Source organism: Apteryx mantelli, chromosome 6, assembly GCF_036417845.1.
Source record: "Apteryx mantelli isolate bAptMan1 chromosome 6, bAptMan1.hap1, whole genome shotgun sequence".
Taxonomy (NCBI): Eukaryota; Metazoa; Chordata; class Aves; order Apterygiformes; family Apterygidae; genus Apteryx; species Apteryx mantelli.
Window position 1 is genome coordinate 32,375,793 of NC_089983.1, and position 68,203 is coordinate 32,443,995.

Consider the following 68,203-nt stretch of genomic DNA (forward strand, 5'->3'; position numbering starts at 1 on the left):
AAACCCTGCTCCGTGTCCTCCTGTGGGTCCTTCTTGGCCTCACGTCGTCATCAGCGGGAGATCTCACCTGGCTCCTGGCTGGAGCGGGGTGCTGGGGCTGGCGCTCCCGTCCCCTTGCCTGCACCGTGCTGTTTGGAGGAGGTGGGAGCCTACGGCAGGTGCCAACCTCCAGGCACAAGCTGGGAAGTAGGGAAATGAAAGGACCTGAGCTATGACTGCAGCAGATGAAAATAACTTTACTTAAAATCTTTGATAGGTCACACAGAAAGAGCTATTTCAGGGTTCTGGCAAATCGCCCTGTTCGTAGCATGGGGCACATCCTGAGGGCCTCAGTGGCCCCACTTTGTCCTGAAGCCCTGGGAACCCTGGACAAGCCATCTCTGAGGCCTTTCTTTCTGCAGTTCTTCACTCCTGCTCCTCTAAAATCCTGTTTATTTTCTCACAGAATTCATCAATGATGTTGAACTCTCTCTCTAACGTAGCAGCTGCTGCGCGGATGCTCTTTGCCAGCTCTGACCGTGCCCCGTGGTGGAAGTGAACTGAGTCCTTGGTGACGAAGAACAGGTCTAGGGCCAGGGACAGGCCCACGAGAATGTGGGTAGCTGTCCCTGCAAACCTGACGGCGTGGCTGGTCCCGGCCAGTACCGTGCTGGCCTTCGCCATGCTGGTGACATTGAGGACGCTGCGGCCGAGCCCTCCCACCACCCGAAACACCCCCAGGATGACCTCTGTACTCTCATCCTGCCCAAGGAACTCCAGAAGCCCCCTCGCCGTCTTGAAGGGCTCCAGGCTGCCCGTGAAAATTTCTACTTGCCTCTGAAACTCCTCCACGAGTGTTTCCACCTCACCCTTCTTGACCAGGCTGTTCACGCTGTCGCTGATGGTAGCGGTGGCGCTGGTGAGTCCCCCGACTGTTGAAATGCCAAATCCCACCGCAGACAGGACCAGCGAAGTGCCCAGCATGGTGGGGGCCAGCAGCAGCCCGGCCAAAGCTGCTACCCCCCCTGCCATGCTCACCGCCCCGCCAGTGACGTTCGCTACCATCGCTCCTCTGTGACACTTGTCCACGGCCTCCACCACTTTCCAGATGTCGGATAAGCATTTCTTCATGGCGTCCCTGGCTGGCAACAGGGACAGCCTCACCGTGTCCCCAATGGTGCTCCTCCTCACTGCCGAGCTAGGACGGAACATCCAGGGGCTGTTACAGCACTTAAGGTTTGGGGACTACCTCATCTGGGCTCCTCCAGGGCATGAGGTGCCCAGGGAACATGGCCCTTTGGACATGTGAGGACCACTGCACAAGGACCTCCTTGCCCCACCACATCTGCACTGCCTATGGGGCAGGGGTGGCTCTGGGCTCTGTCTGCAGCCACTGGAGATCTAGCCAAGACATGGGGCAGCAAAGCAGGGGTCAGAGCACAGTTATCTGGCGGGCTGCGATAGCTGCTTTGGAGGAGGAGAGCTGAGAGCTGCTCTCGAAGCTCCACTTGTGCATTGACCAGGTCTCCCCGACCACTGTGGGATACCGAGCCCAGGGACTGTGCAGGAGCCCGAGGAACCCTTTCCTGCAGCACTGCTCTGGTGCTGCCACCTGCCTCCCGTACTCATTCCCACTCTCCCCTCAGCTGCCATCCCTCTTCCCACTGGTGGCTGTGCCCCAGGCATTGAGAGATCCTGGGAGGGAGCATCCACAGAGCCTCTCTGAGCCACCGGCGATGCGAGAGCTCACCTCTCTGTAGGTCCACAGGAGAGGCCGCTCCATGGCACGGCGTTCTCACAGATGGAGTTCCTCGCCGTCTCCCCACAGCAGGCGTAGCGGTCACCCCGGTAGGGCTCGCGGTGCTTCAGCACGATCTCAAACTCGTACTCGATGCTGTTGGCATTCAGCAGCGCTTTCCGGAGGGACTCAAACGCAGGTGTGTGCGAGTCCGTCCATATGATGGCACCTCCGGTGCCCACCTGGAAGCTGGCCGTCGTGTAGGTGATGTCGTGCAAGCCCAGGAAGTGAGAGGCTTCGTGGATGAGCGTCCCTGGCTGCGAGTCTTTCTCAAGCTCCCTGGGGGCCTGCCAGAAGAGTGGGCACAGGTAAATGGTTCGGTCTGGGGTGTTTTTCTTCACATAGGCGTAGGACCTAGCCTTGCAGGGGTTCTTCTGGAAGGCCACCTGTTCGAGCTGCGAGATGAGTTGCCGGAGCAACTTCTCCGTGAGCATGGCATAACGCTCCACCCAGCAGCCGTCCCCCTTGCTCCCCCTGTCCAGCACGACCACATCCTTGAGGTTTTTTATCAGGACTCGGTCCTTCCTCAGTGTGTCCTCCAGCACCTCCAGGGCTGTGCGCTGGGCTCGCCACACAATCCTGCTCTCCTCCTCGCTCAGCTCTTCTGTCACATCTTCGCTCCGGGGCAGGACACAGCACAGGCTCCTCGTCGCGGCCTTGGTGTGGATGAAGGTGGCTTTGTAGTGGGGCATCCTGGAGGGGCACATGAGTCAGGGCCTGGTGGCAGGGACAGCCCTGTCACAAAGGTCCCTGCAGTCCCCAGCCTTGGGACGTACCATGCACGGGGCAGTCCTGCCGGTTAACAGCGTGGTGTTGGGGACCTGCTCTGCCTTTGCAGATGACATCTTGCAGCATAGCACCAGGCTCAAAAAAGCTTAAGGCGGACCTCTTGCACAGGGTGCTCTGAGACACCAGTCTTCTGGGCTGTCCACGTCCCAGCTGCACCCAGCTTAACACATGCATCGTCATTACCGGTTTAGAGGGAAACCTGCAGGGCCTGGTGCCAGCAGGCTCCACCACAAGACCAGATCCTGCCTCCCACTTCAGTCCCTGTCTCTGTGCCGCAGGGTGGCCCGTGGGGATGGAGCAGGGCTGGGAGGAGGCAGGAGCTGAAAGATCAGCTCGGTAGAGGGAAGCCCCGCTCCCCGTGGCACCCAGGAGGCTCCCATCATCGTGCCCTCCCTCCAGCTCAGGTCCCATCCGCCGCCTCCCACGTTTCGGTCTCGACCAGCACCCCCTCCTCTCGGCAGCCCCGCAGGAGTCCCCGAGCTCCCCTGCTGAGGGAGAGCTCCCTGGGGGGGAGCTGAGCATGCCCCTGGGAGTGGGGCTGCCGCGCTGCATCCAGCTCACCTGCGCGTGCCCCCGGCTGCGGGGCAGGTCGGAGCCCGTCTCACCCTGCGTGGTGGCCGCAGAGGGCGACGGAGGGGGGAGGCACCCCGCCAGTGGCCCCATGCAAGGGCAGTGCCGGTGTGAGCACTGGCTTTTCATTGATATGGGGCTGTGTTTGTCCCTGATAACACGCATGGGAGCGGAGGGGCCGCCGGCATGCTCACCCGTGCCGGGAAGTCAAGGGGCTGCTGCAAGGGGGCCTGGCTGCAGTCGGAGGTCTGGCGTGCAGCTCTGCGCGAGGGGCAGGACCCAGCCCAGCACCCCCTGCCGTAGTTTCGGCAGCCCCCGTTTCCCTGCCCACCTCAGGCCCTGCAGCCGTGCTGCCGCAGGTGGGATCCCAGCCTTCCCAGCGCTGTCTGTGTGGGGCCGATGGAGCCGGGCTCCGGCCCCGGCAGGGCGTCAGCGCTGCCTTCAGGACGCCCCGCTGGGCTGCTGCCTCGGGGCAACGATGCGGGAACGTGGGTACAGCTCCCAAACAGCCTGTCGCGATTTCTGCTGCTGGGTGCTATCCCGTGCGGAGCTGGCAGCAAGCCACCGGCACCCTTGTGCAAGCACCCTGCAAGCGCCGCACCTCTGCTGCGAGCCGCGGGCCAAGAAAAAAGCTGGGGAGTGGGAATAGCTTTGTGCAGAGATGCGAGCCAGCAATGCTTGGCTCCCCGTGGGGGGACCGGGCGCCCCTGCCCCTCGCCTGCTGCTCCCGGCCCTGCGGCGATGGCGGCCCCATCCCTCACAGGCAGCTCAGGATCTACTTGTGCCTCTTTATTAGGGAGTGTTTGTACATTTATAAAAGTGACGCACATCTCTTACATTCACCAGCACGCCAGCGTTCATGCCGGCCCTCCCACCCCGCCGCCCCGCCGCGGTGCCCCTGCCCGCCCTCTCTGCTCCCGCTGGCATGGAGGGGGCCGCATCCTGCACCCAGCACCCTGCACTCCTCCTGCCTGTGCTGGCAGACTGCGGTGTAAGGCTGGGCATGCGCTGGCTGGCATGGCCATGGCATGTCCCCAAGCTAACATGTGGCATCGTGCCGGGGACACTCATCCCTGTGCCTGGATGGTGGCGAGGGGGCACATTGTGGGTGCTGCAGGGGCTGCCCCGTGGCGCCGTGGGGCCATGGCACAAGCGCCACGATCCCGTGGGGAGCAGGCGCAGGGCACTTGGGCCGGGTTCCCCGATGCAGCTGCCGTGCTTGCCCTGGCTGGGGGGTTTCTGTGCACCCCTGTGCAGGAGGCGTTGGGCACCACGGTGCCAGGTGCTTGCACCAACAGGGGACACACTCCCACGTGCGTGCATGTTTTGGGGGGACATGGAGGGGTGCATACCCAGAGGCGAGGCTGCTGGGCACATCACAGGGCTGGCTCCTGCGGGGTGGGTGGCCGCTGCTCTGCTCGCTGCCCTGCATCTCCCAGGCCTCCTGCGCCTGGGGCTGTCGGAGCAGTGAGGATGCTGGCTGCCCCTGCTTCTATGGCTTTGGCCCCAGTACGGCACGGCTGTGCCCATGCACAGCCTGGTGCACCCTTCCCCAACCTGTCATCCTGGGGTGGGAGACACCAGCCCCCAGGGCCAGCCCTGCACCAGTGCTCCATCCCGGGGCACTGGGGAAGGGGACCAAACCAGCAGGGCCTCCTGCCTAAACCCCAGCCTCCCCTGGAGGTCACAAATTCCTGCCATGGTGCCCCCTCTGCCCTGTGTGTATGTCGAGGGGGGCTTTGCCAGCCTACCCCCCCCCCCTGAGATATTTTGGGGCTGTTTGCCCTGCGCTGGTGCCTGCTACAGTGGAGGGGAGGAGGCAGTGTCCTACAGGAAAGGGGGAGTGCTGCGGGTCCCTGCTGTCCCCTGGGCAGCAGGAGGGCTGTGTGTGCCAGTCCCGGCCTCGGAGAAACCTGGTGGGTCAGGATGTGGCGGTCCGGGCTGTGCTGGGCATGGAGCAGCCTCCTAACTGTGTGCAGTCTGGGAGAGGCACAGTGGGTGCTCAGCACCCGGGAGAGGAGCGTGGCAAGGGGGATGTGCACTGGTGCAAAAGAGCTGTGACAGCCAGGGCAGCAAAGGCAGGTCCCCTGCGCCTGCTGGGCTGTGCTGGACGGCTGCAGCCCGGGGCGAACTGCTTTGAGCAACGCCTGGGAAAGGAGCGCCTGGAGAGGGCTGGGGGGGCACAGTGGCACTGGGACGGGAGGAACGGGGCAGAAGAGCAGGGGGACAGGAGATTTGCAGTGCAGCAATGGCCTGGGGGGTTTTCAGGGCTGACACTGGCGTGTGTGGGGGGGTCACAGTGCAGGGGTCTGGCTGGGAACAGTGCTGGGACGGGGGCTGCTGCCCTGGCAGGTTGCACGAGGGTGGTGAAGGATGGCCAGGTGTGTGTGGGGGGTGTCACAGTGCTGGCGGCGCCGGGGCCAGAGGGGGCTCAGGGCAGTGCCATGCAGGTGTTACTGCAGGTGAGGTGGCCCTGGGCTGGCCCGGGGGGGCCCGTGCTGCTCAGAGGTGGTGCCCTGCAACGCTGCCCTTCATGCAGCATGAAGATGTTCCCTGTGGAGGCTAAAAGCTGTTCCAGGCACGTCTCCCTCCTGGGGGACGGTGCAGGGCAGAGCCCCCCGTCGAGGAGGGGTCAGCAGGGAAGGGTTTGGAGGGGCTCACAGGAAACCCAGCTTACCCCACACATGCTCTGCATTGCCAGGACCCCTCTCCCCTGCACCCCACCGCTCCCCCAAAGTCCACCCTGGCATCCCCATCCCTGCCCCCTTGCTGGTCCGGTTCTGCTGCCCAGTCTGTGGCCTGGCGCTGCTCTCGGTCCCGGCCATGGGGCATCCCCCCTCCACTCTGTGTGCTTTGAGACGAGACCAACCCTGCGTGCTGGGGGCAAGCGGACGGGATGGGTGAAGGGGCCTGGAAGCAGCTCCGGCCTCTAGGCAGCTCCGGGAGCCGGTGGCAGTGCCGGCAGGGGTGAGCAGCACGGGCCAGTCCTGGCAGTAGGAAGGGGGAGGCGGGGGCCTGCGCCCGCAGTGCCGGGTGCTGGAGTCCCTCTCCGTGCGGAGAGTGGGGAGGGGGCCACTGGGGCCCTGCTGCCCGCAGTCCCGAGCTGGCCTAGCAGGCGAAGTCCTCGAAGACGCCCTGGTGAGGGTAGTGGTGGCGGTGGTGGTGGTTGGGCAGCATGCCGGCGTTGTAGGCGCCCTCCACGTGCCGGCCCAGCGTCTCGCAGGGACTCTGCAGGGAGGGCACGGTCAGCGGGGCGGGCAGCCCTCGGTGCGCAGGCCCGGCGGCCCCATGGCCCCCTCCTGCCCCCTGCCCATGAGCGCGGCCGCCCCGATCCCAGCCCCTCTCAGTCCCGCGGGGGATGCAGCTCACCCTGCTCCCTATGAAACACCTCTCCCACCGCAGCGTCCTGGCTCCGGAGCAAAGAGCACCCGCCTGGCGCTGGCAACCGGCTGCGCGGGGAGGATGCTCTTTGCTCCAGGGCTGGGACGCTGCGATGGGAGAGGTATTTTGCAGGGAGCAGGACGGGCTGCAGGAGCAGGGCTGTGCACCCAGTGCCTGGCCCTGCTCAGCCCCGTCTGCACCGGGGTCCCGTCCCTGCAGCCCTGGTGGGCAGCCCGCCCCGTGGGGAGCGCGGGCTGTACCTGGTCCTTGAGCTCCTCCAGTCCCAGCGTGGCGATGCTGCCCGAGGGCTTCTTCAGGGGTGGCTTGGAGCGGCGCAAGAGCCGGGTCACCCTGTCGCGGATCACCTGGGTGCAGAGAGGGGGGGGGTCGTACCCAGACACACGTGCGCACGGGCCCACACGTGTGCAGGTGGAGCTCTGCCCAGCTCCCTCCCCACCCGACCCCCGGACACCAAGGAACGCATGGGGACCTGCTCCCCTCCAGTGCTTTCTGCTGTGCGTTGCCCAATTTGGGGGCTGTACTGCCCTGCCCTTTGTGCTAGCCCTGGCCGCGCCGCAGCCTCCTGCGCTGATGTGGGTCAGAGATGGCCTGGTCTGTCTCATCCCCCATGCCTGGCCCCTTGCTCCAACACCTCCCGTGCCCAACAGCCCCGTTCCCACCACGGAGACGCAGCCCCAGAGGGCTCAGCGCACCTCGTAGACATAGTCCAGGATCTCCAGGATGGTGAGGATGCTGGCACCGATGAACAGGCCCATCTGCCCCCCGATGTCCCCTGTGGAGCAGGAGTGAGAGCTGGTCACGGGGAGCTGCGGCACAGCCTGCCCAGAGCCCGGGGCAGGCCAGCAGGGCCAGGGTGGGAGTGCAGTACTGGGGCCGCAGGATGGAGGGGACACTGCTGTGAGCAGAACAGGGGCTTCAGGTTGAAGGGGGACACCACCATGATGGGAGACAGGGGCTGCAGGATGGGGGGTGCCACCACCATGATGGGGGACAGGGGCTGCAGGACAAAGGGTGCAGGGGATGTGGAGGGATGGGGACAGAAAGCAGCATGTCATCCCCTAGCCGGGCTGTGGGTTGGCTCCTGCCCCATGTGGTCTCACCCAGACCAGCCCCACATCCTCCCGGGTCTGGGACCCAGAGCTCTGGGTAATGGGGGGCTGGGGTGGCCAGGAAGGGGTCCCATGGGAATGGTGAGGGGAGTCACCGAGAAGCCCAGCAAGGTCGTAGGCTTTCTTCTGCTCAATGGCCTCATAGTTCAGCGCCTCGAAGAAAATGTCCAGCACCAGGAAGTTCTCCCTGTGGGGGGACAGCAGTGCTTGGCAACAAGGGCTGGCCACCGACTTTCGCACCCCTGTCCCCTCCCCAGACATCCCTGGCTTCCCATAGACCCCAGCCCCACATGCTCCCCGGGCCCTCGTGCTGCCCTGTGTGCTGGTCCCCCCCACCTCCAAGACCGCCCGGCAGCCCCACCAGCACTCCCACTCGGGGCGGCGCGAGGCTCAGCGTGGGACTGGTGCCGTGGGGGGGCGAGCGCTGGGGAGACGGAGCCTGCTGCAGTTTCCCTCCTCCCTGCTCCAGCAGCGCAAATGCAAAGTGAGTTATTTGGGTTGCTTTTGCAGGGGCACTGAGTGGTCACGGGCTGGCTGGTGCGATGGGGACATGTCCCAGGTTGGGAGTGGTTGTGGGATGGGGACAGATAAGGACAGGAGGGCTTGGAGGGGGGTTATGGGATGGGCAGATGCTCCAGTCCCAGCCACCTCTGGGGAGAGGATGCTGCAGGAGGACCAGGTCTCTGCAAGTGCCAGGAGCGGGGCTGGGGGTCCCCCAGATTCCTGGTGTCCCGGGGGCCTCCAGGAGCTGATGCCAGCCCTGCCCGCGCCGCTCACCGGATGTAGGTCTCGTTCTTGTTGTACTTGCGGGCGAGGTAGCGCGCCGAGCCCTTGTTGGGGATGCGCACCATGGAGATCTCCTTGCCGTAGCGCGTCAGGTTGCATGGCGTGGGGCAGCTGCAGCGCTCCTGGCTGTCCTCCACTGCCGTGTCTGGGGGGCACGCACTCAGGTGGGCATGGGCTGCCCCCCGGCCCGGTGCCCTCCCTGGCCCGGCACCCGGCCAGCCCCAGCCCACCCCGCCGTGCACCTACCCAGCGTGTGGTCAGCACACTCGATGTACACGTTGGGAGAGCAGATGGACTCGTTGCCTGGGGAGAAGCAGCGGGTCAGCAGGGCTGTGAGTCCGGCCCACTGCTCCCCCATGCCTTGCCCCGACTTGCTCCCCTGTCGGGCAGGGGTGGCCCCTGGGTGCAAAGCGGGTAGGGAAGGGGCTGATGATGGGTGCAGAGAACGGGGCAGGGGCAAACTCAGGGGGCAGAGAGGAGGAGGCAGGGGTGGTCCTTGGGTGCAGAGGGGAAGGACAGGAGGTGACCCTTGGGTGCAGGCTGGATGGGGCAGTGACAGCCCCCGGGTGCAGAGGGGATGGAGCAGGGGTGACCCTTGAGTGCCGGCTGGATGGGGCAGGGGCAGCCCACGGCAGAGTGGTGTGGCAGCAGGGTGCCCCCGTGCCAGCACCCGTGCCCCTCACCTGGCATGTGGACCATGCGGCAGTGGCAGCTCCGCACCACGGCCTCCTTCTCGCACTGCAGGCGGCAGGCGGCGATGCTGTAGGTGTCGTAGCCGGGCAGCGTCTGCTCCCCCTGCACGCTGGCCCGGCAGTTGCCCCACGGCTGGGGCAGGTAGGTGAGCTGCGGGGGCGAGAGAGGCATTGGCGCGGGCTGTGCTGGCGCTGGGGCCCGGGGGTGCCTCCCTGGGTGGTGTGGGACATCGTGCACCACCCGGCAGAGGCGGGGGCCCTATGGGGCAAAGCAGGAGCCCCAGGAATGACACTGCACCATGCGTCTCTCCCCCCACAGCCCCTCACCGCATCTGCCCCCCTGCCCCACAGCCTCGGCCCAGCAGTCGGCTCCGTGCAGCTCCTGGCCTCAGAGCCAGCCTCACCCGCTGCTCCTGGCAGGACACGAAGGTCTGGAAGCCGGGCGAGACACCAAAGCCCAGCTGATGGATGTAGGGCGGTTCATCCTGGCTGTGAATCTGGACCCGGATGCCAGCTTCGAATGATGTCTCGTCTGCAGGAGAAGGAAAGAGTGACCAGGCTGTCAGCACTGCCCCAGGGCTGCATCCTTGCCCACGTGACAGTCCTCAGCCATGCCCTGGTATCCATCGAACCTGGGGCGCAGCACCCCACCAGTGCCCTGCCCCACAGCTGCCCTGGTGGTGTCCTGTGTCCCCAGCGCCCCGTCCCGCAGCACTGCCCCACTCACTGGTCTCTCTCCAGATGGGCAGGTATTCCTCCTGCTGGATGTCCAGCATGATCTCCAGCCCATTGCCCATGCCACCCTGGCGGGTCACTCGGGGGTTCCTCCGGTCCCCATTGAAGGTGTAGCACTTGCCGTAGCGTGTATAGACCTGGGGATGGAAAAAGAGAGGTGAGGGACGAGGGAAGGGGACTGGCAGGGGAGTCTGCAAGCAGGGTAAGGATCAGGACCTCAGGCGGGGGGGGGGGGGCATGGTCTAGCACAGCTGCTGGGGGGCACAGCCTCCCCGCCACGCTGCCAACCCTCTGCCCTTGCTGGGAGGAAGCATCACTCCCAGTGGCGCAGGCTCGCACCATGCATCCCGACGGCCAGCCCAGCCTCCCTGCCCCCTGCAAGGCGGGCGCTCACAGGGGCGAAGTGCTGGGGGCCGCAGCGCTCCCCCTGGAAGCGGCACTCCACCAGCATGTCCTCGATCTGGTGGCCCAGGCGGTGGAAGAAGCTCTGCATGGTGCGCTCGGAGCGCCGCGGCGGCAGGAAGCGCGAGTAGTTGGCGAGGCGCGCCAGCCAGCGGCGCCGGTCCTCCCGCAGCACGCCCAGCAGCTCGGGCACCAGCGACCGGTTCTCCCAGGCCAGCCCCAGCCACTGCCCCAGCGAGTAGAGGTCGGGCTTGGTGAGCTGCAGGAAGCGCGCCCGGTTGGGGTTGCAGAGGGTGACGGCCGGGAAGCACAGCTGGGGCGCCCGGGCCAGGCGCGCCCGCGTGTGCACGGGGTGCGAGAGCAGGTAGCGCGCCCGGTTGGTGGCCCCGGCGGCCAGCAGGCCGACGGAGGCCAGGAAGGCCAGGCTCCAGAGCAGGCGGCGCAGGCGGGACTGCGGCCGGGCGCACACGTAGTGCAGCCCGGGGATCCTGGTGGCTCGCAGGAAGGCGGCAGTGAGCTGGGCGGTGGTGCGGCCCCGAGCCGGCGCCGGGGCTTCCCCGTCCGGGGGGCAGCAGGAAAGGCTCAGCGGCATCGTCGCGGGTGGGAACGGCTCCTCGGGCGCCAGCTGGAGAGCGGGGCGCAGGCTGCCCCCGATGCCGCCCGGGGGGGCCCGGCACTGCAGCCTGCCCCGGGAAACGCCGCCGTTCCCTGCCAGGGAGGTCTCCCTCCCCGGAGGCTTTTGCTCCGCACCTTCCCAGAGCCGAATGTGGCAGGCGCCTTCCCGAGCTGCTCTAGTGACGGGCGAGGGGAGGGAGAGGAGGGGGCTGGTGCAGGCACACGCCTTCCCCCAACCTCGATTCGGGAATGGAAAATTCCTCCCTGAGCCAGGCTGTGGGGGGGGGGGGGGACGTCGCGCTGCCCCAGGCAGGGCAGTGGGGCAGCACGTCCTGGCAGCCCCCAGTGCCCTACACGGTGGGCACCGGTGCCCGGACAGTGATGCCCCGTCCCAGCCACGCTGTGTGAGCACCGTGCTGGGGATGCTGCACCCTGGCTCGTCCCCGCTGTCCCCACTCGCTGCTCTGGCAGTGCCAGCCCCAACTGGTCCCTGCCTGCACCCCCAGACCCCCCTGCAGGCTCTGGGGGCTCCTAGCCCCACGGCAGCTCCAGGGCTGGTGGCCCTGCTCCGCTGGGCAGGCCACCGCTGGGCTTGGGAGGCTGTCGCCTCCTGCCAGCGCTGCCGGGGACGGTGCGGGGACCCCGGTCCCCCCTGCCCTGTGCCGTGGGCCCCGGGGGACGCAGGCTGCGTGGGAGCCACTGGAGTATGCCGGGCGCTTTGAAGTGACGGCTGAGGCTGTGATCATAGCGCGGCGGCGAGGGGGAGCGTCTGCGCACCCCCGCCGGCGCCTCCAAAGCACGAGCTGTCAGCGCAGCTCGCAGGGCCCCGACAGCTCGTCAGGGCGCCTTCAAAGCGCGGCGCCGCGTTCCCCCGGCAGCCTCTGATCCCCCTCCCCGCCTGCCTGCTGCAGCGGTGGCAGGGGGTGCGTCTGGCCCCGGGGGCCCCGGCGGCACTGCTCTGCTCGCTCCCGCGGTGCAGTGGATGGGCTGCTGCAGCGGGTGCAAGGAGGCAAGCGGCCCTCCCCCTGCCGGCCGGTGCCTCAGTTTCCCTGATGCTGGGCCCTGCCAGAGCCGCGAGGCTGAGGATGAGGAAGGGAAGGGTTAAGAGAGCTTGAGTGAGCTGCGGGGACTGAGTCAAGCCCTTTGCTGGCCGTTTGCAGGGAAGAGCAGCTGGTGGGCATTTGCTGGCAGCCATGAACTACAGAGGAGCCACTCCAGCCATCAAAGCCAGTCTACGGCAAGACCAGCTGATAAGGTGGTCACAGGAGGAAGCTCAGGGCAGGAAGATGGTCTGACAAGGTGAGGCGGGGAAGGGGCTGGAGCAGTCACTGGGGTCCAGCACAAACGTTCGGGCCCCTGGATTTTGCATCCCCGCTGTGGGCTCGGTGCAGAACGGCTGCCTGCCTCTGCAGCCGAAACACCCGCCCGTGCCGGGCTGCCCTGCCCCGGCGGTGCCGCGTGCCATCCCCACAGCAGTGTCCCCGGCTCCGGCAGTCCTGGGCATTGCTGCACAGCCCCACGGGGAGGGCATGGCCCTGTGCTGCCCCAGCACTGCATCCTGCACCCATGCACAGCCACGGAGACACACACATGAGCCTCACACACACACGCCTGCAGAAGGCACATGCAAACATACACACACGGACAGACACACACATGTGCACATGCCTCATGCATGCACATGCACAGACACATGCATGCCCACCCCTCCCCACGCAAAGGCTTGCACACACATATCTTGCACACTCCTGTGTACAAGTGCACCCATCTCACGTGTGCACCCACCCCAAACGCTGAAGACATGCCTTAAGAACAAATTATTGATTCCTACACCCCTCCCAGATGTTTCTGCCACATTGAGACCCTCTGGAGACCTTGGCGACTGGGCAAGCCAGTGCCACATGGTGCACGGCCCGACAGGGCGGTGCTGATGCCCAGATGCTGGCTTGGATGAGCTGGTCCTAGGTGGAGAGAGGCATAGGGGCACCCTGGGGCTCCCCTCTGCCACCGCAGGGACGGGCTCCTGTGCACACGCACCGGCCCCCTGGGCACATCCTGCACAGGCTGCGGGTGCATGTCCAGCGCTGGACTGGACAGGCTCCGAGCCGGCAGGGGGCAGCACGGTCCCACATTTGGACTGTGCACCATGCGCGCAGCACCAGCCCCTGCCGGCAACCGTCCCTTCGAACGCGCTGGGTCCGCCTGTCCCATCCCGGCCTGGCCTGGCCCCACCGTCTCCAGGGCCCAGCAGCTGGGGAGACAGGCCCTGGCGCGGAGCCGGGCCTGGCGCACGACTGGGCCCTCGAGTGGGCTCAGCCACTGCTGTCGCAGCCGCGCAGGGAGCAATCCCACCTTCGGGTCCTGCTGCAGCGCAGAGCATAATCCCAGCCGCAGGGGTGGCAGCGTCAGTCAGGCAGCCGCGGGGAGCGGGCAGCCCCCAGCGCGGTGCGCCGGGGGGCAGGCGGTCCCGTCCCGCCCCGCCAGCCACGGGGCGCCTGCCGTGCGGCTCGCTTTGCCGAAGGGGCAAACGCCTCGGCAGGGCCTCGGCCTGGGGCAGAGCTCGGCTCCCTGGGGAAATAGAGCTGAGGCTGGGGAGCAGCTCGGAGCCGCGCTGCACCGTGCCAGCCGCGGCGCGATGCCGTGGGGGGACAGCGCTGCCGTGGGCTCCCCCGTGGCGGCAGGAGGGTCACCCCCAGCCCGCACTGCGCTGTCCCCTGCAGCCCGCCCGTCCCCGCACACCTCCCTGGGACGCGGCGCGGTCCCCGCACGTGGCCGTGCCGGAGCGGCTGTGCGGGGCTGCTCTCGCTGGCTCGGCTCCTTGCTGAGATTTATTGTGGCTCTCAGAGCCGGAGGCTGTGAGCCTGATACCATCAGCCCCTTGCACACTAGGGCAGCTTTTATATTAGTTTTCTTTAAACGGAGGATGAGCTTTCCAGGCTAGAGGAAATGTCATTTCTCTGAACGCTTCAATTTCATGCGCTGGCTCAGACATCGCCGGGCAGCATCGCAATCACCCTGCAGCGGGGGGGCAGAGACCCCCGCATTGCCCCACGGCTTGGGGAGTGGGACGGCACCCAAAAAGGGCGACACGGCCGCTTGGCTGGGCTGGGGTCCCTCTGGAAACCCGGAGAGGGGTGGAGACGGGACCCGGGGCTGGCGGAGGAGCCGTGGGGCAGAGCTGGGGCCGTGGCCCGGGGTCTGGCAGAGCGCAGGGCAGGGCTGGCGGAGGGGGAGAGGTGCCGCGGGGAGCGATCCGTGGCGGCCTCGTCCCCCGTGCTGCTGCAACCCGCGGCAGGCGGCAAGGCCGGGGGCGCGCGGAAAAGGCACGGGGTGCCCGTGGCGCACAGCTGAGGTACGTGCTGGCTGCCAGGGTGCCGAGGACAGCTGTGAAATCTCGCTGGCGAGAGCACAGCACAGTCCTGAAGGGCTTTGGCTTTCCGGCATGACAAACCCAATTAGATAATGGTGAGCGCAGGAGGAAGAGGAGGAAGAAGGGCAGAGGAGACGCTGCCTGCACCAGCAACACGATTTCCTCCCAGCAGCTGACCCAGAAAAGTGCCTTGCGGGGCTGCAGCCCCTCCTGGCTGCACACGCGTGTGCTGCTGGGCGCCGGGCGCCTGGGCACAGCGGCTCCTCTCGCCCGGCACCCGCGGGCGCTGCGGGCTGCGGTGCCTGGGGAGGCAGGATTCCCGCACTGCATCCCAGCCTCCCCGCTCAGCCGCCGCACGCCGGCATCCCCGCGCCACGCTCACGTGCAGGGGAGACCCCATTAGGGAGGTAATTTCTCAACACGATTACTCATTTCCCTGCTCTCTGCTGTGGAGACACTTTGACCTTGACAGAAATAGCTGCCGGTGTCTTGGCAGGCAGATCCCAGCAGGAAATGGCCTGGCCCCACTCCCACCGGGGGCCGAGGCTTCCTCCGCCCATCCCACACTGCTCTCCTCCACCCCACGGGCCGGGCAACCCATGGGGTGCTGGGTGCCAGGCCCCGGCATCCTCACCCTTGCCCACCAGTGAGCACCGGGGTTTTCCTCGGGTGGTGGGGGGCGAGGGCCAGCCCCACGTGCTCCCTGATCCCCCGTCCCTGCTGCTACAAGCCCATTGTGCCTGCCTCCGGCTGATCCCAGCTCACACAGGTATTTCCGCGGCTTACACGGCTCCCCACAGTATTTAGCCTCTGGAAGACGACGTTAAACATTGCAAGCAGTGGCAAATCCTGATTGCTCTGAGGGAGGGCGACAAGGGGCCGCGCTAAGCTTCCAGCCAAATGTTGGCATGCAATGGGAATGAGCTGCAGCAAGTGTGGCACGGGCAGGTCCTGCTCCCGCACTCCTGGGACACGCAGCCCAGCTCCTGCAGCCCCGCTGGGACACGCGGCCCAGTTCCCGCAGCCCTGCTGGGACACGCGGCCCGGTTCCCGCAGCCCCACTGGGACACGCAGCCCAGCTCCTGCAGCCCTGCTGGGACACGCGGCCCAGTTCCCGCAGCCCTGCTGGGACACGCGGCCCGGTTCCCGCAGCCCCACTGGGACACGCAGCCCAGCTCCTGCAGCCCTGCTGGGACACGCGGCCCGGTTCCCGCAGCCCCGCTGGGACACGCGGCCCGGTTCCCGCAGCCCCACTGGGACACGCAGCCCAGCTCCTGAAGCCCTGCTGGGACACGCGGCCTGGTTCCCGCAGCCCTGCTGGGACACGCGGCCTGGTTCCCGCAGCCCCGCTGGGACACGCAGCCCAGCTCCTGAAGCCCTGCTGGGACACGCGGCCTGGTTCCCGCAGCCCCCTGGGACACGCGGCCTGGTTCCCGCAGCCCCGCTGGGACACGCGGCCCAGTTCCCGCAGCCCTGCTGGGACACGCGGCCCGGTTCCCGCAGCCCCCTGGGACACGCGGCCTGGCTCCCGCAGCTCCGCTGGGACACGCGGCCCGGTTCCCACGGCCCTGGGACACGCAGACGCCTGGCCCAAGCCCTGTCCCGGCTCAGGGCTGGGCCCTGTGGGGAGATGCCCAGCGGGGCCCAGCCGCTGCCCTGGGCACTGCCCCGGCCCAGCCTCTTGCACGGGGTGCAGCAGGCCCCCCAGGGGGAGGAGAGGCCCAGGCACAGCTCGGCGGGTGGCTATGGGGGCTCAGGGGGCCCAGGCCCTGGGCACGCGCGCAGGGGAGGTGAGGCAGCCCTGCTGCCGGCAGGTAGCCTTGACCCTGCCTCTCTTTCGGCTTCATGGCAATGGGCCGACATCTCTCTGCCAGGACGAGACATGAGAAAACCCAGGAGTGAGCGTGCATGAGCCAGGTGACCCAGCGCGAGAGCCAGGATTTGGAGGGGGGCGGGAGAGCACGGCTCAGCGCTGGCCCAGCCCTGCTCCAAGGGGCTGCGCTGGTCCTGGCAGTGGGGTGCAGGAGCCGGCCCCCTCCTCGCCAGCCCCCTGCGTCCCTGCTCTCCCCTTGTCCTGCCAAGCAGGTTAGTGCTGCCCCGTTACACTGCCCTCAGCCTGGCAGGGGATGCCTGTTTGGGGGGTATCCTTGGGGGGTGCTCCAAGTACCCCAGCCTGGACAGCTGCTCCGGAGCAAACTCGCAGCAACCAGGGAGAGCAGGGCTGTGGGCACTGGGGGCACCAGAGCGAAGGGCTTTGCTGGGACCAGGGAGACAGTGGCCTTGGGAATTGGAAGCGATGCTTCCTAAGAGAGTGCATGGAGGCAGAGGGATGCCCAATGCCAGGAAATGGGGCAAGCGCGGCTGCACTGGCTTTGGGGTCAACCCAGCCCCGATGGGCACAGCACAGGGACAACCCCTGGGAGGCTGGGCCTGCCGCCCCGGTGGGTACGCATCCCCATGCATGCTGCCCCCAGCCCTGCTAGCGCCCCCCACCGTGGCCGGCCCTGCCTCAGTCCCCCTGCTCTGCTGCTGCCCCTTGCTGTGCCCCCGGCCCCACTGCTGCAGCCCCCGGCAGCCCCACTCCCCCCGTGCAGCACTCGCAGTCCCCGCCTGGGTGCCCAGGGATGGAAACCGCAGCGCTGACGCCAGCATTGCAACTGCCCGGTATATGAGATCCGCCTGGATTCAGCAATTTCAACTCATTTCAAGCCCGATTCTGCAGCAATTTTCTGAGCCAGTGGGATGCTTTTGCCTCTGCAAGCATTGCCCCTCACGCACGGTCGCACCGTTTCCCTTCCCCATCCCCAGAAGGGGTGAGGAACAGTGCCAGTTTGGCTTTACCCCAGCTCTGGCTTCCCCCACACCTGCAGCCCCTCGACGCAGCGCCCCTGCCCCACGCGAAGCTGCTGGCAGCAGGGATGGCTCCTGCACTGCCCGGGCTGAGCCTAGACACCACCGTGCACGCTGGGGACCGCGGTCCCACCTCCGCAGGGTATGTAGGCTCCGCAGCAGGGACGAAGCCTCAGTCCCAGGAGCCCAGGGCATCTTCAGCCCCAAGCAGGGCCCACCAGTGTGGGGCTGGGCTCTTCGTGTTTCTGCCGTGGTGCAAAAGGCTCAGGTCTGCAGCATCCTCTGCAGCTCCCCGGCCCATCTCCCCGGGAGGAGGGAGAGCAGTGGGGCCGGGGTGCTGCTGCCTTGCACAGCCATGCTGTGGGCTCTTCCCGGAGGGGCTGGGACCCCTCTGGCCCCCTCCCCACACAGATGTGCGTCTCTCTGCTGCGGGCCAGCCCTCGCCAGCTGAGTCCCTCAGACTGGCCTGAGCCAACAGCAGCAACGTGGGGATTTGGGGCTTGCACAGCCCCCTCGTGCCAAGCGGGCTCGCTGCTGGCATACCAAGTGCTCAGCTGTGCCGCAGGCGGCTGCTGGACATGGGCTTTGCCTTCAGCTGGGCAGAGCTGGTGCAAGGACCCAAGTGGTGATGCAGGACACGGGAAATAGGTCTCTGCCAGGCCAGCAGATTGGGGCCAGCGGGGATCCCAGTGCCCAGCACCCCCACTGCCTGCCACCACCACACAGACCCCAGCACTGGGCAGGATCACCAGCTGGAAACCAGTGCTCCCTGCTGTGAGGCAGGCCAGAAGCATGGGGCAAAGGCAACATGTGCAAGAACGATGCCCTTCCCATGGCATCTGCCCCAGAGCTGCCAGCGATGGCAGTGAAGCAGATGGGGCAGCGGCACCATCCTGCTTTCAGGAGCAGCATCTGCAGCAGCACGCGCAGAGGCGACTGCTGGTGGTGGATGTCCCTGCATCCGACGGCCCAAGGAGTTGTGCACCGGTCAAGCCGGGAGCCATAGGGGGCCATGCAGCCAGAGCCATGCAGAGCCCCCAGAGCCAGTGCGGATGTGACATGGGGGCAACGGGCAGGGGACCCGCTTCCCATCTCTGCTGCCACAGGCACAGCAGCACACAGCCACCTCCATCAGCAGAGCGAGTCTCCAAGCTGTGTCTTCCCCTCCTGCTCCTCCTGTGGGGTGTTCGGCCCAGCGTCTCACTGATCTCCTAATTTCCAACCTAAATTTATTCGTGGCCAGTTTGTACCATTTGTTCTTGTGCCAGCATTGTCCCATAGCTTAAATAGCTCTCTTCCCTCCCTTGTGTTTACTCCCTTGATGTATTTATAAACAGCAATCCCATCCTCTCAGAGTCTTCATCCTGCCAGCCTGCACGTGCCAATTGCTCCTAGTTTCCTCTCATAACTCAGGCTCTGCTCCCTGGCGCAGCCCGGCTGCCCTCTGCAGCATCTGCTCCAGCTCCCTGCCAGCTTCTCACCCCAGGCAACCGGGGCTCGTGTACTCCTCCTGCAAGGTCCCCTGGCCATGCAAACGCAGGAATCGGCCCTCTCCGTCCTGCAACACCCGTGGGTGAGGTACAGGCAGCCAGAGCCCTAGGACACACTGTCATGTGTCAGCTGCTTCCAGAGAAGAAGAGAGAAAACAGCATCAGAGCCCCTGAGCCAGGCTGGCTGCACTGGGGCAGAGCCAACCTCACGCACCGAGTAGCCGGGCAGGGACAGGCTGGGACAGGAACCTGCCACCACCGCACAGACCCCAACCAGAGCTGAGCTGAGCCCTTGGAAAGGGCTGAAGCAGGGCTGGGGAAGAGCTCTGCTGTGTGATTTAGGCAATCCCAACTAAAGCAGCATCCGTCCCCAGCTGCAACCAGCCCAGCTGCAAACCTCCCTTGCTGCACACCCAAAGCCCGAGAAGGCACCTACACTACGCTCCTAAACACATGGGAGCAAGCTTGAACTGGTTGTCCACACCGCTGAGCTGTTAACACGCTCCCTGGCATGGTTTTGGCCTGTGACAAGTAGCAATCCTGACACTACTCTGTGCACTCCTCTGGCACTCTCCCAGCCAGCTCTGCATCCTCAAACACCCCTATACGCTGGGCAGGCAAACCCCCAGGCACGCAACACATATCACGCTACAGAAAAAGCACTGTGATGGGCTGCAACACAGCCTCACGCTGCTGCAAGCACCGCGGACTGAACAAAACACACACACAGCAATAATTATGCCTTCGGGTACTGGACTCCTCGTGGGGCCCGGAGGAGAGCCAGCGCAACGTGCTGCGCAGTGTGGACACAGCCGGTCTTTGCCGCTTGGCTGCAGGGCCGGAGAACGGTCCCCAGCCCTGTTATTTCATGCACAGATGTAACGTTGAGGCTGTCCATCCTGCACGCTGAAGAGAGCAGGGAATATCGAGCATACGGTCCATAACTACCAGGTGCACAGCTACCAGCTGTAAATACCCGGGAAAACCCTGGGTGCAGCAGCAGTGCCACTGGCTGGATCTGTGCTGCTCTGGGTATTGCATTCATGCATATGGGCCCAAAGCTGTTTGCTGATGGTGGGGTGAGAGAGAGTTTTTTTCCTGCCTCCCCAGTGGGGCAGAGCCCAGGAGTGGCGCTGGGACAGCCATGGGCCGGGAAGGGCAATGGGTACGCGCAGCCCCATGGAAACCCTCTGAACACACCCACATGGTCTAGGCTGCAAACGCCTGGATTGCAGAGCTTCGCTTCTGGATTTTGGAGGACTGGAGGCCACCAACGGTCTGGTCTGCTGATGGATTACCCCTGCTATCAGAGCTGGACAACAAACCCATGCTGGTATGCTAGTGGGCTGGCTGGTGCGGGGCAGTTCTGGCTGCAAGGACATCCCTGGGATGGGGTGGACCTTGCTTCCCCCTGCACTGTGGCCGCTGGTGGCTTTTGGCTGAGAGGGAGCAGCTGATCCCCAGTACTGCTGGCCCTGCCTCACCTTGCCTGTGCGTGTGGCTCCGTGGGTGCCAGCAGGGCCCCCCTGCCCGGGCACGGTGAGGAGGCAGCGCGCAGCGCCGCAGTCCCTGCTGCTCCCCCGCGCCGGCTCGGGCACAGCTCTCCAGGCAGCGCTGTCCCCGGGGACCGCGTCTCTTTGAGAGCAGCTGTGCAGGGAGTGCTGCGTCGCCCGTCCCCAAAGGGTTAACAAGCAATTTCCTTTGCTGACAGCTCGGAGACCGTTCACTATCGACTGCAGAAGAATAAGAGGGGAGAAGCAGCGAGATAAAAAGGCAGCAGAGCTGGCACCGCCTGCTTAATCCCAGCGTTTAATCTGCTGGGGCAGCGCAGGCAGCCTTATCTCGCCGTCCTTCTGCTGCTCCATCTCATTACTGTTCCCACGGCTGCGCGGGCCGCGCCGCCAGGAAATGTAACAGCTCAGCTCCGGAGCGCTAGCCTGGGGCAGCGCGGCTCCCGCCAGCCCGCCTCGCTCGCTCGCTGCTGCTGCCGCCGAGCAAGAGCGCTCGCGCCGCGCTGCCCGCTGGGCCCTGCTGCTCCCAGCGCGGTGCTGCCCGGCCGCGGGACACGCGGCACCCACGCGCCTGGCACGGGCACGTCGTCGCTGCTGCCCGGCCGGAGCGGGACGGACGCGGACACACACACACGCGGGTGTGCAGGCAGAGTGCACCCATGGAGCGTGCTAAGCATCACGCACGGTGCTGCTCATGCCTGACGGTGTCACAGGCTGGGGGACCCACTGCCAGTGTCACACAAGCACCCACACGCACATTTCCCGGTCTTCGCCCCTTGCAGACGTGCTCTGGTGGGTCTAACCTGTGGGTTGTGCTGGGACAGCCCTGCACCACGGTCCAGGACGCCAGGCAGAGCAACGCCGCCTCGCCCTGCACGTCCCGCTCCCTGGCATCGTGCCCGAGCCCAGCTTCCCGCGGCCGCAGGGCAGGGCTGCGCGCAGTGAGTGGCTGGCCCCTGGGAGCAGGCAGGTGCCTGCCCGGCCACGATCTCTCCAGCCGTGGCATTTATCTGTGAATCCGCAGCGCTGACACTGTGCAGATGAAGCCTCCGCTTTAGCTGGGCTGTCACAGGGGTTATCCTGCTGCCTACAGATGGGTTTACACTGGTAAGATTTATTGCCACCCCGGCTGAGATGCTGCCAGCACATCAATGCCTGCTCCCCTTGCGGAGCGGCGACGGGCTGTGCCGTTGGCCTGGGGGTGCCAGGAGAGCCACCAGCTGCACCTTGCTGAGCGGCAGCCGGCAGAGCTAGTCCCCTGGTCTGGCGTCCCCAGAAGGGGAACTGGGAGGACAGTGGGGCACGTCCCTCTGCTCTCCTGCTGTCAGGACTCCTGGGTCCTGTGCCCAGGTCCCTGGCCTCAGAGGTGGGCAGTTCTGCACAAGACCGCCGGCCAAAGACAGTGCCCGCAGCCCGAACGCTGCCCCCCGCGCGGGGCTTGCAGAGCCTCCCGCCGGCCCCGGGGTGTCTGCACGCAACCCCCCCCCCCCCCCCGTCGCGGCGTGCAAAGAGGAGCCAGCCCCAGTGCCCAGCTCTGCTGTGCGACCGGCCCCGCGAGCCCGGGGCCGGCTCATGCAGTCGCCCTGCAGAGAAGGGGTTTTCCTCTTTGCCCTCTGCGGCTCTGTGCTACACTCGGGCTGCTTTTAGCCCAGAGATGGCCCCCTCCTCTCTCTGCCCCTCCAGCCCTGGAGAGGACAGACAGCCCATGGGCCCTGAGCCCTGCAGCCCCCCAGGGGATGTCCTGGGGTCTGGCCTGGGATAGGGTGCCCTGGGATGGAGGGGGGCAGTGGGGACAAGGAGTGGGATGAGCTGGGCTCCAGCTGCTCTCATCTGGCACAGGCTGACATTCCCAGGAACTGCACTACCCTGGGCTACCTGGGGAGATGCTGGGATACCTGGGGGGACGCTGGGCCCGTGCCAGACCTCGGCCGGGTGAGCAAGCCCCGAGCTCAGCATGGCAGGGCCCTGCAGGGCTGGAAGTGCTGTGCTGGCACCCGGGCAGTGGAGCATGCCTCTGCGGCAGGGTCCTCTGTGAGCGGTGCCCCGGCTGTGGCAGCCCATCTGTGCAGCGAGAGATTTGCTGACGGTGCTGGCAGCTCGGCTCCTGTCACGGCTCGACGGCTTCCCCAACTCTCCTGCGTGGTGCGGGGCTGCCGGGGCTGTGCAGGGAGCAGAGGGGAGGGAGCACCCTTCCCCTGCAGCCAGGCCCTGGCACAGCACATGGAGCTGCAGCGTGGCTCTGGGAGCCGGGGCCTCATGCACCCCCTGTTGCAGGGTGAGATGGGGTGGGCAGAAATACCCCAAAAGGGGAATTTGGACCTAATGTCTCCTGCTCTGCCCTGGTTCCTCACCCAGCCTCTGCCACCTGCCCACGCACTGATTTCCCTGGGGCTGGCAGGGATTGACCTGAGCCACCTGGTGTGGCCAGGCAGGGGCTGAACCAGGGTAAATCCCCAAGAAGAGGGAGGGAAGCCGGCTGCCAGCATCCCCGCCTGAGTCCCTGCAGCCTCGCATGGCTCCCCCACCGTCCTGCTCCGTCCCGGCTCCTGCGTCTTCCCCGTCTCCATCCCTCCACCCGCCGACCGCTCGGGGCTTTGCTCTTTCCGCCAACACAGATTTGACACCAGCATGTCAAAACAGAAGGAAGCAACACACAAACAAACAGCCCGAGTGGCCGCCTGCACCCTCCTCCCCGGGGCCGGCTCTCGGCCGCGCGGGGGCCGGGGCACGAGGCTGGGTGACGATGTAACCCGCCGGCGCATCAGGAGCTTGAGTGAAGTGGGGTGATCACAGCCCGGCGGGAAAAGGCTCCTTAATAGCTGAGCCCTTTTAGCAGAGATTAGGGAACTGCACGGCTTTGATCTTTGATTGCCAATTTGCATCTTGAAGGCGCTGGGACCTCATCCAGCCTCAGCACAACCCTTTGTGGTTATCTCGTGGCTAATGGATTTGTTCTTAATGCCGGAGCGTGCAGGCTAAAGGCAGATTAAATCCTCTCCATGGCGCTAAATCAATGGAACAAACATGATAGGGGCTGGCTTTCCCAAGCCTGTGCGTTCCTGGGTGGAGGGGCTGATCTAGAGAGCCCCCCCATGCCTGGGCAATCACGAGGCCCTCCCTGGTCAGTGCTGCCTGGCAGAGGAGAAGCAGGGGCAACCCTGTGGCCTGTAACCCCATCCCCACACGCCGGACTCTGCTCATCATGCGGGGGGAGCCCAGGATGTTGCCCAAGTGCCCTGGGCAGCATGGCATGAGCCGAGCTGCCGTGCCACGCTGGCCTGCAGGAAGGGACGTCCCTCCCGGCCTCCGCTGGCTCCAGCTTGGGGCTTGCAAATGAAGCACTCCCAGGACAGGACCCATCTGTCCCGGCACTGCCAGCTGTTAGGCAATAGGGCACGGTGCTACCCAGCCATACTGCTCCCCCCAGCATTGCTGGGGACCCAGACCTTAACCAGGGCCACCAGCCTGCCCCAAGGAGAAGGGCCAGGAGTTACACAGGGAAGGTACATTAGACTCCAACTTTGGAAGAGATGCTCCGACTGACACCCACGCCTGGGGGGCACAGCGCTGAGCTCTGCCTGCAGTGCACGCTCGTGTGCGCAGGGACACCTGGCTGCGTGGATGCACATGTGTACATGTGCACAGGCAAAGAGGAGGAGCACACGAGGTCTCGCACCACGATGATGGCTTGTTCATATCTGCCGTACCCCGACTGAAGACCAGCAAGTGGCCCCAATGCCCTCGCGCTGGCCCTCTGCCTGTGTGGGAGCAGGTACAGGCACCGGGGGGCCAAGGGTCCCCAGTGATTACAGCTGTGTCACCTACTGGGCTGTGACCTGCCCCTGCAACCCTTCTCCCTCCTGATGCTCCTTTGCCTCCCAGCTCCTGCACTCCAGAGCAGGGCGGGCAGCTCACACCTCCTCTCCTTCAGACCATCTTCCCTTCCCCCTGCCTGGAGCCTATGCCACACTCCTAGGACCATGTGCTGTCTACATCATGGGCTGCAAAAAGCAGTAACTGTATACACTTTCCAAAAAGCCCATGGTCTCCACTGCATGCTCAGCTTTGGGGAAATGCAATGCCTGGTGCCTTTGCACACAATGTTAGCAGAGGTGTCAAGCCGCTCTCTATCCATGTATGCCACAGGAACAACTGACCTCCCACTCTACGCTTTGCCCGTCCTGGGAACAGGAACTGCGAGGCTGGGAAGGACAGGACTAGGCTTTTTGGGACTGGGACCCATGGGGATGAGAGTTGTGGAGCTGCAAGATGGGAGGAGATGGGCTGGCAGCATTTTGCAGCCCTTTACTTTCCACAGGGCTCACAGCACCACCCCGGATGCTGCCAGGACAGAGCTGCCTGCAGGTCGGGCAGCGTGTGGCTGGCAAGAGCAGGGCTACTACGTCCCTGCTCCGGGGCCTGAATTATCTGTGCTGGTGGGGTGAGATATGAGCTGCAGTACAGCAAAGCTCAGAGCAGGGCCCTACTGGGAACCAGCCTGCGGGGAGTGGCCCCCCCGGCCCTGGCGCTGTCTTTGTGAGGCCCTGGGGTCTGGCCTTGGGAGACGACACGGCCCCGGGGCTCTGTCCAAGCAAGGCCCAGCCTGGTGAGCAGAGACCGCTCCGAGGCAGCCGGGCTGCAGCACAGCATGGAGCCCAAGGGATCACAAGCCGAGATTCCCATCTGCAAACTTTGCTATTGAATAATCTCCCCTCTGCCAATATTTGCCAAGTGCTGGAGATAAAGTGGCTGCAAAAGTCATCGATGCTGGCATTTCAATCCACCTGGGCTGGCAGCGGGGGGGCGCAGGGCAGGGACGGCAGGCTTCCCCGGGTGGCGGGGGCTGCCTGCGTGGCTCTGCAGCCCTGTCCCTCTCTGAGACGACGCAGGCCTGCGTGAGGACCCCAGCGGCCGCGGCATGTGCTCCAAGACCCAGGTGGCTCAGCCTGCGCAGCCTGCAGCCCCGGCTCACTGCCTCTTGGCCAGCCAGCCAGCCCCCCGCACCCTGCCTGCAGCAGCACGGAGAAGAGCCAGGACCCCCCCCACGGCACCGTGCAGCACCTTTGCATGCCTGGGGCAGATGCTCCTGCCACTTGTGCAGTGCCCCCATCCCCTGGGCATCAGCACAGCGCTGATCCTGCCCTCGCCCCTGTGTCAGCACCGGGCCGGCCGTCTCTGCGCACTCAACATCCCACCAGCCCCCCCGGTCAGTACCGCCCCGTCCCCTCTCTGCCACCCCGCTGCGGCAGCTGCCCCTGCCCTTGCGCTGCCTGCCCCGCGCAGCCCCCTCCTGCCTCGCTCCACGCCGCTGGCATGGGCTCTGCAGCAGTCCCTTAGCGGGCGAGGCAGGACGCGGTGCTGCGATACAGCTCCTGGAGGAGAAACCCGGAGCGTTATCAGCCCAGGGAGTTAATTAAGGTCATGTCAGGTGATAAGGAAACAGGATGTCAGAGCGGGAGCAGCGCAGGGGGGTCGAAGCCTGAAAAATTCCCTCCGAAAAGCAACTCCGCCGCGATCTGATCAGGCAGGCTCTCGGGGATGGAGCGGCTGTCACAGCGGCACGCGGCTCCCAGGAGGGCACCACGCGCCGGGCCGGCCTGGCAGGCTGGACCCACAGCCAGCACGGGGTGGGGATGGGCACGGGACGGGGAGGGCATGCAGATGAGGGTGGGGATGCGGATGTGAGCCGCTGCCGGCGATTAACACGGGTGGCTGCGGCCACTCGCTGACCGGCGGGACCTCAGTGCTGGAGATGCCAGGCTGCTCGCCGGCGCTGGTGCTGCGCCTGCCCCAGCCCGCCCACCTCCCCGCTTGGTGACAGCTTGGCACTGCGGCCCAGCAGTGGCACTGCCCGCCACGGAGGCTGCGGAGGGCCCGGCTGGCCCGGCACTGCGCAGCACGGTGGGCAACAGGGTGACGGCAGCAAGCTGGGGACACACGGGACGGGCCCAGAGGACATGCTGCCAGCGCAAGCCCTCCTTGGTGAGCAGCCCCAGCACCCGGCTCCCTGACAGCCCAAGGCAGTGGGGGCACAGGCCTGGCCGGGCGGGAGCTGCGCAGCTAGGAAAAAATTAATACTTGCATCAATCTTGTCCGGATTTGCACAGTGCGCTCAGTCCCCTGCGCCGCCTGGGAGCGCGGGCGGCTCCGTGTCCTTCCCGGGGGCAGCGGCAGATGCCACGTCGGCCCTGCCTCCCTCCGCAGCGGCCACAGCACGGCCCGCGGCTTCGCCACGCCTGGCCCTCCTTACCCACATCGCCGCGCTGGGACCCAGCAGCGCGGACGCTCCGGCTGCAGCCGCCCCTGCTCGCAGGGTGCCCGGTCCACGGGCAGCCCGGCTTGCTCCCTGCCTGGCCCTGCGCTTCCCTGGGGCGCACGGCTCCCTCCCACCCTTGCTGGCGGCAGGACCCGGGGACGTGCCTCCCTGCCCCGCTGCACCGAGTCACCCGGCCCCAGCCCGGCCCCAGGAGCGGTCCCCCTGGCTGGCCGACCCCCAGCCCTGGCAGGGCAGGAGCCGGAGGTGCACGGCCAAGCCGGGAGGGAGCCGGGGCTGCGGGAGAGACGCGAGGGCTCTGGCAGGGCCGTGGGTGCCATGTGGAGACATCGCTTTGCCGCCCGGCGGTCCCTGCTGACCCCAGCGCAGGCCGGGCTGAGCGGCACCCTGGAGGCAGAGGGACAGGCACGGCACGGGGAGAGCCGGGCTGCAGCTGGACGCAGGAGGAGACACTGGAACGTGTCCAGTCCCGCTCAGCCCCGGGATGCCCACCAGCCCCCTGCAGTGATCGCCACCCACTGCCTCGCTTTCCCTGCCCAGAGCACCCCATACCCACAGGACCCGCTGTCCTGCTCCCGCTCCCCATCACACAGCGTGGCCCGTCCCCGGGCCGGGACGACGGACGTGGGCACTAATTGCACCCACTGCCCGGGATGGGGAGATGCAGCCTGATTGCGGCTGCCCAGACGAGCGCAGCCAGCTCAATCAGAGCCGTGCAGCCCTCCAGCACGACGGGCACCTGGAATTAAACTGCTAATGAGCTGCTGGCTGCAGGGCTGGCGGCTAGAGATTAATCAGGGGCTCTGGCCTGATGAGGCTCGTGCCTCCTCTCCCCTCCCGCCCGGGGGCCCTGGCCCTGCAAGTCCTGCAGGCTCCTGGGCCGGCAGCGTTTCTGCGGGCCAGCAGCCCCCAGCGCTCCAGCCCACCGGTGCCGAGAGCCGGGCCACTGCCCCGGGCGGGCCGGCCCCAGCTCCCCCGTCCCAGCCTCTGCAGGTGGGCGACACCCGTCTGCACGGGTGGTGCTCGCCTTCAAAACCAACCACGTAACTTCATCGCGCCAGCCGTGCCCTCCTCACGCGGGAAACTGTGGGGCGTCACGCTGTCACCTGAAGCTAGCAAACCCCAGCAGAAGCCCTGCACCGGTCTGAACAAGGCTGATGCTGCAGAAGGAGGGCTGGACCCTACCAGCATCCCAATACAGGTGCTGGCAGCATCACCCACTGCCTGCAAAGCCCTGCTGGCCAAGTGCCCTCTGCAGCACCCCAGCGCCCCAGGTGCTGCCCCGGGGTAGCCTGGAGAGGACAGGGACCCCCCGCGGCCTTGGGACACAGCACCCACAGCTATTCCCCACCTCTGGCTTTCCTGGCCTCCTACTTTTCTTTTGTGCTTGTGTTCCCAACGCTGTAATCAGGAACGTAAGCTTTTGTTCTGCTAGAATAAAACCTGTTGACTCTATTAAAGCTTAGCCAGTGTTTAATAGCAGTTCAGGCACAGTGTGCTCCAGCTTGCGTCCGCTCCCAGAGAAGAGCACAGCAAATTTGGGAATGCCTCAGCTGAGGAGGACTCTGCTCCCCTGTTGTGAAGCCCTGGCTGGCCTTCCTCCCCACCATGGCCCTTGCAGAGTTAGGAGGACCGTAACAGAGGTCTCTGCACCCTCCTGCCCTTGAGCAGGTGGGATCAGCGGTGCCGAGCACCCTCGCCGCTCGCTCCTCGCGCAGGCCTGTGAGGATGTGCCCGGCGGGAAGAGCTCCCCAGCCTCCCCCAGCTGTGCGTCGGGGCAGCGGCTGCCAGGAGAGGCCAGCGATCAGCAAGGAGCAGGTTAGAGAAATGCATGTTCTCCCCTGCTGCACAATTAATCATGAGAAGTTTTTCCTTCTTTCGTGCATGAAACAAAATTTGGCAGGGTGCTCTGACCACAGGGACATGCTGTTTGCTCTCCAGTAAAAAACCAGCCACATCTGGCAAAGAAATAGCCTCAGAATATCTCTGTGCATGCGGGCCAGGAGAGGCAACTCCATGCTAGGCAGGAAAACCCACCCAGATGGCTTGTCCACAGCCCACCGCATCTTCAGCCATGGGCCCCCGACCCCTGCACACCCCGCTGGCTGTGCCCGCCCGCCCCACGCCCCCGTCCTGCTGTGACCGCGCGCCCTCCCAGCGTGCACGGGGCTGCACACGGCGGCTCAGGGCTGGGGGACGCGGTGCTCTGCTGACCCGGGCAGGAGGCAGGGCTCGGGGAAGACCTCCAGCTTGGTCAGAGCCCCGCAGTGCCGGCATGGAGCCCCCCTGCTCCTCCAGTCCTCGCCGCGCACGCGGCCTGTGCTGCTCTGCCAGTGCTGTCATCACTGCCTGCAGGCCCTGTTATTCCAGTCCTGGACATTTGTGCACACACAGAGGCACGTATAGATGCACAGACCCACATATACACCCCCTGCCAGCTGCCTCGGTGCTGGCAGAGAGAGTCCTGCCACCCCTGCTTGGGCATCTCCTCCTGCCCCTGGTGTCCTCCCCAGGCCTGCTCCTTCACCCCTGCACCCTGCTCCCTCTCCCTTGCACCCTGCTCCATCCAGAGCATCTGACCCAGCCTGGCTTGAGCCTCAGCCTGTTCGTTCCATGCGCTGAGCAAGCCCAAGTCTCCCCAGCAGTGTTTCAGCCATTTGTTATTGGAAAAAGGGGGAAATACGGTTTTCGACAATTATTGTTTTTTCCACCTGACTGGCTGCAAACTTGTTAATTTTTTTCTTTAATGTGTGAACAGTGTCGACGGCAGCTGCATGTGAAATGACTCGACGTCCTATCTGCGGGTCCCTGGCTGGCTTTCAGCACTCGCACCGCAAACATTGCCTTCTATAAATAAAGGCCTATATCTCATCAATGGCAGAACAGCAGAGCTTTATATAGTCGTCTTACATAAAACCGTCTCTCTTTATGGGCTTCAAACCATTTGCGTCACTTAGTGCAGCTCTGTAAACCTTCTGTTGCAGCCGCCGGTCCGCGGAGGGAGCCCCGGCGAGGCGGCCCCGCGCCCCGCGCCGCCCGCGTAGCGCCCGGGAGCCCCCGCGCCGCGGGGCCGCCCCCCCACGCAGAGCCAGGTGGCAGCTGCATCCTCCCGCGCGCCACCGCCTTGGCACGCGCCTCCCTCCCAGCCCGCCCGGCCCTGGCACCGAGCGCGCCGGCACGGCAGCCGCCACCGCCAGGCCCCGGCGCGCGGGGGGGCCGCGGGTCCCGGCCACGGCGCTGCAGCCCGGCACGGCCCGCAGCTCCCCTCCTCGCGGCCGCCGGCGCTCCCCAGGGCCCCCCAGCTGCGCATGGCAGCGCCCGCCCCTGGGGCTGGCGGCGAGCGGCTGCAGGCCGCGGGGCCGCGGGGGGCTCCGCCGGGAGCTGCGGCAATGCCGGCCCGGAGGGGAGGCCCCCCGCACCCGGGGGGGTCGGGCTGCAGCGCCCGCGGCTGCCCCAGCGACGCGCTGCACGGGGGCTCTGCGGGTGCCGGGGCCTCGTCCCGGCTCGTCCCGCGCGGGCGGGCGCCAGGGCCGGAGGGACGCGCGGGGCGACGGCGTCACGGCTCCGGGGCCCACGGCGCGCTCTGCCCCACGACTGCCCCCAGCAGCTCCCATCCACGGGGCCTCTGCAGCAGCCGGCGCTGGGGACGGGGTCACAGCGCTGCCCGGCCGGCCGCAGCGCCCTGCAGCGTCCCACTGCGCCCCGCGGCTCCTCGGCCCCACGCACGGGCAAGCACCCGCGCCCTGGGCCGGGCCCCCGTGGGTCCCCATGGGTTCCCGGGCCCCATCCCTCCTGCAGCCCCCGAGGTGACCGCCGCCAGCGGGGCCGTGCCCCACCGGGCTCCCCGTGCCCCAGCCGGGGGGACAGCGGTGCCCCCGGGCAGCCCAGCGTGGCGCAGCCGTGGGGCTGGCCCCGTGGCATGTCCCACGTCCCGGGGGAGCCACGCCAGGCGCGGGCGTCCTGGCCGCTGGCTCCCCCCCGTATCGGAGACAGGCTTATTAAGTGTGTGATATTAAATTACCCAGATAAGAGCGTAAGAGCTTTTAAAGTCAATTCATTAAATATAATTATGAAGAGAGCTTTTTTATGCTCACGGTGATCCGATCTCAATCACAGAGACGGTGGGAAAGCCGCCGGCTCCTCCAGCATCTCCGCTCCCCCGCTGCGGCGCCCTCGTGCCCCCCTGCTCCTGCGCTTCGGCCCCCACCCGCGGGCCGGGGCGACGCAGCACCGTGGCCGCAGCCCTGGCCGCCCGCTCCCCTGCCCTGGGCACCCCACCACCCGCGCACCGCCGGTGCCACAGCATGGGGACCGGAGTCTACACAGCAAAAGCCGGGAGAGGGGCAGGGACGGGGGCGAGTGGCAAGGGCTAGTGAGGAGGTCAGCGGGTACGGAGCCGTGGGGGGGGACATTTGGGGTGGGGATGGGTTAGGGTGCTGGGTGTGGGGTCTTCCCTGCTGGGGGGCCGCATCCCTGCAGGATCCGACTCCCTGCCCACCCTCTGCGGAGAGGCCTCCTTAAGGACCTAATGATCCTCTTGCTCTCCCCAGGCAGGCGGGGATGCATGCTTCCCTCCGCTCCCACACTAATTTGCGGCGCCTTGGGACCAATTAATATTTGCCAGCCAGGCGGTGGCTGCCCTGACCGGGAGCCAGCCCCGGCATGCACAGGGCGCGCGATTCGCACCGGGGCTCTCGCCCCTCCTGCACTGACAGCCGCAGCCCGGGGTCCAGCCGCCAGCGGGGCCGGGGCTGCGGCGGGGTGGGTCAGGGTGGATATGGCCCCGAAACCGTCTCGTGAACCTCGGCGTGCCTCGCACCTCCCGAGCCAGCTGGACCGCGGTGACACCCAGGGTCCCCTCACCACAGCGCCCCGAGCCCCACAGTGATGCGGGGGCTTTGCAGTGCCACCACTAGATCCAGGCAGTCCAGCACCCGGCCGTACCGCCGGGGTACCCAAAATCCGAATCGCCCCGGGGTGCACCCCCACCTTGCTCACCCCCTCCCTGCACCCTACGGCCTGGGCGCCCGGTGGCAGGCCCTGCTCGTGCCGCGCGCCGCTGCGCTGCCCGTGGGCCCTGGCGGGCGCGGAGCCGCATCCCGGCCGGCTGGGAGCACCTGGTGGGCGCCAGCCTGGGGTTCCCCGCACAAGGCTCCGGCAGGGGCTTCTTGGAGCAGCTACCCGCTACTGGGAGCTGCCGGACTGACATTTATTTTTAGACGTGAATTGTATAAATTAGCATTTCTCAGTGGATTAAGCAGCAGGAATTGTGTAAAATTAAATGGCAACGAATTGCATTAAAGTCCCCCATTTTCTGGCACAAGCAGAGCCTCGAGCTGTGCCCAGGCAGCTCATGTGTAACGGCACTGGAGCCGCCGACGCTCCGGACAGGAGAAGACGAGCCTGCAGTGCATCCGCACCACCAGGGACACCGAGCTGGGGCTGCAAAAGCGTCACCACCAGGGCTGCTAGCACGGGCACCGCCGCCAGCCTGCCAGGGTGGCAGTATCCACACGGGATGCTTCTCCCTTTTTTCCTGGGCGCGTGTAGCCTGTCGGGCTGCCTGCTGCCCTGTGCAGAGCAGCCGCGCGCCGGCCGTTGGCTCGGCAGGGGCGGGAGCGGGTCCGCAGCAAAAGGCCACCGGCTACCGGCAGCTGAGCAGCCACCAGAGGTGCCAGGTGGGCCGGGGCAGGTGAAGAGGAATGAGACCAGCTCATTTACCTGGTGTAAAATAGGCTGGAAATGTGACATTTATTAAGTGTGGTTCTGGCAGAAAGGTCAGAGAGAGTCCCCACGTCGGGAGCGGTGCTGACTGCATGGGGGGATTTAGGCAGAGCGTTTCTCGGAGGAGGCTGGGGCAGCCGCGCGCACACGCAAAGCAACGGGGAGCGCTCGGCCTGCACCTCCGCAGGCTTGCGGCTGCGGACACGGGCTAGGAGAGGGGCCAGCAGCAGTCCTGGGTCCCCCATAGCGTGCAGCAGGGCGCTCAGAGCAGCTGACGGAATCGCCTTCCCACCCGGCACGCTGCAGAGCGGGCAGGGGACAGGCCAGGACCGGGGAGAGCACTGGGCGCCCCCGGCCAGCGCAGGTCCCGGGGACGCGGGAGGCCCTGCCTGGAGAGCAGGGGCCGGTGCCAGCTCGGAGCTGCGCTGCCAGCTCTCGGCAACCTCTCCGCTCCCCCCACCGCCAGCCCTCGCAGGACTGGCTTCAGCAGCCACAGATCGGAAACAAAAGGCTTTTGACGGGGAACGTGGTTTTCAGAAACGCACCGGGCTCCAACCCGGGCAGGAGCCGAGCTTCCCCATGCAGCCGGTGCCAGCGAGCAGGTGGGAGGGATGCCGGCAGCCGGAGGGGATCACCTCCACTTGCCTCCCCCCGGCAGTCACGGCACACAGCCTGCCCCGTGGCTCCCTGCCCCGCGGCTCCCTGCCCCGCGGCTCCCCGGCCAGGCAGGCATGCGGCCGAGCGGGGACACGCAGCCGGAGGGCGCCCTGCCATGCAGACACAGCCACTGTCACGGGCCGCCTGCGAAGGGACGACGGGCTCCAGGCAGCCAGCACCCCGGCACTGCGCCCGGTCCCACTGCCGCCCCGGGGGCTGGCGGCTGCCCCGCACGGCGTCTGCGAGGGGACAGCTCCTGGCCCAGCCACCACGCCGCGACCTCCCTCCGCCAAATGCCATGTCCGCAGGGGCCTCTCCAAGGGCTCCCCCTCTGCCACGGGGCCCCCAGATGAGGCCAGCATCCGCGTGAGGCTGCGGGGGAGCGGGGCGCCGGGTCCGCCGGGTCCCGGGCGTCCCACTGGCATGCCGGCACGAGGGCAGGCGTGAGGCGCCTGCTGCAGCTGAGCACCGGCCCCGTGGGGACGCTTCCTAACCTCCCACTTAATGGCACGTAAAGAGCGCTATTGATTTCCCGCACCAGCATTGCACGCTTCACACCCTCGGCTCAGCAGCTGCGCTTGCCGAGCCGGCAGGGCTCAGCGCTGGCCGCCACAGGAGCCGCGCGGGGCCCGGGGCTCTCCCCGCCGCCCTCCGCGCCAGCCGCAAAGGGCAATCCCACGGCGGGCAGGGACCGGGCACCGCGGGGCGAGCTCGGCCCTGCGAGGCCAGGCAGCGCGGGGGAAAGGCGGCTGGCTTGCACCAGCGAGAGCAGAGCACAGCGGGGCTCGCGGAGGCTCGTACAAGGGCTTGCCTGGGGCTCCCGCACGTCCCTCCCGCAGCGTGGGGCGCATTTGTCAGCGCGGCTGCAGGGGAGCCTTGCTGCGGCTCAGTGCTGTCCCTGCTGCCTGGTGAGATTTACAGCCCAGCCGGGCTTTATTACGCAGAAGATGCTTACGCTGGGGATTTTTTTCCCCCATAGTTTCTTAATTTGCTATCCCATAAAGAATGTGGATTTGTGACGTTAAATAGGGGAAGATCATTTACCACTCGCGGCTCTTACTTAAAGGATCCGCACGAGTTATTTATCATGTGCACACAGGCTGCAAGCAGCAGTGCGAGGGGACACTTCCCAGCCTCAGCACCGCTCCGGGTCCCAAGAAGCGGACTGCCCACAGCAGCCCCACGGCTTCGCCATCCTAGTGCTGTACAACTTCCAGTCTGGGAATGAAATCCACCTCATCCAGAGGGGAGAGGAACAGCTCCAGCACTCCTGCAAGCACAGCTCCAGGGGGCAGAAAGAAAAACTCCCTCCTCTCCCCACTTCCCCTGGGGACAGGAGCTCTGCTCCAGGGGCTGCTTGCCATGGCCTGGATGCCCTGCAGCTCCCCGCTGTTTGCTCCACCAGGATGTGCCGCAGTCTGGGAGCCCCCCATCACTGCTGGGACATGCTGTGACCCACTTATCCGCTCGCTGCAGTGGGGGAACAAGAGCTTTCCAAGCAGGAGTGCACACATGGAGACGCAGGACTGGGACCGATGAGGTCTGGGGCTCCCATGTGACAGCTGGGTGCAGCGCAGCCCTGGCGCCCCTATGTCGGGGCACAGACATCCTGGGGCCCAAAGCCCCTGTGACACGGCTGGGACATATAGGAGCTCCCAAGCCCACACATCATGGCTGGGACTCACTGGTGTCTGCCACGCAACTTGCACTGTGTTTTACTCAACCCCGGAAGGAGGTGCAGGAGACCAATTTGGCTTGGGGAACTGCAATTGGAAGCTCCTGCTGTAAATGCCGTGTTGCCTCAACAGGTACGGCTGCTGCCCAGCAAGGCCTTTGGGACATGGGATGTGGTGGAGAGAGATTGCCGAGTCTCTTCCCCCTGGCCATGCTTTCCCCATCCCTCCCCAAGCCTGTGCCCTGCAGCCTCTCCTGCACTGAGATCCCCAGTATGCTCCAGCTGCTGCCTGAAAACAGGCAGCGAGAGGTGCTGGGGTTGCCCCTTCCTGCCTGATGGCCGCCAATGCCTAGAGACCTGACAGCAGAGCTGCAGCCACAGGCAGCACCACCTGGCAGGATACCTGCTGCCTCAAAGGCTCGGGGGGCTGAGCGGGGGACACAACGGGAGGGGGCTGCAGGACCCCCAGCGCTCCCCTTCCTCGTGCCAGGCTGGGCTGAGGAGTGAGGCTTGGATCAGTCGCACTCACCATCCATGTGCCCAGACCTGCTCCCATGCAAGGTGCCAGCACAGCACCCTGCTGCCCCCCCGAGTCCTTTGCTTCCCCTCTGTGCTGGCTCACTGCCCGCCCTGCACAGGATCCCCTTGGCCAGACTCCCTCCTCCCGGCCTCAGAGCTGCAGCACACGCTGCCAGTCCTGCACGTCCACCCGCTGAGAAACAGGGTCCCGGTGACAGTCCTGGCAGCCGCTCCGCTGCCACGCAGCACGGTGCATGCCACACACAATGTCCTCACTCCGGGAAGCTTGTACCCAGCCCGATCGGGCTGCAGGCTCTGCCCTCCTGGCCTTGCGGCACAGCCCAGCAGGACCCAAATACCACTGCCACGCCGTGCCCGCGACCCTGCACAGCACTGGGCTCACAGCCTCCCCACACTCTGCAGGATCGCCCAGCAGGACCCTCGGACTGGAGCCCAGCACGGCCAAGCCCTAGGGCAGCCCCACATGCCACGTGCAGGAGGGACCAGCTCCAGAGCTCCCTGCTCCCAGCCCTTCCCTCATCCCACCGAATCGCACTTCTCTCCAGCAGACGACTCAGGCAGCTCAGCTACCGCGGACGGAGAGCCCAGCAAAACCCCAGGATGAGTGGGGCAGCAACCCCACTGTGCTTCCTCAGCCCACTGCAGACAAGCACTGCCCATGCCAAGCCCTGCACGGGGCAGCCCCCCCACAGCTCCCCCCCAAAAACAGCGCTTTCTCTGGGGCAGCATCACTCTGCACAGAGAACCGGCTTTGTACCGATGGGCACCAAGTGAAACAGGACGTGCTGCACCAGCCATTTCCAGCCCCACGGAGCCTCCTCATCCTCCTCCCCAGAGAAGTGCCCAGCCGGTGGCATCCCCCTCCCCAGCACGGCGCAAGCTCCGGCTCGCAGCGCTGCTCCTGCGAGCGCAGCCAGCAAGCAGAGCAGTAGCCCCTGGCAGCTGTAGGAGAGAGGCGGCTCATTTCCAGAGTCATTACGGTCTGAAAAGGGTCCCATCAGGTATTCCGCCCGTTCAGCACATTTATTTTCCCAAACCACAGCGGGGATTTGTGATTTCAGGCTCAATATTAGAGAGAGCTGCACACTCGCACCGCCGGGCTGGGAGCCTCGCTGACTGGGCAGGCACGGGTGCTGCTGGAGGGAGGCCCCAGCTCGCGTGCCCCAGGCTGCAAGCGGGCCAGCCCGGGGCAGCCGTGGGCCGCCTGCACAAAGCCGTGCCTCCGGAGAAGACCTGCTCGGGGCGCTCAGCGTGTGCGTTTGCATACGTGTGTGTGCAGCGCTGACAGCCTCCAGGATACACATGCATCCCACTGTCAGCCCCCTAAAAGCAGGGGGATCCTCTATGTGCAAAGGGGTCTGTGCCCTCCCCCCATCCACTCCCGCTGTGCAAAACACCCTGCTACAAAGCAGTTCAACCTGCAGTGAAGAAGCTGGCTGGAGCAGGGCTGTACAGCACAGCTTTCCCCCTTCCCACCGCACACCCACCCCGGGGGCCTCCAAGCCCCACTCACCCACACGCCCCAGCACCTGCCTGCAAGTCCCTCTGTGGAGGACATGCGGGCAGCCTGGTCGTGCAGTGCAGAGACCTACAGAGCTCCCATGGAGGATTCTTGCTCTCTCCATGTGAAACTTGGAGGGAAACTCAAACACGGAGAGATGCAAACTTCAGTAGCAGGAGCGAGCCAGGGAGCCCTGCTCCGGCAATGCATGGCTGAGTCAGTGCCCCCAGAGCCGGCAGGGGCCCCGGGGAAAGCAGGCTGAGCCAGGTGTGCACTCACCACTGCGAAGTCACGGGAGGAGCAGTTCTCACCGCTGAAGTTGCAGCTCTTGAGCATGTCATCGAGCTGGTGGCCAGTGCGGTTGACAATGTCAGCCATGTCGGGGTCAGGGTAGAGCAGGTCCGTGGCTTTGTGGCCGTCCCGGTCCTTGGGGGGCAGCCCAGTCATGTTGGCCAAGTGGAAGATGTCGGCGTCGGTGAGCGCTGAGTGGCGGTAGCGGTTGATGTTGCAGATGGTGATGGCGGGGAAGACCATCTCGCGGATGGCTTCCTCGTCCAAGGCCATGACATGGGGGTGCTCCAGGTAGAGCAGCGCCGACTTGGCTGCCTGGTAGAGGAAGAAGGCAAGCGAGGCCAGGAAGGCAAATGCCCAGAGGGTCTGGCGCACGCCCAGCCGCCCTGACCGGCAGATGTGTCCGAGGCCGTGCAGAGTGCTGGCGCTGGCGAAGGCAGCCAGGTCCCGGGACCGGGGCCGCACAGGCTCCTCAATCAGGCTCTCCTTATCCCCTTCTTCTTTCTCCTTTTGCTTCTCATCCTCCTCAGCAAATTTGATTTTACACACGATTTCAATCGGCATCTGCCCAGCGTGGTTGGTGTGCCCGGCCAGCGAGCTGCCCCCGGGCACGGGCACCGACTGAGACCCCGGCCAGGCGCTGGGAGGGGGCTCGGGTCCCCCCCAAGCCCCAGCGCGGCGCCGGGAGGGCCGAGCCGTCTCGGGAGGGAAGCGCAGCCCCTCTCAGCAGCTCCGAGCCACCGCTTCCCTCTTGTCTCACTAGTCGATCGTCTCCTTGTGCCTTCGCTTATCAGCACAAATACAGCTGTCAAAAACCCCTCTCTCTCCTCTCTCTCGCTCTGTGTCTCTGCCTCTCTCCTTCGCTCCTCTCTGGTTAAGACCCCAGCAGATACAGGCAGCATTTAGGCATCATGTGCTAATAAAATCCAGGGAATACTTAATAATTCAAGACATGTCAACATTATTTCATCGTCAAATAAAGAGCGAGCGCCGGAGAAAGAGGCAGCGTGAAGGGCCCGGCGCCTCCGGGGCAGGGAGCCGCGCGGCGCCCTCTCGCCAGCCCCGGCTCCGAAGTGCTGCTGGAGCCACTTGTTTGAATGGCTCGGGAGCTGCCGGCGCCGAGCCGAGCCGGGTCGAGCCGAGCCGAGCCGAGCCGAGCCGAGAGGAGCCGAGTTGAACCGAGTTGAGCCGAGCCGCGCCGCGCCGCGCCGAGCCGCGTTGTGCCGAGCCGCCCCGCTCCGCGCCGCGCCGCGCCGTGCCGTGCCGTGCCGAGCCGAGGCGGGCGGGGCACGGAGCTGCCCCCGCCGCCGCCGCCGCCGCCGCCGCCGCCGCCGCGCTCGCCGCCGCCGCGCTCGCCGCCTCGCCCCGCCGTGGCCCGGCCCGTGCGCCCCGGGGCAGCGCGGCGCGGCGCGGCGCGGCGGGGGCGGGCAGCCGGCGGGCAGCTCGCCCGGCGGCCCCCTCCTGCTCGCCCGGCGGCCGACTCCTCCTGCCTCGGCGGCTCCCTGGCCGTTAACCGCCTCCCTGCCACGGCCCGCTGCTCCCGAAGTTGGGAGGCGCCAAGCCCCGCCGCCCCGCGGGGCCCCGGCCGGGCAGCCGCCGCCGGCCCGCCCCGGGGAGCAGCCCCCCGGCTGCTGCTCCTCGGGGCCCCCCGGCGCCCCGCGGCCCTCGGGGCGGCAGCTCCTCGGCCGCCCCGCGCCGGCACCCCGAGTCCGCCACCCCCTTGCCCGCGGGACGTGCCGGGTGCCGAGGCCTGGCTCCCCCCGCTTCACTTTGCCCCCCGTCTGTGCCACGCAGCTGGGCTCTGTGCAGACATTTCCCGAGGGCCGGCGCGCAAGTGGCGGGGTTCATCACAGGCAGCCCCTGCCCCGCGGCCAGGATCCCTCCACGGCGCGCTCGCGTCCGCCCTTGGGCACAGCCCCGGCCCCCGTGGCAGCACAGCGCTGCTCGCAGCATGGGAAGCGGGGTGCCCTCCGGCCCTCCTGCCTGCGGCTGTCCCCTGTGACCGAGGGGCTCTGCCTCTGTTCCTCAGCGGGGTTGGTGCCCAGAGGTGGCTGCGAGTTCACCCTGCAGCACCAACGGCAGAGCCACACCGTGCACCAAAGCCAGATCCCACTGCTCCCCATGCACAGCAAGTCATACTCTCCTCCCGCTCCCTGCCTCAGTTTCCCCAGCTGGCAATGGAGGGCTCAGGTCTGCTGGAAGTCTGACCTGCAAGTCGAGCAACCCTCTGCGACTCTGCCCAGCAGTGTGGCCATGGGGAGAAGCACCAGCTCTCTGCCCAGGACAAGCCCAGCGCCACACAGCCACCCTGGAGACAAGATGCTTGCCAGGAGGTGCGTGCCTGGCTGGGAAGCCGGGGTCCCAGGAGGACAAGCGGTGAGACAACAGCCCTAGTGAGCTCAGCAGATGCCTCGCCTCCCCCCGGGGACTGCGCCGCAGGTCAGCATGACCTTCACTGTGCTGCCAATGCCAACGGCAAAGCTTTCCCTAGTCATCCAGCAAGCGCACACACATCTTCAATCTTCCCATCGATCTGTGCATGGCACACATGTTCCTGCCTCCATGTGGGTCAATACAGCATGATAGGCTGCCTCCGGCAGGGAGCACGCACAGCCCCAGCCACCCGCTTCACCCTGCCCAAGGGATGCGGAGTACACGTGCCAGCCCATGTCACCAGCTCTGCTGCTCGCCCAGGGTGCGTGGAGATGCACAGCAGGGAGCACGCTGGGCAGGCAGCCCAAGCGCTGTCACCACGTGTGCCTGGCCCCAGCCATGCAGCGACCAGACCCAAACTGCTTCTGCAGGGCCAGGGGTGCTTGGTGAGACGGCAAGTGCCTGATCCTGTGACAAGGAGTTCTCTGCACAAGGTAATGGCCTGCGTTGGGTCCTTGGTCTGCAGAGCCTGGTACTGAGTCCCTACTGGTGTCTCAGTGCCATGGTGGTGAGGGGTGTGAGGGCACCGAGGATCTGCCAGGCAGGTCTGTGGCATCAGTATGGCAACAGCAACACAGCTGGGTCTCCCCCATGGGCACTGGTCAACCTGCTCCCCACTTGCCCCACACAGGGGAGAGGTCCCACATCTCCCTGCCATGGGGCCTGCCCTTGGCACCGCTGTGGTCCTGCTCACTGCATCCCAGAGCAGGCCCTGGCTGCCGGCATGCCAGCCTTGGGAGGCGAGGTGGCACGTGGTGCCATGTGAGGGACAGGACGTGGGGACACTTCAGCCTGGTCCCCCAACACCTGCACCAGGTCGAGGTATCTGGGACCTGCCAGCCTGGCCTCACACCCACGTGGGCAGCACTGTGCTCCCAAACCCTTCTTCCCACTCTTCTTGGGCCAGGCAGGCGTGAGCGGTGCTGCGTGAAGAGTCACTTCTCCTGGATCCATCTAGCTTTGCTGCAGGGCCACCTCTCAGCTCCCTGCACTGCCTGACCCCACACCGCAGGGAACACAGACCACAGACCCCTGGCCTCTCTACATGTCCTCTCTGTCCTTTGCTCCATTTGCAACTGCCCCCTTAGCAGGGGCCACCCATCGGCATCCTCCCCACTCCATGGCCGGGTCCTCTGCAGCCAAAGACACGTGTCCTCTCCTCCCTCCGCTCCTTCCACATCGTGTCCTGATCCTGCCCTGCCACCAGGCCCACTGTCTGCGTGCAATGACAGCCAGGCCCCAGGGGCTCATCCCCTTCAGCCTGTGCCAGGGCTGAAGCGCAGCCAGGCTGGCTGGGGCTGGGATCAAGCCGTGCCCAAGTAAGTGCCACCCTGGGCACAAGCCCCATCACTGGCTGTGGCTGCAGGCAGTGCCCTGCAAACGGGCAGGGTAGGGCAGCGAGGTGAGCTGTGGGCCGTAAGCTGCAGATGGAGCCAGCAGGCAGGTTGAGATGCCCCACTGGCTGCAAGCACCAAGCCTGGAGCAGTGCCCCGTGGTGCCCTGGTCCACAGCCCACCTGCACCCTCACCCCACCGAGCAGCACCCTCCAGCCCTTTGCAGCTGCAGGCAGCCCTCAGGCAGCTGCAAGGGCTGGAGGGTGCCTGTGCAGCCCCACACTGACCTGCTCCCCAAATGGGGATGAGCCCAGCTGGGGAACCTAAGCCCAGGGGCTGTGGGGGTAGCAAAAGCCCCAAGGGCCAGTACCTCTCCTCAGCCTCCTGCGAGGCATGGAGGGCAGAAGGCTGTGGTTTTGTGGCCACCAGCACCCAGGTGACAGGCATCTAGGAGAGAGCATGGGGTAGAGACCCTGAGGTGGGAGGGCCAGGCAGCAGGGAAGCGGCAAGGCTCAGGGACTGCTTTCTCCTGGGACCAGACGAGACAGTGAGCAAAGCACCAGCTGGGAAAGGCCATTCCCGTGATTTGGCAGCATGTCTCATGTCTCAGGCAGTTTTGCACCTAAGTCACACACCTGCGGCGAAGCGCAACACGTTCACAGGGAGGACGGAAAACCATGAGAAGGAACTCTGCAAAATGCAGCAGGGCTGATCTGCATCTCAGCCCGGCCGGGGACAGTGCGGCACTCCAGCATCCCCCAGCTCTGCAGATCCAGCCCCTGGGTTTAATGCTAACAGCCAGGAGAAACCCAGTGCCTTGGGCTCAGCCATGCCGACTTCAGTAGCCACTGTGCAAGCGAATGGATGGGACAGCCAGCCGAGGGCTCACCGGCAGGCTGGGAGACGGGCTCCTCGGGGCTGGCCCCAGCGCGGTGCAGCCGGCGTGGCTGAGCGGCTGGAGGCATGGTGCACAGGGCCACATATTGCACTCACAAATGACAGGGGGAGGCCACGAATGCCAGGGAAGACAGCACTGGAATTCAGAATGATGTTGACAAATCAGAGAAATGGTCTGAAAAAAATCAGATACAATTCAAAAGGACAAGCGCAAAGATTGAGGCTCAGGCAGGAGTGAAAGCTGCCCAGTGCGCAGAAGGGGAGAGCGGCTGGAGGCAAGGCTGCAGAGCGGGGCAGGAGGCGAGCGCAGAGCCCCAGCTCGGCAGCAATGCGAGCTTGCCAGAGTTTGAACACCAACACCCAGGCCAGTCCCAGCCAGACACACAGCGCACATGGTAGGTCAAGCCCCTCCAGGCAGGATGTGCCGTGCAGGTGTGGTTTATCTGCGCATGCAGTAGCTGTGCTTCCACATGCCCAGCAGTCAGGCAGCTGTTTGGAAAAGCAGCCAGTAGCTAGGAAAGAGCAGGAGAAGCCTTGTTTATTCAGGATATGGGATTTGCCAGTGTCATATGGGATGTCTGGCTGCCCTGCAACTGCACCGAGCTCTGTGGAAAGGAGGATGTTGCTCAGGACTGTGTGAAAAACTTGGAAAGAGCACACATGATCACAAGAACAGAGAGCAGCGATGGAGACCAGCTGAAGGCACTGGGGTTTTGGGCAAACGCTGGGGAGGCTAAGAGGCTGTGTCCTTGGACAAAATAAATGCTGCGACTGCAGAAGGAGATTTGAATGAGACATCAAGGGGCCTTTCTAGTGCTGAGGGTCCCAAAGCACTGTAAAACATAGCAGGGGTTAGGTGGCGTCTCCACTCTGGGAGACACTGGCCTGCAGCCTGAAGGGGTAGGACTGGTCCTGCCGTGATGCCCTCCAGCCTCATTGCCATGATTCATTTCTCCGAGTCAAAGACACTGCCCATTTCTATTCTCAGGCCAATCCAAAACAGGATCCAGTTGTGATTTTTCCATCTGAGCCAATAGATTGATTATTTGCTGTACCCTCATCTGACCTTCCACTGGGCTCCACCACCAGAGCTACATCCCCCTGGCCATGCTGCGGGTCTGTGACTCCCTGGGAGCAAGGGAAGGCAATAAACCAAGGTGGGGGAAGAGAGGGTGACATGGCAATGACAGGCACAGGGTGGTCCTGGTAGGAGCAGCCCTTGTGCATGGGCCATCAGTGGGATGGGGAGTCACAGGTGACAGGGCGGTTACAGAGCTGCAACCCCTCTCTGCCTGGCCTCAGGCACACCAGGCCCTGGGGACTGTGCAGTGCAGCCAGCATCAGCATGAACTGTTTAACCAGGCCAGCCTAAATTATTTAGGCAGATTATGCAGAGTTGTGAATGAAGAGAGGCCCCTAGGGCCTCTGCTTGTCTCCTCCCCACCTACCTGGGACAGGAGCACTGACAGAGTAGTTCTGGCTGCACCTTGTAGCACCAACCCCGTGGCCCTGGGTGCAGGACCAGGCTGGGGGTTTGCAGCCTGCTTTCGGCTAGGATGTGGTTCTTGGGAGCACGGCTGGGTGTCAGCATCCCACCGGGCAGCTGCTTGCAAATGCCACCCCTGGGTGCAGTGCAGCCACTCAGCGCAGTGTGCGTGTGTGTGTGTGTGGCAGGGGGGTTGCAGGACCACTGGGAGCAGGCACAGCGGGAGCCAGCCATGCATCCCATGCAGGATGCTGGCTGCCCTGGTGGGGGGCCAGACGGCGCCCTGCTGCCTGCCCCAGCACCTCCTGTTCCCTGCTGGGATGCCCTGAGTCCTGCCCTGAGCCCCTGCTCCCGCTTGCCTCCTGCACCGCTGCACCACGTGGGAGCTACGGGGACCCGACGCACCCCCGGCTCTCAGCCTGGGCAGAGCGGGCTGGGAGCACCCGCTGCAGTGCTCGAGCCACAGATGGTGGGACTGCACGAGGGCTGTGCATGAAGGCACCCAGGCAGGTCCCATGGGGGGAAGGGAAATGTCCCCAGAAGATGGAGCAGGAGGGAGGAGGCAGGACCAGGGGGAGCTCTGAGGGGGAGAGACAGAGCATCCCCCATGGACAGAGCTGGGAGTCCAGCCAGGGCCACAGGATGCTGTGCGGGGAGAGAGCAGCCGATGGGGGTCCCGCTGTGGGTCCCAGCCCCAGATGGGCAGCGGGGACCTGCCAGAGGGAAGAGTCGGAGCAGGCAGGCCCCAGTCAATGCTGTGCTTACAGCGTGTTTGGCTTGTAACCTGTTGCTTGCTGTCTCCTGGCTAAAAGTCCGTTCTCAGATCTTGCTCAGTAAATCCCCCCTTTGTGTTTTTCCCTTCTCTTCCTAGCTGAGAGTTGAAGATCAGATGGAGGGTCTGTAAGCTCCCGAGGCAGCAAAGTAAAGGAAGAAATGGTTAAGGACCAGGGGCTGTGTTTGTGCCAAGAACCAGAGCAGAGCTGTGACTGCCTGGCCCCGAGTGGGAGGAAAGTTATGGTGTGTGACCCAGCAGTGCTCCCCAGCCCCCCAGCCCAGTCGCTGTGACCCTGCCATGCTCAGCTGCCAGCAGCTGGGACACTGGGGAGAAGCACGGAGGGGCCCCGTGTGGGGTCCTGGCCCCAGCTGGGACACAGGCATCCGGGAATAACCTGGGTCCCCTGTCCTCCAGCTCCTGCATTCGGCCACATGCAGCCGGCAGCACTTTGCTCTCTGCAGCCTGGGCTTGGGAGTGGTCTCAGCCTCCACGGGACCCTCTGCAGCTGCAGGAAGCCAGGCTGCTGCGTGGGGCAGAGCAGGACGGAGGGGCCCAGCCCTGGGAGCTGCCCGGCTCCCAGCAGCATCGCCTTGCAGCTCCCAGGCTGGCGGAGGGGAAGCCGGAGAGGAGGAGGAGGAGGTCTCTTCTTCAGGCCGGAGCAGACAGCAAACAGCACGGCAGCACTATGGCACAGCCCAGAGAAGATGCATCACCCCTGAGAAGCACTGGCTGCAGCGAGCCTGGGACAGGGCTGGCACTGCAGTGCCAACTCGAAAAGCCATTTTGGTCCCTGCTCCAGGCATGGCTGTGCCCTGGGGACGGCTCATCTGCACATGGGACCCTTTGAGCAAGCAATTTAAATTTACACCTGTGTTGCTGTCACGGGGAGCAGGAGCTGGCTGTGAGCTGTGCCTGGCGGGCAGGGGACACACATGCCCGGCAGCTCCGGAGGCATCTAACGCCCTGCTAGTCGGAGCTGGCCTGGCCCCAAATCCTGCTTTCTAGGCACTCTGCCACCAACCCAAGCCCCTCATGACGGGCCAGCAGCTCTGCTGCCGTCTCTTCCCTCGCCGCCAGCTCCACGCGCTCCAGGAGCCAGCGCCAGACGCAGCCCCACGCCAGGAGGGACGTGGGTCTGGGATGATCATTAATTTTGATCTAATTGAAGGAAACATGACCATGGAGCCGTGCTGGCCACAGCGCTCGTCTCTGCCTCGTGTGGGTCAGATCCTCTGCATCCCCTGCAAGGGGGACGCTGGTTTAAAGAGCGTGGCGCCCTCCCTCGCCTCCGCCAGCATGCGCCTGGTGCCTGGCTGGCCTCTTGCTACGACAGGCAGGTCGGGCTCCACGTCAAGGGCGCTGCGCGGCACAACTTCGGGGAGATGTGGGATGACAAGACATCCAGTCCAATTACAGGAGAGCGGTGGCGGTGCCGGCACAGGGAGCGCACCAGGCACCTCCAGCAGCGGGAGGCAGGCACTCCTGTAGCAGCCTCTGCTTAAAGGGGAGACAAGCACCTCCCTGCCCGAATCCAGGTCTCTCCAGCCCTGGTGCACACCTGCCCACCACGCTGGACATCGGCAGGGCATGAAACCAGTGAGCAGACAGCACTGGCGGGGGCTGGGAATGGCAGGTGGGGAGCTGCACATGCCAGGGGATGGAGCGGAGCAATCTGCAGCTTGACAAGCCACGCGGTGCTGGGATGGGGAGGAAAGCAGCTCTGGCGCTGCAGATCCAGCCTCACTAGTGTCCCTGGTCCCCTAGGGCCAGGCGGTGGCAGGGCTGGATGCCCCCCCACGTGAGGGGAGGTGTTTCTGGGTTCAGTCCACGGAGGAACGCGGTGGTAGGTGACACATCTGCCAGGGCCACACAAATGCATCTGTGATGCCCCATTAATGCAGTGACACCAATTACATATAATACCCCCATTAAATGCAATACCTCATTAAATGCTTTACCCCAATTAAGTGCAATACCTTAATTAATGCAACACCCCAATTAAGGACAACACTCCCATTCAATTCATTACTTCATTAAGCACAAAAACTCAATTATGAAGTCTCTTTGTGAGCTATGCGCACGAGCCCTATCAGTCACAAGGTGCTCTGGACACCTTCTGCTGTTGCCAGACAAGCAGTGCTGGGTCAACATGGCTATTTGGGCCCTGCCTCCAGGAATTTAGGGAGCAGGTTTCAGTGGGATCTGGGCTTAGAAACACCTACTATGTCTGAGAGGCGAAGGTCTGCCCTGATCAGACCAGGCTTTCCTGGAGGATGCTCTGCCCAGCAGCTATCTCTGGGCTCTGTGTCCAGCAGTGCTCGCTGGCCCGTGACCGACAGGCGGGCGGGCTGGCTCATCTATCGCTCGCCTCCCATCCTGAGCAGCTGGAGCGGAGGAAATTGCCTCGCTGCCCTCTGAGCTTCCCCTGCGGCTGCAAAGGCCGACGCAAACGTGACGGGCCGGGTGCTGCGCAGCGGCAGGAGCCCGGCTCAGCGGACGGGGTGCTCCAGGCGAGCACGTGGGCCTTCCTGCCCCTTGCTGCTGCTAGGAAGAGGAGGGCGTTTTGGGAACCATCAGTGCGGCTTGCAGATGCACTCATTCTTTATTGCCTTTTATTGCTGCAGCTGGTTCATCCTGCCGGTCTCTGCCATCTTGCGGAGGGCAGCAGGGCACGTCTGCCAGCGCCCGCGCTGCGCGGAGCAGCTCCGCGGCAGGACACGCGCCCACGGGCTGGAGTGCCACAGGGTTTGCACCACCAGCAAAAGCAATGGCACTGTGAGGATGCTGGGCCCAGCACCCTGCTGGGACGGTCCCTGGTGCTATTCCTGCACAGCCCCTCTGCCAGCAGCGTGAACCCTCCCCACTCCACCACTTGTCACCTGCCTGGTGGTTTATAAAACTTTAAAGCTAATGGTGTAATAAACTCCAATAATGATATTGCAGCTGCACCGGGGCACCCTGGGATGAATACATTACAGGAGCTGCAGCAGTTACGACGGGGAGGGCAGTGCCGGGGCTGGGAGATGCTCCAGCCGGCGCTGCGGGAGACCGGCCAGCTGCGCTGTGCTCTGCCATGCAGCACCGCGACGCCAGGCCTTCCCGGTCCCCGCTGCAAGCAGGGATCCTCCCGCTTTGCTCACTCCCAGGGTCTCCAAGCGACAACCCAGCAAAGGTGGCTTGCGGGCAGGTAGCCCACCATCCTGTCTGATTGCAAAAGCCGAGCAGAGCTGGGCCTGGCCAGGCTTGGCAAGGGACCTCCAGGGAAAAGGGAGTCGGGGGGGCAGGAATCTTTAATGCAGCTCACTGGCAGCTTCTGACTCACAGGCTGGGGATGCTCCGGTGGATGAATGGGGATGAGACTGGGTTACCGGCTTGCTCCCAGCTGCAACAGGAACTCATGGCACTGGGCTCCCTGGTGGGATGAGCCCCTGCCCTGTGTGCAGCACCTGAGCACCAGGCTGGGCCTCCTTGTCCTGCTGTGACAGCTCCAGCCCCCTGCACGCACCCTCCCAGGTGGGCTTGCAGCAGTGCAGAGCTGCACACGTGGGCAGGGACGCTCCCGTGCTGGCGCAGCTCTAAGGGGCATCGCACAGCCCAGGGGACGTTGGAGGGGCACCGCACAGCTATGTGCAACCTTGTGGTGGCGAGCAGGGAGGACACGAGCCCAATCCTAGCCGTGCAGAGCCCCGGTCCTGCCCTGCGGAGCAGGCGTGTCCTGCCCTGATCGTTCAGAGCAGGAGGGCCAGGGGCAGCAGGGCTGCAGCAGGGCTGCAGGTCCCCGGCACCAGGCTCTCTGGCGTGTCCGGAGAGGCACGGCCTGCAAGCAGCCCTGGCGCAGGGCATGGGTAACTCTTCCTGCCAGCATCCCAGCAGTGCCCACGCGAGGCAGCGCGGGCTGGTACCGGTGGGCTGCAGCTCCTCTGACTTGCCCCTTGCCCCGAGGGAGGCGAGGAGCTGGAAGGAAACATGCCCAGGCAGCGGAGCGTGCAGATCAGCTCTTCATGCTCTGCGAGACATTGCTCAGCTGCTTCCTCGTACCTGGCCAAGCCCCTGCCCTGCCCTTCCTCCTGCAGGGACGGGGACTGTGACAGCGGTGGCGGGACGGGGCCTAGGGCAGAGCCTTCCTGCTCCTCCCGGCCCTCAGCCCCGGGGTCCTGCCCCGAAGCCGCACGCAGGGCGCCCTGAGTCCCGCTGCTCCCTGGACCGCTCGTCCTGCTACATCAGCACCGCTTAGCCCAGCCGGCTCCTGCCTCCCACTTGCTTTTCCTAAAACAACAGAGCCATAAACTGCCGGTAAAGCTGCCTCAGTGCAGCATTATGGCTGAGATTTTAAATGCACCCAAGTCAGGAAATTCAAAGTTATGGGTCCCTGAGCAGCTGTAGCTCAGCCACATGGTACCCATTACGGCCCTGTGCGCACACAGCCGCCGTGCCACGGCAAGGGGCAGAGTTAGCATCACCATGGGAACCATCACTCCAGATTTCCTGACATCTGTGTGATTAAAACCTCAACCTTAATGCCACATCCCCAACGACGGCATGTGCAGCATGGGCTCCCTGCCTGCCCTCCGGGCTGCCAGGCAAAGCGGCTGGGAGCTTTGCATCTCTCCTCCCCCAGAGCAATGTTCCCCACGTCAGAGCGGTTCCCAACGGACGCACATCCCTGTCCCCCAGATGGCAGGGACAGGGGGCCTGGAGCTGCGGGCCACAAGCCGTCCATCCCAGGGCCTGAGCTCCTGCCAGGGGATGCCGTGTGGGGCTGCACGTATCCCTCAGTGGCTGGCAGAGATGCCGGTGGCTGGACAAGGTTGTGGGTCTGCTAGGGTGATTGGGAATTTGGAGGACACCCCAGGGAAATCCCAGTCCAAACACAGCACACCGACTCCTGGGGGCTCAGATCTGACACGGCCTCGGGCTGTGGCGGCGGGGTTGTCCCAAAGCCAGAGAGCGCGTGCCGCGGGCCCCGAGGCTGAGCACACCGCAGCCGCGGAGCACAGCTGGCCACCGAGCATGCTGCATCAATCAGCCACAGCATGGGCCGTGAGTGCTGACTGCACAGCGGATGCTGCCTGCTGCTGAGCACATGGCAAGCAGCAAACGCGCCGCGTGTGCCATGGCAGGCGCTGCAGATGCTGGGCATGCTCAGCACCCAGCGTGCTGCGAACACTGGGCAGCCAGCATTGAGCACACTGCAAGCACCGAGCACCTTGCCAGATGTCATCCTGAGCACGCTACAAATAGGGGAACCATCCGACTGCTCAGCATCCTGGAAACGTCAACCCCAAATGTGCACTGGACAACCCATGTGAGACACCAAGCGCCAGCACATGGCTGACACCGAGCGCTGAGCTCACTGCAACTACCAGACCTGTCACGGGCACTGAAAACTGTGCTGCAAACAGGACGCGCTGTGGGCTGAGTCCTGAGGGCACAGCAGGGAAACCACAGGCGGATTGCACTGCAGATGTGAGACCCAGTGAACACAGTGCGGACAGAGTGCACTGCAAGTCCAAAACGGGCTGCTATCTAGCGCCGAGCACAGGTTAAATAGCAGGAGCACCACCAGCACTGTACAGCAAGCACCATAAATAGCAAAAGCACCGTGAACCAGGTACCAGTCACACTGTGGGCAGCGATTGCGAAGCACGCAGGGAACTAGCAGCGCATCAGAGGTACTGCGTGCTGAAGGCATAGCCAGCAGCAAGCACACCTCGGGAAGCAAACAGGGAATGCACGGTCAATGGGAGCAAGCTGTAGGCTCCACAGGCTAAGCCCTCTGCAAACACCACATGCAGCGTTGGCCCTGAGAACTGAACAAAGTGCCAAAAGTCTGCTGTGAACACTAATCACACTGCAGGGACCAAAACACTAAAGGTGCTGAGCACACCGCAAATAGCAGGCCAGTGTAAGCACTGACTACACTGCAAATGCCAAATATAACAGGCGCTGGGCACACGAATATGAAGCACTGCATGCACTGAGCACTTGGCAAATATGAAACCACAGCTGGCACCAAACGCTGAGCATGCTGCAAACATCAAACACGGTGGGTACCAAACCCCAAGCACACTGCATATACCAAACACTGCAGACACTTAGTACGAGCACTGTGCAAATAGCAAACATGCCACAGGTATTAAGTGCTGAGTACTCTGTAATTATCAAGCAAACCATGGGCATCAAGCACTGTGCACACCGTGATTGCAAACACACTGCAGGCACCAATTGGACAAATACACTCCCAATAACAAGTCTGTGGCCAGTGCTGAACACTGAACACACTAAAAATAGATGCAAGAGTGTGGGTACGGGCTACTGCATATAGCAAACTTGGCCTGGGCACTGAGTATGCTGCACATTATCAAACTCAGCCCAGGCACTGATGTACTCCAAATACCCAGCACAGCATGGACACGGTGAATACCAAACAAATGCTTTGCTCACACCCTGTTATGTGCTACACTATAAATAGGAAACATGCCAGGGCACCAACCTCCAAATACATTGCAGGCACCAAATAGACACAGCTGCCAAGCACGGAGCACAAGCACCCCACGCTGACCGCCAAAAGCTGAGCACGCTGCAAACAGCGGCCCTCTTCCAACACCTGTCTCAAAGCCCACAGCAAAGAGCAGTTCCCTTCAGGCACCGAGTGCTCTGCAAATATCAGATACTCCAGGGGCCCCGAGCACAGGGCGCACGACACGTAGCAAATGTGCCGCAGGTGTCAAGCAGCAGCTCTCTGCAGGTGCCAGCAAACCACTTGCACCAAGGCACCGAGCATGCCGCAGGCACCGGCCCCAGCAGAGGCCCTGGTGGTGTTGGACGTGTGGCATTTGCTTTTCCAGCCTCTCCAGCTGTGGCGTGTGATGGGGAACCCCGGCCACTCTTGGATGAAGCTGTCTGGGCTGGAGTTTCCAGCCCCACGGCTTCCCCACCCTTGGGCGCGTGGGCCCTGCTTGTCTCTCCGGGAGCAACAGCCGTGCAGGAGGGCTGGTGGTGCGGCACGTGCCGGTGTGCTCAGGGCCTGTTATTTCATTTTCACTTGTCCCATCCCATTAGCACAGCTGTCTGCCACCAGAGAAGGGAAAATTGGTGCTAAACGGGATATCAATTTATCATGGAGTGTGTCACCCGCCGCACGGCTCTGCCAGCCGAGCAGCAGCGACGCGCTGCACCAGCCAAGCAGCACCTGTAATTAACAGCTCGTCAGCCGCCCCGGCGCGGCGCGGTGCAGCCTGGGCGCAGCCCGCGGGTGCGGCGCGGGGAATCCCGGCTGCGGCCGCCCTGCCACCCCGCCAGGGCAGCGCGCGGGGCGCCCCTCGCCGCCACCCGAGCCTGCCTCCCGGCGAGGCGCCGCGTGCGCCCGCGTCCCACCCCGCTGCCAGGGCGGAGGCGGCCGGGGGGCGCGCGTGGGCACCTGCGTGCCCTGGGGGGGCCGGGCATGGGACGCTGGAGGGGGTAGGTGTGTCCTGCCAGCCCCGTCTCAGCCGTGCCCCCCTCCTGCCGACCCCTCGCTGCTGACGCGTCCCCGCGCGCGCCGGGCGCGAGGCAGAGCCGTAACTCACGGGGTGACGCTGCCCGGTGAGTAACGATCCGGGAGCTCGGCTCGCGGGCGTGAGTTACGGCTGCTGCCTGCGCTCAGTGAGACATCAATCCCGGCGGGCGGCGCGGATAGAAACGTAACGATAAACGCGCAGGGCAGGAGTGGCCGGCCCGGACATCAATCCCGGGCGCAGGGCGGGACGGTGTCCCCGGCGGGCAGCGGGCACGGCTGGAGGGCAGCTGCTGGTGACCCTGCCCGCGTGCCCTCGCCAGCCCAGCACCCCTCCACGGCCCCCTTCCTCCTCTGAGCCCTCCTGGCCGCCCTGTGGCGAGCGCAGGGTGGAAATGCCCAGCTCACCCTCTGCCCAGCTCAGGGGCCACTGCAAGAGGGACGTGTGTCCTGGGCCTCCAGATGCTCTTTTTCCTGGTGCTTTCCTGCGTTTTTCCTTGGCACAGCCCTGGGGATGCCTATGGCTGTTCTCTGGGAAAGGACGGAGCAGGAAGGGGCCACCAAGACTGCCTGGGACAGAGCCAGGAAAGGGGCCAGGACTCCTGGCTCCCAACCCAGAGCTGGTGAGGTCTCCGAGGGGTTTTCCTAGGTGCAGGAAAGCACAAGCAAACTCTCCACCCCTGCTGCTGCTTGCTCCTCAGTGATGTCCCCAAACGCCCCTGCCGCACGGGGATGCCGTAGCCACATGGCCCCTTTCCTGCAGCATTGTGGCGGGAGCAGGGCCGAACCGCAGGCTTTGCCCAGCCGGGCTCGGGCGCTCCCCGCCAAGGAGCCCGGGCGCCTGGCCACGCACCCACCGTGTCCCGCTCGCTCTGCCCCCGGCGCCCGCGGGTGGGGGCTCTGCAGCGGCAGCGCCACGCCGGCAGGCGGGAGGGAGCGGAGCCGGCAGAGCCAAGGCTGTTTGTTGCTTTGATGTTAAACACCCAGAGATGAAATGTGCGCCCCAGGGCTGGGTCCCTCGCAGCCAGCCGGCCGGCCGGCCTCTGGCTGCGGAGCTGTGCCAGCGCCGGGGCCGATAATTGGATGCATGTTTCTTCCAATGAGTTTGTATCATTTTTATGTAAATTTGACATTTTCCTGATGTTCTGTAATGTGCACAAAGCAAGTGCCGCTCCTGCCGTCGGCAAAGCCTATTTCCTTCCTGTCTGAAGTGCTGTGTTGATTTAAGGGCCTGCTAATACGCACAGCCGCCCCCCCCCTCCGCACACATTAACACGCGCACACGTGTCCCGCCAGCTCCGATCCGCCTTCCTCAGCCTGACGTGCAGCCCCCGTGGCCCCAGTGCCAAACACAATACCTGACCTGGGCCACCTCAGTGCTGCCCTCACTGCTTACCCATCCTGCACCATCGCAGCACGGAGCCGGGCACTGAGGTGACCGGGGTCCATTTCACGTGCCACCAAATCCTGCTGGCCTTGCCGAGACAACCCCAGTGACCAGAAGCCCCTCTAGGTATCAGCTCCTGCACCCAAGGGCTATGGGCCTGGGAGCAGGGGTTGCTCGCACTCGTGGCCAGCGATGAGTCGCATCCCAGGGACACAGGGAGCCCTACAGAGAGCTGGATCGTGAGACTGCTAGGAAGGACTGGTCTCGGGGGGATAGAGGTGACCTGCATGGCTTGGGGCTCACTGTTCCTTCTGGCCTCGCTCAGCAAGGACCTCGGAGGCCCCAGATGTGGGCAACCCTGCCTGGCCTGGCCAACGCACAGCAGGGTTGGAAGGGCTGGAGGGATGTGTGGGCATGGAGAGACAGGGAAGAGACTGGCCCTCAGGGGACAGGGCCACCCCAGGCCTGGCCACATCCCTGTGACAGATGCCTCTCTTCTGGCACAGTGAGGCCACTTGGGCCAGCCCTGGGTCTCAGCAGGCTGCTGTTCCATCTACACAGGCCTCCGAAGTGTTCCCAAGCCTCATCCCAACAACATGGTCCTTGGAGATGCCCACGAGCAGCCGTGTCCCAATGCAGGAGCTTGTGCTGGTGCCTGCCCAGCGCGCTCACCCTCCGCGCAGCTCCCTGCGCCCGCCGGGGAGGCATTGGCTCCCTGCGAGTGTCTCGAGCCTGTTCCCCGTGCCCTGGCCCTGCTCCAGCCTGGGGCACAACACCGCAAACATGAGGCACAGCCGGTGCACGCTCAGAAGACGGGCCCACAGCCTGCGAAACAGGGGACAGGTGCTGCTCGGTTTGTTCATCTCATCCTCGCAGAGGTGATGGGGTGCACAAGTCCCGCGCGGGAGGGACTGCTGGGAGCCGAGGCGCTTTCGTCTCCCGGAAAAAGGCAGGAAGAGATCAGAGCCTTGGAGCGAGAGCGAGACAAATCCAGCCGGCAACCGAGGGGCACATTTCTGGCAGCGCAGGGAATTACTGCTAATTAACCGCGTGCCCAGGGCTGCGGGCGACTCTCTGCAGCTGGGAGCTTTGAACTCTGCCTCTCCGGGAGCTGCCGTAGAGCAGCCGGCTATCGCAGGACGGCGGGGGCTGTGCTGCGCGGAGGGGCCCTGCTCCTGGGCGTCCCGGCACCTCTGCCTGGCAGGCATCCATATGTCCCAGCCCCAGGACCGCCTGCCTGTGGGTTGGTCCTGCCGCCGAGCAGGACCCAGCCGCAGAGCAGGGCACAGCCCTTCCCGCGGTGCTGGGGCTTCCCTGCTGCCGCGTCCCCGTGTTTCTCGGCGCGGTGGAATTTTCCCGGGCACTGTCTCCCAGTGCAGGCGAGCGGGTTTCAAAGGCAGCGCTGCTATTTAAAGCCCTTATTGTTAGCGTCCTTGACACCGGCAGCTACATCCTGCTGTCGTTCGATGCGAGCGCATCCTGGCCCGGCCAGCGAGAGGAACGCAGCTAATGAAGAGCAAGTGCAAAGCCGCCTCTTCTTTGTCCTGATCACAAAGCAGCTTCCCAAACAGTCCCCCACCACCCTGCTCCAGGTGGCTATTTATAGCTCACCCTTCCCCAGGGCATGCCGGGAATTTCCTCCAGCCGGCTACGCGCCTGGGATCCCTTTAATGGGCCACAGGCGATGGAGACTTTCCATCCCCCAGAGCTTGCTGCCGTGCTGCCCTGGGTGCCCTGGGAGCTGCTTGCAAAGATGCCCCATCCCTGCGTGCTCCCTTCACAGGGGTCCCTGTGTGGACCACAGCCTGGCAGATGCTTTGCCAGTGCGAGGTTCAGACCCCACAGGGAGGGCAACCCCAGTCAGATGGGGCCAGGGAGAAGGATGGGATCAGGTCCACCCTGTGGCCATCTTCAGTCATTCTCCCCCCCCCCATGGGACGAGCTCAGAGGCAGTAAAGTGCATGCAGTGTCCTCCCCACGCTGAGCTGGGGATGAACACAGAGCCCGGAGGGCAAAGGCTGCCCTGTGCGATGCTCGCCCTGGCTCTCCCTTTTCCAGCTGCACTGCTGGGCTGTCCCCACGTCCCAGAGCCCTGAGCTGGCATCAGCCCGCCTGGCAGACACGTGCCCGACACATGTGCTTGGGGATGCTCTGCCAGGGCCCAGCACAGCAGCATCCCCCTGTATGTCTGTATGCCAGGACCTTGCACTCCTGCTGTCCAGGCAGCCCCAAGCCCCAGATATCTGGCCTAGGTGCATCTTCACAAGCCCAGCTCCAGCCCAGCACATTTCTAGCAGTGGGGGGGCCTTTCCACCCTGCCTAGCCCGAGCCAGGCAGCTGTTGTCCCAAAGGAGCTTCTCCATCTGGGCAGCATCCCTGCCTCTCTCCCCCACCACATGCCAGTGCACATCTGTGCCTGCAGCTTGCCGACCCTGCATCACACCCCCGGGGCTGCACATAGGCAAGGACGTAGCGGAGAGCCGAGCACCCCAGCCGGAGAGGCCTGCGCCGCACGCATACACCCCACTGGGCCCTGCTGCATCCCGCATAGCTCCTGCCTCCCGGCTCCCTAATCACAGCTGGCATCTGCAGCACCGCTGTGCCACTCGCAGTGCTCTCCAGCCGATATCAGTGAGAGGTATTGACAGGAAATGAAAGATTAATGCTCCCAGCGTCACCTGTACCGGCAGCTTCACCTAGAGTCCTCAGCTGCTGAGGACGTGCTCGGCATGGCAACCTGGCCCAGTGCCTGGCTCCAGGATGCCGTGGGGCACAGGCACCTGGAGGACACGGTGACAGCCCTGTCACCACACCAGGGCTGTCCAGAGCTGGGCCAGCACCTGGAGATGCGGCTGCGGAGAGTCCTGGGTCTCAGTGCTCTGCACAAAGCCTGAGCCACTTCCCTACCTCCTTCAGCATGGGAGCCAGCCTGGCCCAGGGGCCACGAGCTCTGGGGACAGCCTGCAGCAGGCTGGGGACACCAGTGCCCCCCTAGCTGAATGCCTGGCACACCAAGCAGAGCCCGTGCAGTGGAGCAGCCAACGCTGCCAGGAGTGATTCATCCCTCGCACAGGGAGGGAGTTGAGCTCAGCCTGTCTCTAACTTTCAGCACACGGCTGCCCGCACATCTGCAACCTCTGCTGCAGCTGCCACATCGGTGCCACACACAGCTGGGTGCTCACTTGGCACCCACCCTGCTGTGCCCTGCACCGCAGCACCCTCTGCCCTGCAGAGCACTGCCAGCACCTTGCGCACAGGGGCCGGCCAGGCAGAGGAGCCAGGGCAGCCTCAGCTGGTGCCCTGCAGCAATTCCCATGGACACGTGCTGGCCTGGCCTGCCTGGGGCAGCAGCGGAAGAGGAGACAGTCCCCTCTGTGCATATGTGTGTGCAGGGACACCTCTGGAAGGATGCTGTGTGTGCACCTCTGGGAAGGTGCGAGCATGTGGGACTGCGCAAGTACCTCCTGGAAGATGCATTTGTGCAGGTGGCTCTCCATACGCCTGAGTCCCTCTGGATTGCCGGGTGTGTCTCTGCAGGCTTTCATGCATCCCTCTGTCCCTGTGCCGCGCAAAGGCAGTGGGGCCCATTCCTCTGCCCTGTGACCCTGGGGGCACACACCGTTGTGACCACAGGTTTCTCCCCGGGTTCCTCGGGCACCCTAGTGTGCTGGGCTCTAGTTTTATGAAATATGGCCCCTATAAATCCCTCCGGGTGTGAGCTGTAATTCTCAATATATTTTCAAATATAGTTCAATTATTTTTCCCATATATCATGGGGAAATTGCATTGGCGAGTGGCGGCGCTAAGCAGGGAGCGCGTGGCGGGGTGGTGTTAATAGGATTGTGCATGGTATTATGCATGAGGTCGTTCAGGACACAGTGGGGAACCTCGCGTGCTCCGGCGAGACGGGAAAGAATAAATCAGGCTATTAGCCCAGCACCTTGGTCAGGTTTGTAGGGGATTAATCTCTGCAGCATGCGGGGATCCATATGGAGCTGGGAACACAGCTGGGCCTCCTCCCCGGCCCCGCTCTCGTGATTGCTGTTCTGCTCCCTGCATGCCTCTGCCAAAGTGCTAGTGAGCGGAGGCAGCACTGAACGTGCTGGGGTCACCCAAGTTTGTTTCTGAAGGCCCTGGCTGTGCCTGCGTGATGGGTCACCAGGTCTCAGTAGGAAGCTGCCATCCTTTGACTGTGCTCAGGACAGTCCCCAAGCCCTGGGACAAAGCGGTTGGGCTATGGCTCTACACCCAGGAAAAGTGCTGGATGTCTAGGGACCTTCTCTGGAAAAGTCTCATCCTTGACTTAGGGTTGCGGAAGGGCTGGGGATGAGCATTTCCCCCAGCCCAGAGCCCTTGTTCCAAGGGGCATCGCGGTGCAGCGCCTACTGCCCCTGCTGCAGGTGGGCATCGTGGTGCGGGGTGGCACTGCTGTCCTCTCTGTTTCACCATGCAGCAAGTGCTTGGCCAGCAGTACCTGGGGAGCAGCCGCAGCCTTCAGGATGGGCGCGTGTAATCAGCCGGGACAGTCACATTTCTTTACGTTCGCCATGAATATTTATGCAATTTGCGCAGAGCTGCTGGAGCCAAGCTGCTGAGCTGGTTGGGAAATGTCAGGCGGGCCCCCAGCTCTTTTCAGGGCCTGCAGGTCCCCACTGCAACAGCCCTGCTCGGCCCTGCTGCAGCTTGCGGCTCTGCACGGCAAGGGGAGGAGCGAGGCTCCAGGGATGAAGGGTGACCCTGGGGATGTATGAAAGGGAGGACAGGGGGTCCAGCAGGCTGAGTCCTTCAGCCCCTTCCATTGCAGCTGCCCTCAGCAGCAACAGGACCCTGTCATCGAACAGAAGAGCAGGCTGTGGCCAAGGCTGTGCCAGGCACTGCCTGTGCATGCCCTGCAGTGGGAACATCTGCACCCAGCACAAATCGTGCAAATGGCACCAGAAGCATATCCCAAATGCTGGGTCCTGAGGGCTGCTGGCTCTGCTGCAGCCTGGAGGCTGCCTTCCCTGCTTCATGTCCTTCTGGGAAAGCCCGGGCAGCATAGATGAATGCCCGGTGCAAGCAGAGATAGCATCCAGTGGGCCAGGAGCAGGAGGAGCTGGTAGCTTCTTTCCACAGCCCTCCAGGATATTCCTGTTTTGGGGAAGGGGGAATTACTCCAGTCCCCATCATCACCGACTTGTGCCTGCACCCAGCCCTGGACACAGGAAGAGTGCAAGGGACCGTGCTGGGACAGCGCTGCCCAAGGACAGGCCCCAGCAAGGGTAGAGGACAAGCAAGCCCTGAAGGAGATGCTCTGAGCAGAGCTCTTTGGACACAGCTGAAATGAAGCATGTGGTCTGGGAAGGAGACACCAGGTCTGCAATAAGGTGCTGGCACAGAGAGATGGACAAACCCTAGCAGACACATCGTAACTCACCAGTAGCACCTATAATAGCTGGTGCTACCACCCCCTTTGTGCTTGGTGCTGTATGTGGCAGGGAGGTTGCCATGCGGACAGCCCCTGGGGGTCAGCCAGGGGGTGCCTGGCCCTGCAGGTCACTCAGGGCAGAGACAACAGTGCCCCAAGAGGATGGGGACTGCAGGTGCCTCCCCGAGCTGGTGCTTGCAGGGTCCCAGGGGCTCCTGTGCAGAGCTGGGGCAGCCGGGGCAGCCTGCATGGGCAGGAGCAGACAGGCTGCTCGCTCACCTTGCCCAGGGCTCAGCCTGCTCCGAACAAGGGAGAGCTTTCCTGGTGCTTGGCAGGGTGTGAGAAGGCCACAATTTGGTGACAAACTACTGTGAACCTGGCAAACAGTGAACACCCACGAGCATCTGTCTGTCCACCATTTTCAGTCCCAGCTCCAGCCGTGGTGCCCACCACAAGCCCGGGCAGATGGGGCCATGCACTTACCCCCCTGCCCAGAGTCACAGTGATCCCTGAGCTGGAGGGCTGCCCCTTGGCACCCACAGCACCCCAGACACCGCTCACACCATAGCTGTCCCGAGGAAGAGCAGCTGCCTGGCTCTGCATGCAGGTGCCCCACAGCAGAAACAGGGGTGAGGGAGCCACCAGGGAGGGCCTGTGGGGCAGGAGGCCAGGGGTGCTCCCTGGCTGGAAGGGGGCTGGCGGTGCTGGAGAAAACAGCCAGTGCAGGTGAGGTTTACAGTATAGGGAAAAACAAATTATTAATCATGAGAGCAGCCCCAGCCAGGCTGTCAGGGCCGCATGGGCTCATGAATATTCAGCACCGGGCTGAGCACTAAATCTCATTTAAATGTCAGGGACCATTAGCCAGACAGGGAGGGGGCTGGGATGGCAGCTTCCCGCTCAATGCCAAGTCCTGTGTGCGAGCCGGCTGGACAGCTCAGCTGGGGTGCCGGATGGGACTGGGGACCACGGAGCATCAGGCCCTCCAGGATCCATTTGGGGACCTGGCATGCGCACGGCACGGCTGGGCAGAGGCTGACCTGGTACTCTGGGTGCCCCTAGCATGGTGCCTGGGCACTCCTTGGGGGTGTCTGAGACCCCCAGGCATCTCTGACAACCAAAAACATCTTTTGATTGCTGATGGCCACTGAAAACCCACGCTGGATACCACCAACCATGCATCTGACTCCCCCGCAGCAGGGGAATGAATGCTTCCAGCTCACACTGTGGGAGAGGTGGTGGCACCACATGACAGTGGCAGCCAGAGCAGGCTGTGCCAGGCAGCAGGATGGAGCAAGGCACGTATGGGCGCTGCCTCCCTGTGCTGGCACTCACACTCTCTCCAGCTCAGCAGGGGCCTGGCAATTACACGGATACATTTAAGCTCTTAATCCTACTGAAGATTATTCCAAGGTCGGGGCGCAAGGCAGGTCCCCAGGCACTGCCAGGCTGTGGCGCATCCCTGCTGCCATCTGCCGGGACAGGCCAGCCAAGGGGACACCGGCACCCCGGCGCACAACAGCCCTCACCGCACCTGGGCCCCCAGCATTCCTCAACCCACAGCGCTGTCCACGGCCACAAGCTAGCCAGCATCTGCTAAAATTTTAGGTCCAGTGTGGGACACACTGTCTGCAGCATCTCACAGGCACTGGCGCCAGTCCCAGCTCTCCCATTTCCCAGTCCCATCAGCTCCCTACAGGCTGCCCTATGTTGCTCCATGGACACGCTCCTCCATGCCCTCGGCATGTCTGGAGGTCCCAGCCACGCACTCAGCAGGTGGAGCCGCTGCAGGGACCTGGCCACCGTCACCCCTACACAGCCAGTGTGCTGGGGCACGGCTTGCAGATGACACACAGAGCAGGGCATGGGCTGGCAGCCTGAGGCAAGGGATAGTGCCAGGGGACCAAGGGCTGGGAATGCTGTCCTGGCATGGGACAGGGCAGGATGGGGGGGTGACTGGCTGGCCTGGGCTCTCCTGCAAGGTGGAGGCACAGGGGGATGAGGAGACCCTTGGAGAGGGCAGGCTCTCAAGCAGGACAGAGGGGACATCTGGAACTCACCATGGAGGTGGACAGGGAGTCCGGGGCAGAAGAGTGCACATCTAGGAGGACATTGAAACTCAAACGTCCAGGTGTGCCTTTGCCCGGTGCTGTATCTTGGAGTGTCTGGGTGTTCAGCTGACCAAAGAGACAGGGCCACAAGCTATAAAACTTTTGCCATCAGCAGCACTGGTGGGGAATGGCCCAACAGAAGTGAGTGGCTTGGAGACAGCACAAAATGAACTGGGGCTTGATCTGAAGCACACAGGAGAGAGTGGGACAACCACTGTGTTGCATCCCATGGGTTGTGCTGGAGTCTCTCCTCCAGGCACCTTTAAACACCCAAAATGAGCATTTTATGAGGTTATTGCCTTTGCCCAAGGCGGGGAGAAAGGTCGTGCTAACAAAAAGGAGCAAACGTGCCCGAGAGCTGGGGAAAATGCACAGCCTGGGCCATCGTGCCCTGGTGTTCCCCCTGCCTGCCCTCGCATTGCTCATCTGACCTGGCACCAGCTCCCAGGCACAGGCTCGCGCCCTGCCCGCCGCCGACAGCTTACGCAGTCCTCGGGGACCTGGCCTTTCCTCCCTGTGAGGATATGTAAGAGCTGCAATCCATCACCATCCTGTCTCCTTCCACAGGCCAACCCGACTCGAGGCTTGCGGTGAGGGTCCTGGCTGTGCCAGCCCGCCCCTTAGCAGCAGATACGACGGATGCCGCCCAGGGGCAGGGCGCGAGGCCTGGCGGCGTGAAAGGGCGACGGGGCTCGACCTGCTTGCATGCATGCTGCAGCTGGAGACCCATGCCTGAAAGCGGGCTGGGACGTGCCTCCAGCTCCTGTTCTCATCTCGGAACAGCTGCTGCCACTGCGCTGCACCCTCTCTGTCTGCAACGGGGCGCCCCGGGCTGGCACCGGGGTCCCCCCACTGGGCAGGGGGGACAGCCCCCTCCACCCCTCTGCTCGCCCGCCAGCTGCCTTGGGCCGCCGCGCTGCACCAGCCCTGCTCATCCCCGCCAGCTCCACGTCCCCAGAGTCCCAGCGTCCCGCAAGAGCCTCGGAAAGACGCATCTCCGTCCTCTGCATCCCTGCAAACCCAGCCCAGCACACCCAGGCACAGGGAGGCAACGTGATCCCTCCCGCTGCAGGATTTGGAGGAGGGATATGTGGTGTGTCCACCTTGGCCTCCAGCCCGAAGGTCCTGTTTGCTGCAGGTCCCCCTAGCCAGCTGTGCCACCCCCAGCCCAAAGGCCCTCTCTGTGCCCCAAACCGCCGCATCTCCTCCCGCTGCCGGCTGGAAAGGTAAAAATATTAATGATTATTACAAAAAGCTAAAGCAGAATTGCAAATGTTATTTCTCCAGCAGATAGATGATAGCGGGGTGGATGATAGATAGCTGGATGGATGGATCTCTCTCCCTCCAAGCTGTAACCCCCTTCCAATCGCTCCCTCCGGAGCGCTGCTGTCACCTTGTCTCTGCTCAGAAGGGCTTTTACTAGCTCACTGGGGGATGCACGAGAACAGGTTATTAATACATGAAGAGGGGGATGGAATCCATTTGACTTGAAAATAGCTGAGAAACTGAACTGCACTTTTAAAATCTGCTTTTAATCAGAAGGAAAAGAAGAGAAGTTTGAACAATTAGGGAGTAATGAAGAGCTTCGGAAAAAAAAAAAGCTCTCTGAAGATTAGCTAAGGTTTTTACAGCGCTCCGAGAATGTAAAGAGCTATGCTGATATCAAGTAAAATTATACAAATATTCCCTGTGAAAATCACGCGCGGCGTTACCGACAGCGAGCATCAGAGCCCGAGTGTCCGCACGCCGGCGGGGAGCGGGCTCGGCCCCGGCTGTGCACGACGCGGGGCGAGCGGCGGCCCCAACCCACCTCCAGGGCTCCCCGGCGAGGGACGGAGAGCGGCCGGGCGGGAGCGCCGGGGCGGAGGAAAAGCACCGAGGTTGCTGGCGCACACACCTGGTCCCGCACAACCCTGCTGGCGCTGCGCCGGGGGCGCCCGGCCGTGGGACACAGCCGGCTCTGCCAGCGCCGAGCTCGGGGACGGGGACCCCGGGGGGCCCTGGGCACTGCCGGGCGCGGGAAAGCCGGTGGGCCTTGTCCGTCCACGCCCGGACGCGGCGGCTCTGCCGCCCCGCTGAGTGACAGGGGCCTGTCACCGGGAGCCGCGCGCGGGGGCTGCACAGCCGCGCGCGGCAGCAGCTGGGTAATTTTCATGCTAAGTGAAAAGTAAAGTGCACAGACTCTTTATTAGAGCGAGCACGGTGCGGGGAACAATGAAGGCAGTGATGATCGTTAACTTTCTAATCGGAGGAGAAAAGTCCTCAATGCAATTTTTATGGTAATAACATCGACACTAAAGATAATTGCTCCCCGCGTCGCGCTTAGCGCCGGGAAACTGTTTGGGAAAAAAACATTAATTTGCAGGAACTGAGCCAAAGTTTCCTTAAGGCAGCTGTTCCCTTCGCCACGGTGCCTCCAGCCTGCGCCGGCCCTGCCTGCTGGCCGACCCCAGGCTGCGCCGGCTCGTCCCCGCTGCCGCGCCACGGGCGAGAGGCGCGCGGGGGGGTGGCTGCCCTTCACAGGAACGTCCCCGCAGGGAAGCCCCGTGCGCCGCCCGGGCCGCTCGCAGGCTGCCTGGACCCCGCGCCGTGGGCGAGGGGGATGTGGATGCTGCGGGCGGCAGAGCCCCGAGGACAGAGGTGCTGGCAGCGGGGCGAAGGGGCAGGGGGGCTGCGGGAGTCGGCAGGCAGGGCCGGGGGCTCCGGCTCCTGCCCTATGGGAGCAGCCTGGCGCCGGTGTCCCAAATGCCCATGCTCACCCTCGATGAACAAACTCGCTAAACGAGAAGAGAACGGACAAACTCATCTCACCTACTACTCGCCTCCCGCCTCCCCGCCGGACAGCGGAGGCTGTGCAGCTGGCTTGGGGACGCCTCCTGCCTGAGCCCACCGCTGCGGTGGTGGAAGAGGGCCAGAAACATTTCGGGTGACGTGACGGGGCGATGCTCCCGCTGCGGCAAGGGGTGCGGCAGGGCTGCCCCACATGTGGGGGCTGCCGCGGACAGAGAGGGATGGGAGCTCGCGCTCCCTGGGGAGTAATAAGCACAGGAGAAATTACAGCCAGGTGACATTTTAACGAGCCAGCGTCCTGCGTGGCATTAATATTCCAGGGGCTGCAATTCCCTAGCGGGCGTTTGAGAGATGAAAAAAAAAAAAAAAAAAAACCCAAGCCCAGTAAAATCAAATAAATAAATCTCTGCCTAAGCGCAGCGTCTCCCCCACCCCCAGCGCAGGAGCGGGCGGGCACACGGTGTGATTTCCCCTGTGATCCCGTGCCACGGAGCAAGCAATCGGCTCGTCTCTGAGCGCAGCAGCAGGATGATTTATCCCGGCTCCCGGCGCCCCGGCTGGGGGCGAGCGCGCGGGCCCGGGGATGATGCATGGGGCAGGAGCAGAGGTGGCGGCCTGGGGAAGGAGGGAGAGCACGGCACGCACACAGGCCACCACTCAATCCTAAATTAATTTTAATATTTGACAAATCAAATCGACTTAGGTGAGCCATGGGCCACGCGAGGGAGATTTATGAGGGTTTGGGGCCATCGGCTGCTTGTACAGCCCATGTCCGCTGCTGCCCAGTGCGGCTCCGGCACTCACAGCCGCACTAATTCCCCCTCCCCGGGGGCAGCAATACAGCCTTCGTGTCCAAACGGCTGATCAGCGTGACAGCAGCAAGAAAAATGCCCCAGCCTCTAACTCTTGGCTTGTTAGGCTGGCAGGAGCGACGGGCCCTTTGCCTGCCCCGCTCCGGGCCCGCTTTGCAGCGCAGATGCGGCCGCGCTGCGTAAGCCCGGCTGAGCCCCCTCCTCTCGCCCAGCGCCGGGGCGCAGCGGTGCCGGGCTCCCCCTCTCCGTGCGCACCCCACCGCCCCGCAGCGGGTCCTGGCGGGGGCAGTGGGCGGCCCTGTGAGCCCCGACAGCGGTGCTGAGCGCTCTCAGCCGCGGGGCCGGCAACGCCGGGCAGGGGCTCGCTCGCAGCCAGAGCCCGGGTCGCAGCCCAGGGCCTGCCTCGAAAGAGGGGCAGCCGTCCGCCTCGGGCGGAGGCAGGGGGTGGCTCGCCGCCCCCGGTGGTCCCACACCCACGGGGCCTGGCGCTGGCCCCCGGCTCCCTGGCACCGAGCTGCCTCCCTGCCCGTGGGGCTCTCCGTGCCGCCAGCCTGCACCGCGCGCCCACAACACGCAGGCGTGGGCAGAGCCAAGCACCCTGCCGGGCAGAGCGTGCCGAACACCGTCGCAGCTCCTCGGGGCCACGGCGTTCCCCCAGAGCCCCAGCCCTCCAGGCTCTGGGGCTGCAGGGGCAGAGCTGCCCCGAGGCCAGCTGGAGCTGCTCCGGACGTCCCCGAGCCAGCAGGACCCAGGGCCAGCCCTGGAGCAGCCGTCACGGGGGCTGGAGGGGGACTTTCCTGCCTTCCCAGGAAGGCGGGGGATGCCCAGGGGCACCCTGCCCTGGGGGGCCGGATGCAGGGATGCCCCGGGGCCAGCGGGGAGGCAGTGCTGGCTGACCTGGTGGCGGGCACCCATGTCCGGGAAGTCACGGAGCGGCTGGGAGCAGGAGCGCCGGCTGAGCTGGCGCAGAGCAGCCGGCTTTATCTTGCACACAGCGCTCCGGGACTGCTCTCCCTCCTGCAGGGCTGGAGCAGCTTCCTGTGGTTTCGGGGCAATTATAAATCTGCAGGCTGTCAAGTCGTTCTCGGAGATCAAGGTGCTCCCTCCTCGGGGGGTACAGAGCCGTTCCCTTGCAGGGTCATTTCAGTAACAGCTCCGCGAGCCAGCCAGCCAGCACGGAGATTCATGGGCCCTGGGAGGTGACAGGAAACCTGATAGGTTTTAAGACAGCAACATGCCCTGAATCTGCAAGGTGGCTGAGCAGGCAAAGCGCGAATCCAGAGTGTTTACAGCCTCAGGGGACGCCGCGACCGCGGTGCGGGGAAGGTAGGCTGGGCCTCCGGAGACAAGCCATCCAAGCCAAGGAGAGACCACCAGCATCCCTGATGTGTGTTTGGAAATCCCTCCCTCGCGGTCTGTGTTTCCCCAGTCATCCCTGCAGCTCTGCAGTCCCCGTGGGACGGAGCAGCTTGGAGAGGCCAAGTGCTCCCGTGCTGAGCCTGCTCCTGCAGCAAAGCCCTGGTGTGGGGGGTCTCCCCTGGGCTCAGAGGTCTTGCTAGTGATGCAGGAGAGGGGTCTCCAATGCTTTCCCAGGGGACATTTCTGCCCTGGTGTCCCTCACTCCTCTGATGGGTCTGTGCGAGTTAGGAGCAGCCTATTCCTCATAACCCTGATACTTCTCTTTGCTCACCCCTTTATTTGGCACAGGCATGCAGCCCCGCTCCTCCCCAGCCCTCACACCGCACTCCTGAGCTCCCTAGTGCCGAGGGCAGACCCCTCTACCTGCCCTGGGTGACGGAGGAAGGGCTGAGTACCGCCAGAGGGACGTGAAATGTGGGGAGAGCCGGCCTGTCTGCAGGGATGGACTGTCTCTGGTGCCTGCAGAAGGCATCCGAGGGGGATGTGCCTGGTCTCGGCTGAGAGAGAGCGCAATAACTCTGGTGCTGGGGGACAGCCGCTGGGTCCTGGTGTATCTGTATAAAGTGGGATGCAGAAGGGCCCCAGAGGGCAATGCACTCAGAGCTGCGAGCTGAGAACTTGCCTTGCCGGCCCTGCCTTCCTGGTGGCCACGCAGCCCACTTGAGTGCTTCGTCCCCAAGAGCCACATTTGGCTCCTGCTGGCTCTTCCCAGCCCAGCTACTGTGCTGTGTTTGTATTTCTCTATTTCCTTATCCAGCAATGGAGTCAAACCCCGCCAGCCCCAGTGAGAAACAGTACGTAGGAAGGTGGGGAAAATGGGTTGTAGGTAAGTCATGACTGTGTTACAGCTCCAACTTTTAGCACAAGCTTATGCTCTAGTAAAACAGCTATATTTGGATGCAAAGATTTCCAGGGATGTCGGAACACTGTGCTGATAATTAAACATCTGTTCTGCATTTGTCTGTCTTCCTGCCACCGAGTCTCTCTCGCCCTTCGCCTGTGGGTGCAGAGGCCTCGCTCTCCCCGGTCTTTCCTCAGGCAAGCACTCAGGACCGTGATCACATCAACGGCGCATCCGCTCCCTGGCAGCCCCACAGCACCGCTCGGCCTGGCCCTGGGCGCCGGAAGAGAGAGGGGCAGCTCCAGGCCCCCCTCGGAGCAAACCACTCGCAGCAGCGCATGCGAAGAGGCGGCTCTTCCAGGCAGGGAGCTGGGGGAGCGAGGAGACGGGCATCCTTCAGCATCAGCCGTCGCCCTGGAAAGGGCCCATCCTGCGGGGCCCAGCACCCCTAAGGCTGAGGGCTTGTTTACACCAGGACCCCCTAAAAGCTGTTCTGCACTAATGAGCAGCGTGAGTCACTGCCAGAGTTAATTAAGACCACTTCAGATTGCGTCAGGAAGTGACTGCACGGGAGCACGACGCAGCGCCATCAGTCTGCCTCGGCGGTTAGTTCAGACTCACTTTCTTGAGTGCTCCTGTTGCGGGTGTTCCCCTGCGCTGCTGACACCCCCAAGGACCCAGTATGTGTGAAGACTCACCAAAAGCACCCCCAGCCTTCGCAGGGCTGGGAAGCTGACAACCTGCCCTATGGCTCATAGGAGCCCCGAGCAGCCCGGGCAGTCTTTGCTCAGGCGCTGCCCTGCAGAGTGACAAGCCCTGGGATGTGCTCGGGACCATTTGGCAACTGGGGCCTCTGCCCTGTCACTGGAGAAGGGAAGGGTGACCCACGTCACCTCTCCCATGCCAGGGACCCATCGAGCCCCTGAGCACCCTGCAGCGTCTCGGGTCGCCCTCCTGAAAAACTCAGGTCTTGCCAAGCCTCTGTCCTGGCAGCGAGGCAGGGTGGAGCCAGGCCCCACTGGGCACCACTAGCCAGTACTTGTCCACGTGCACATCCCCTGACTTGAGCAAGCAGCTGCCACCACCAACCTGCAGCCAGGAGAGCATCAAAACAACCTCCAAATTGATCTCTGAGGCTCTCCTGCAAGCCCCAGTCATGTCCCGCCAGGAGCAAGCATCCGCTCTAGTTACTGTCTCCTAGGAGAGCACTGAGGACTTCAGCCCATCACAGGAGGAGCGAACCCAGGCATGACATCTCCATGGAGCCCAGGGTACAGCCGGCAGGGCCACCGTGCCGCTGAGCAGCTGGCAGCTGGGCCTGGATCGATGGGAGCCATGCTGGGGCCGGAGGACCCTCCTGGCCCCGCGGCAGCTCTAACAAGACGAACAGGGCCTGGGCTGGTGGTGGGATAACAGCCAGCGACAGGGGTCGGCCGCTTCCCCAGCCACCGGCCCCAACCCCGTTAGCGCCCCTTGCCTGGGCACCCAGCGGGGCTGCGCTAAGGCAGCTCTATGCTGCCCCGCATTGCTGGCAAGGGGCCGCATCCTGCCCGCTTTGCGCTCCCGGCTTGGCGGTGGACTCGGACGCCCTCAACCAGCTGCTGAAACTTTCACGCTGTGCCGGCCAGGCAGCGCTGACGGCCGTGACGCAGCCTCTGCCCGGGAGCCTGCAGCCCGCAGAGGGGCCAGGGGCCGGCACCCTGCCTGGCAGAGCAAGGAGAGGAGCTGGGGAGCAGGCAAGGGAGGTGAGGCTCCTCCCGGCTCCCAGCGCCACTACGCTCCAGCCCCACGGCTCCCCACGGCAGTGAGCCCTGCTGCAGCCTGGCGCTCCTGCCCCCTCGCAGGTGCTGGGAAGCCCCAAGGTGCCTCCACAGCGGCCCTGTCCCCTGCCTGCTCCCTGCCCTGGTGTCCTGGCTCCCATGGTGTTTGTCACACCTGTCACCGCGACAAGAAAAAGATTAGCGGAAGAGCGTCCGTTCCCGCCCCAAGCCACTGATTCATATTCATGAGACTTCAAAGCGCCGTGCGTAGCTCTCCCTGCACCAAACCTAATCCTCTGCTGCAGCGTCCTGCCAGCAACCCTCGCTCGCAGCACGGGCCCGGCAGGCTGGGGAGCGCTGCTCCCCACTGCTCTGGCAGCCCACGAGCCCTCCTGCCCCGGCCGCTGGCGGCCACGCGGCCACGCACCCCCGTGCCCAGGCGGGAGGCTCCTGCTCCCCTAGGGGTCAAGCAGAGCCCGAGGTGGTGGGGCTGCCG

The 68,203-nt window shown here is 64.5% G+C and overlaps 2 protein-coding genes across 6 annotated transcripts; both read right to left on the reverse strand.

Moving 5' to 3' along the window:
* Positions 1–222: 222 nt before the first annotated feature.
* Positions 223–3,221, reverse strand: LOC106499340 (apolipoprotein L3-like). Of its 5 annotated transcripts, none has more exons than XM_013960816.2 (3): positions 3,128–3,221; positions 1,730–2,064; positions 223–1,177 (listed from the first exon to the last, which is right to left on the reverse strand). In XM_013960816.2, the coding sequence occupies exon 3, from the start codon at positions 1,108–1,110 to the stop codon at positions 406–408; it is 705 nt and encodes a 234-aa protein (XP_013816270.2). In that variant the 5' UTR covers positions 1,111–1,177; positions 1,730–2,064; positions 3,128–3,221; the 3' UTR covers positions 223–405. The 5 variants fall into 5 exon arrangements, with proteins under 5 accessions (XP_013816270.2, XP_013816269.2, XP_067154654.1 ...); XM_013960815.2 differs by having other exon boundaries at positions 1,730–2,470; XM_067298553.1 differs by lacking the exon at positions 3,128–3,221 and adding an exon at positions 2,554–2,830 and having other exon boundaries at positions 1,730–2,470.
* An 803-nt stretch (positions 3,222–4,024) lies between these two features.
* Positions 4,025–37,866, reverse strand: ASIC4 (acid sensing ion channel subunit family member 4). The gene is made up of 10 exons (XM_067299156.1): positions 36,749–37,866; positions 9,853–9,997; positions 9,530–9,657; positions 9,117–9,276; positions 8,680–8,736; positions 8,425–8,578; positions 7,743–7,834; positions 7,231–7,310; positions 6,778–6,882; positions 4,025–6,364 (listed from the first exon to the last, which is right to left on the reverse strand). The coding sequence occupies exons 1-10, from the start codon at positions 37,322–37,324 to the stop codon at positions 6,245–6,247; spliced, it is 1,617 nt and encodes a 538-aa protein (XP_067155257.1). The 5' UTR covers positions 37,325–37,866; the 3' UTR covers positions 4,025–6,244.
* Between the last annotated feature and the right edge of the window lie 30,337 nt (positions 37,867–68,203).

Bases quoted from the DNA above. Each gene is read 5' to 3' on its own strand.
- LOC106499340 (XM_067298552.1), bottom strand. From the start codon at position 2,484: ATGTGCCCCTCCAGGATGCCCCACTACAAAGCCACCTTCATCCACACC. The intron at 1,178-1,729 runs GTGAGCTCTCGC...GTTCCGTCCTAG, and splicing joins TCCTGTGGACCTACAGAGAG to CTCGGCAGTGAGGAGGAGCA.
- ASIC4 (XM_067299156.1), bottom strand. From the start codon at position 37,324: ATGCCGATTGAAATCGTGTGTAAAATCAAATTTGCTGAGGAGGATGAG. The intron at 9,998-36,748 runs GTGAGTGCACAC...TTCCATCCCCAG, and splicing joins CCTCCCGTGACTTCGCAGTG to GTCTATACACGCTACGGCAA. The intron at 7,835-8,424 runs GTGAGCGGCGCG...GTCCCCCCACAG, and splicing joins AAGAACGAGACCTACATCCG to GGAGAACTTCCTGGTGCTGG.